General features: G+C 37.8%; 1 protein-coding gene and 1 pseudogene across 7 annotated transcripts; one reads left to right on the forward strand and one right to left on the reverse strand.

Moving 5' to 3' along the window:
• Positions 1–2541: 2541 nt before the first annotated feature.
• Positions 2542–50931, forward strand: LOC148847568 (phenylalanine--tRNA ligase beta subunit, cytoplasmic-like). Of its 6 annotated transcripts, none has more exons than XR_016100762.1 (21): positions 2542–2745; positions 2829–2884; positions 2975–3072; positions 3443–3572; positions 3650–3765; positions 6454–6520; positions 8167–8208; positions 11743–11784; positions 12016–12092; positions 12564–12690; positions 12795–12962; positions 28692–28817; positions 28927–29028; positions 33303–33437; positions 42564–42638; positions 45736–45843; positions 46485–46546; positions 47850–47945; positions 48020–48103; positions 48310–48397; positions 49679–50931. XR_016100762.1 is itself a non-coding variant. In XM_088949807.1 (20 exons), exons 1-19 carry the CDS (start codon positions 2688–2690, stop codon positions 48379–48381), a joined length of 1779 nt encoding a protein of 592 aa, XP_088805933.1. In that variant the 5' UTR covers positions 2542–2687; the 3' UTR covers positions 48382–48397; positions 49679–50931. The 6 variants fall into 6 exon arrangements, 4 of the variants coding, with proteins under 4 accessions (XP_088805933.1, XP_088805934.1, XP_088805932.1 ...); XR_016100763.1 differs by having other exon boundaries at positions 48353–48397; positions 49679–50018; XM_088949807.1 differs by lacking the exon at positions 46485–46546.
• An 8734-nt stretch (positions 50932–59665) lies between these two features.
• Positions 59666–60748, reverse strand: LOC148847569 (NDR1/HIN1-like protein 10 pseudogene; annotated as a pseudogene). Its single transcript, XR_016100372.1, has one exon. The product of XR_016100372.1 is annotated as an NDR1/HIN1-like protein 10 pseudogene (transcript).
• Positions 60749–69690: the final 8942 nt, after the last annotated feature.

The raw sequence follows: 69690 nt of genomic DNA on the forward strand, positions 1-69690 counted from the left end.
AAGGGCCACATTCTTTTTAGAATGAAAAATCAGCCCCATGGCACAAAAATTGATTAGCATGCATCATTAAAAATAATCATGCCCCATCTTACTCATTTCATTCTTTAAGAAAACTCTACTTATAAAATTGTTGCCATATATGTTTACTTTTGCAAAAGTACTTTTACGAAAGCATTTTTACAAAAACACTTTTATGGATGTACTTTTATAAAAGCACTTTTACGAAAGCACTTCACAAAATTACTTTTATAAAAGTACTTTTACAAAACATCTATGCCAATTGGTAAACATTGACTATTGGAGACCTAAGCTAGTAGTTTGTGAATACCGACACATATATATATATTTTTTTTGGAGAATGAAAATGAGCAACATAGGACACTTGTCAGTCTGAAAAGAATTAATTTTTAGAAAGAAAAGTGTTTGGTTCATAGCAATAATTTTTCTCATTCTGCCTATTTTTATCCATTCTTTTTCATTTTAGAATTTCATCTTGGATAAGAATGAGAATGAATGGGAATTGAACCAAACATAGCCTTATTCTCCTCCTCTAGTCCTCTTGTTGTTGTTATTAATTCTTTAGTAGAGGAATTGCTAAGCAGTAGAAAAACAAACAAACAAAAATTGGTGTCCTTGATCAATTTACTGAAACTGAATCCCACCTGCATGGATGAGTTCGTGGGAGACGCAATACGATATACAGTCCTAGTGAATACATGGGAGACGAGGGGAAGTGGAAGAAGTGGGAGAGAGGGTGTTCTTTTCCTTTTCATCAAGTGGGGAAGTAGTAGATGAAACCGCTCGATTCTGTTACAGTGAGAGGGCTATGTTTCTCAAAGGAAGAAACTGTTCGATTGTGTTACAAGAAGAAATCACTGGATTCAGATAAATCCATAGCTTGTCAAGGAAGAAATTGTTCGTCAAGTGGGAGAGGGGGCTATGTTTCTAAGATTCTGTTACAGTGAGATTAAAGAACATTTATGCCCTCTAAATGCTCACTGTATGGTTTGATAAGAGGGGTAGAAAAGGTCCACTGAAAATTCCAGAAAAAAAAGGTATATTCACTATTTTATAGGTAGTATAGATTAAATATTTTTTGTCATTCTAGATAGATCAAATATAATAGAATGCTACGGCTATCCAAGATAAAACTTGTTCTGGAGATTGCTTTATGATTCCTAGGAAAAACAAAATAAAATCAAGAATAGATGAGAACTAGTTATTTCTCAAAACAATATATACCAATAGATCATAGGCTTGAAAACAAAATAACCCTACAATATGAGCACAAACAATCCCATAAGTTGACTCATGTGCACGTGATTTTTGGACGCATATCTGTCTGTGATACAAGCCATATGAGTGTTATGTGATGTTTTACTAAGGGTGTAAGTTGGATGGTTGGGCTAGGTTTTAGGTCAACCCAGATCCAACCATAAAATTTGAGTCTAAAGCCTGAGTCCAGCTTGAGTTTGAGGTCAACCCAAACTATTCAACCTGAGATCAGCCCACATTAAAACTTAATGCATTCGGGTTAGGCCCGGGCTCAGGTCAGTCTAAGGTTAGTCAATTAGCCAATATTAAAAATTAATATATATATATATATATATATATATATATATATATTCATGTATGCATATATGTATGATTTATTAAAAAATAATATATTTATGGATATATACATGCAAATATATGCATAGAAGTATATAAATATATACATGCATAGAACCAATATATACATTGGTTCGTGCTACCTAAAGGCCTAGATCTACCTGAAAAAATAAAAAATGCGGAGTCTTATGCTTGAGCCAAATCCAAATACCGAAAATCTAAGCCAATTATGTATAAAATTTCGGGTTAAATAAGTTCGGTTGAGCCCGCCCAAAGTTATAACTTTATATCGTTAATGTTTAAAGATGTTAATTGTAATTAATTGTAGCGTTTTGATTGAGCTCATTGGGTTGGCCTTAAACTGGGCCAAACCGGCAGACAGTTAGGTGAAATTGTCAAAAACGAAGTCTTGAGTCTTGACTGTAGTGTATAGAATGGAAGTTGAGAATAGGGGTGTCAACGGTATTCAAAAATTCCATTTTGAATTCGATATTCGACATAATCGAATCGAATTCGAATAATTCAAATATCTAATCGATCGAATTCGGATATTCTATTCTTACCGAATAGTTAATCAGATTCGAATTCGGATATGACATGATTCGATTCGATAAATATCTAAATTCGATCAATTATTTAATTCTTATATATAATATATATAATAATTAAATTATATAAATAATTTATATATTTATATACATTATATCAATAACATATTTATTTTATATATTTATTAATTATCTAAATTAATTAATTAATTGAATTCAAATTGAATCGAATATTCGAATATTTAATCGGATATTAATTTTCAATATCTTTCGTATATCATATCAAATTTAGACATTGAAATTTTTAATCGGATTCGAATTCGAATATTTATCGACCCGATTCGAATTCGATCCGTTTACACCCCTAGCTGAATCTTACGGTGAAAATAGGGGAATTTGAGGCAGTGGAAATTTCCTAACGAAACAGTGAGTAATTGATTGAAATTTAATTTTCCCGATCACCTCCTCTTCTTTGTATCAGTTTCGGCGGCGAGGTTGCAGAAACCATTAGCCGCATTACTTGTCGCCATGCCTACCGTCAGCGTCGGAAGGGACCGTCTCTTTGCTGCTTTAGGAAAAAATTACAGTAAGTTTTTAAGCTTCCGGTCGTCAGTCCTTTGATTCCAGTTAAAGGGTTTCGATTTGACTACTTACATTCTTAAATTTCAGCCCAAGAGGAGTTTGAAGAACTCTGTTTCGATTTCGGGATCGAGCTCGACGACGTTGTAAGCACTTTATAGTTTTACAGTTGTGTTTTTTTTTTTTTTTTATTTGATTTTTTACAACAGTTTATCTCATTATTCTGCCTGTTCCAGACAACGGAAAAGGCCATTATCAGAAAAGAAAAGCATTTGGAAGAAGAGGCCGAAGAAGACGAGGAAGTTATATACAAAATTGAAGTTCCAGCGAACAGGTATCCTCTGTCTCCATCTGTCTATAGGTTCTGTTGGAAGAATAACTGGGGTTAACTCTATTCTATCGAGGAAACCATTTGCTAAACTATTATTGTCTTGGATTTTGTTCCGCCTTTCCACTATATCAAGCGGCATAAAGCAAGCTCTCAAATCTCCTTTGCTCACTTAGAGACTTTAATGGACCAAAATAGCCCAATTGGGTTTAGTTTTGCTGTTTTCAGTTTACAGGTGGTTTATGAGAATGATGGTTGGTTGGTAAAGAAAATTTGCGATGTTCCCTTAAAGTTAGAACATTGAGTGGGGAAGGGGAAAACAAAATAGGGGATGTAAAAAATAATTATCCTTCTCATTGATTTCTTCCTTGAACAGGTACGATTTGCTTTGTCTTGAAGGGCTCGTGCAAGCTCTTCGCATATTCATCGGGATTGATGAGATACCCAAATATACAGTGTCCAACATTCCAAGTGAATCCATGCTTAAGATGCATGTAAAACCAGAGGTATTGATTTGGTAATCAAGTCTTCTACATGCATGCCTTTTCATGGTTTCCTGTCTTTAACATATATTAATATGCAGACATCTTTGATACGTCCCTTCATTGTTTGTGCGGTTTTAAGAGGTATAACCTTTGATGAAGCGAGATATAACAGTTTTATTGACCTTCAAGATAGGCTCCATCAGAATATATGCCGGTAAGGCTTTTAACCCTATGGTTTCACCATTTCAGTACACTATGTAAGTCTTCAATTGTGTGCCTCAAGTACTTTGTTCTTCACTTGACTTAATTAGGCTTAACATATTTTTGTAAATGGACACACACATACAGCAGATACTTTTGCATATGTAATCAGTGAGTCATAAAAGTGCTGAAGTGTACAGGAGAACATATTCATGTGTTATTAGGTTCATTATCTTAGTTTTTAAGTAGCTATTTTCTGCTTAATCATTATTATTTTTCTTAGTTGCATTAGGGGTTAGTTATCCTAATTACAATGGGAGCTAGTTTTCTTTTTTTATTATTATAATTGGATTAGGTTTAATTCTAGCAAAGTCAATGGTAATGTCAGTATGTTAGACAGTTAGAGTTGTAGTATTAAGTTAAAGTAGGATTTCCCCGATTCTATTCCTAAGTTAACCGAGGTTGTGTTTATATAGATTTTGAAGTTTGACTATTTTTCTGCTGTAATCTGTTTTATAAAGGTTGCTTTCACAATAATATCTTGAAAATAAAAGCACAAAGAGATATGCCATGTGGTATATGCACATGATTTAAGAAGATTACATCTTGCAGAGATGTCACATGGCACACATGGTTATGCCATGTGACATCTCTATAAATACCCTCTTTGCACCTTACTGCACTTTGCAAAAAAAAAAGGCTTCCAATGTAGGATCAAACTATCAAATCATAAAGTTAGAAATTATGATTTCGTGCTTTGGGCTTCCAATGTGTGTTTGTTTTGAACAAAAATGCTTCAGAAGATAGCTGTTACCAAACTTTGAAGCACATTTTTTGCTTCTCAAAGCCCAAAAACATGAAACAAAAGTCTATCCAAACATGGCTGAGATTTTCTTGAGTTTTTTTTTTTTTTTTTGATAAGGTAAAAGTTTTTTCCTTTCTTATTTGAGTATTAAGAACCTGGCATGGGATTTATTTGAGTAAAAGTCTATCCAAATCCTAGTCCTAAGTTCACTAGGATTTATCATATTCAGTTTTTTTTCAGTCGATATTAGACAATGCTATTTGCCTAGAACCTGGCATGGGATTTATCCTATTCCGCTACACTATGTTCTTTACTTTGAATTAGCGGCTGGTTCGTGGAATAGAAAGACAGGAGAAAGAAATGCTGCTGGCAGAGTCTTTTTAGCTTGGTTGCAGCAGCAGAGAAAATAAATGGTAGAAGGAAGGAAGGAGAGAGGGGAAAAGAAAGAAAGAAAGCAATCAAGGGGATAGGCAGTGCTGCCAACTGATGTAACAGTGGAATAGAGAAAGGAAAGAAAGAGGGAAAAGAAAGAAAAAAAATGAGGATGGAAGAAGGAAGAAGGAAGAAGGAAGAAGGAAGAAGAACCTGAACAAGAAAATAAAAGAGAGTGAAACAGAAAGAGTTGGTGGGAGAAGAGAGAGGAACAAAGAAAGAGGAAAGGAGATTGGGTGAAACGACTACAAATATTGTTGTTCTATTGCTGAAACAAAATTGGGGAAGAAGGAGAAGGGAGAAAGAAAGAAAGGAGAAGCAAACGAAAAAGAAACTGAGAGAGAGAGAGAGGCGGTGACTGTTGTAAGGTTCAGATGCAGATTGGAGAGAAGAGAGAAAGAAGAAGAAGAAGGAGAATAGGAAGAAAGAGGAGCAGGAGGAGAAAGAGAAGACAGAGAAGGAGAGACATGGCGGACCTTTGTTCAGTTGGTGGAAAGAGACAAAGATTAAAGATTGAGCTGCTGCTGCTTTGGTTCAATGGTGGAGCTGGGCAGAGACGTGGGACAGAACCTTAGCTTTGATACCAAACTGATGCTGTACCGCCACCTGTTACAAGAAAGGAGGAAGACAAGGGGAAGAAGAGAAGGAAGAGAGAAGACAAGTCAGAGAAGAGAACTTGAAAACTTTATATTTCTCAAAACATAACATAATACAGCCCTAACATAATGTGAATTTATAAGAAACCTAGAAATTGAAATTACAATTAAATCCCTACCAAAATGAAAGTTATACTTAAATCCCTACCAAATATGAAAATTTCAAATAAACCCCCTACTAAGAAGAAATTTATAATTAAACCCAAATTTTACATTAATCAAGGCAAACTCTAAACTAATGCCGTCTATGCCTAAAATTAGTACGAATTCTATGTGGCACTTCGGTCTCAAAGAGATCTCCATCATTCCTTCCAGTGCAGGAGGCAGAGCTCTTTGAGTGGTTCTTCCTTTGCAAATCTTCTAGGGATTTGGAAGGGAGAGAGGTATTGGAAATGCTGCTTTTCAAAAATTTGCTGTTATTGGTTGGGTGCTAGAATACTGGAAAATCTGCTTGAAGGATTTGAAGCATTGATTGATATTAATATTCATAGTAATTTTGTTGAGATTTAGATGGCTCTTTTAATCTCTTTTTATACTCTAGACTAGTTTTTGCTATCTTTGATATTCTTTGTAGATTTTCTATTTCATCCACTGAAAAAATCTGTAACACAAAAATGTGAAAGTCTTTTCCATCTTTTTGTACATATTGGATGCTTTGCTGGGGTTACTTATCAGTACCATTAATTGTTCATAATTGCTTTATTTTTGTCACCTGTGTGACTTGTATTTATAGAGTTTGAATATTTTCGATGTTGTTGTTGTCATATGATTGCTCAAATGGAAATGCTATTTCTAAATTTTGTTTTAGGCGGAGAACCCTGGTTGCTATTGGAACTCATGATTTGGATACAATACAAGGTCCCTTTACATATGAGGTAAGCTATCCACTAATAGCACCTCTCCATCTTTATGTGGTTTTGTGGTAAAGCTTATTTTCATTGTGTTTTTTGGTACATTCATTGATGATATGAGTCATACTACACTCAATAGCATTGTAGCAAAGAATTTGCTCTTTTTGCTTAGGATAGTTGTTTTTACCTTGTTCTAGGTATTGACTCTTTATGCTTCAATAACAATCAATTCCAGATGATTTGAGCTTGTCTATTTTTTTTCTTTGATACATAAGTTCATTGTAAGACATTAAATAGCATTTTAGCATTGAAGAATTTGCACTTTTGCCTAGGGTAGTGGCTTTTACCTTGTTCTGGATATTGACTCCTTATGCTTCAGCAGCAATTAATTCCAGACCACTTGAGGTGGATTTACTTTTCTGTTTGACTATTTGTGTCAAATAGTCAAATGGGTTTGGATTAAATCTGATCTGATTTGAGTCTAACACATAGGGTTTTGGATCAGAGTCGGATCAGATTTGGATATAACTGGGTCTGATCCTAATCTGACCCAATTACATCCCTAAATGTGCTGGTGACTTTCCTTCCTGCATTCCACATTCAGGGGCGGAGCCAGGGAATTTTTATGAGGGGGGCCAAAACCTAAAGTGAATTGGGGGGGGGATTTACATGGAAGAGTGTATTACAAGTGGGGATTTCTGGACCATAGTGGGGGGGAGGGGGGATTTACATGTTCAGTCTTTCCAGGAGGCTGGCTAATGTTCCTCCCCTTACCCTATATTTGTTCCCTTATTGTAAGGAATTCCAATACAACTGTGCCCTATTCACCCCTTGTCTAGCCAAAGCATTGACCAACCCATTTTCTGATCTGTTGGTCCAAGAAAAATCTGCTTCCAATTTTGTTGCAATATTTCTCATCTCTGTTAAGTCGTTCCAATACTGCCAGGGCCCTTGCTTGTTTTGTTGCAGCCACTCAATTACAACCTTTGAATCCCCCTCTATGACAATTAAATGCTTTTCCTTACATATCCTGAATTCATAGTTGTGGAAAAAAGAGAATTTTTGTGGGCTTTGAAAATATTGAATGGCGCTCAAGCATTATAAGCAGGGTGGAGTTGCGATAGGGAAAGGGCTGGGGGTGGATTTGCCAACTATTAGTGCACTGAATATTCAAAAGCAAATTGATGTGCTTTTTTGCAAGTTAGTTACCAAAGAACATTTTGCAAATTCTTAAGTTATTCTTTGTATCTCTTCTGTATTTTGTTTAACTATTTTGCAAATTTATGTACATTCAATTTGACTTCAAACTTGATACTTACACAACTCCTGAAATTCTTGAACTGAAAACTTGAAACAATTACATAATCACTCAATTTTTGGCTTCTTTTGATGCCAAATTTTTTGATGGATAACCATCAAGAATTTTATTGATTTGTAAGAAAAGAACAACGTTACAGAAATTTGAAGCAGAATTGTGCCTAGCACCCCTTTTAATAGGCTAGCCCTTGCTACCTAACCCTTGTATTTTCGTTGGATTTCTTTTGTGGCACTTAATCTTGTATATCACATTTCTATTCTAAGTTGGTTGGGTGTTTCCACAAACACGTATTGACTACCTCACCTTCTGGATTTCTGCTTACATTGTTCCATCACATTTTATCTATTTACAGGCTTTGCCCCCCCATGAAATAAACTTTGTGCCATTGAAACAGGTAACTTTTTACTTTCAGATTTCTAGTACATAACTATTATCTGTTGACAGAAATATTTTGCTATTGTTACCTTCTCTTGTCCTTCCAACATTTCTTTCCCGGTTATGACTTTCCGTGTTTAAGAAATTTGATCTTCATCTGTGTAGGTGTTTTTTATTATCCACATCTTCTGACATTCAATGTTACCCCTTGCATTGGTCATACTGCTACATGTTTAAATCACTGCTATCACCCTTATGTTGCCCAGATTTTTCAAGGATACTGTATATACAATATGTATATGAGATTTATTCTGAAATTGGTTGTATCTGGCATGGGCTTGCAATAGATTTTAATGTCTCCTGGTCACATAGACTACCACCAAAACTGTCCTCCAACACTCATTGTTCGGAATTCCAAAAGGCAAGTAGCGGCTTATATGCAGTGTTGCACAGACACAGGCGCAGGAATTGGAATCTGATGCGTGTCCATGAGTTTGATTTAGCAAGATGAGAAAACATTGACTCCTGGATACTCCAATGGAAAAGTATATGCTATTAAAGTAGTTAATATTTTTTGAATTCTAACATTATATACCTGCAAAAAATGTTCTCTTGTTACTAAGTAACATATGATATGCAAAATGACATTCATGATTCATCTTGTACATTAACGGTTGGTTATGTCAAATAAGCTAGGAGTTAAAAAGGGAAATGTTACATAGAAGTGTTCTCAAGACTCAAGAGTCTGTGGAGTTGGATTCTGATGTGCATCTGATGTGGATACGTAATCCATTTATAAGAGTCAGTGCAACACTGCTTATGTCTTCTAGACTCCTGTCGTAAGAAGCCCTTGGGTTAGTCTTCTTCAGCACGATCCTTGAATAACCTCGATTTTTGAGTTCTGGTTTAGATTTCTTGAAGGAAGATTGGGTTAGTCTACTCAACAAGCATCTCCGCTTGCTTAGTTGGGCTCTTTATTTATTTCATCACTTTTAGTTTTTACTACTTATGATGTGCTGACTGCTGAGGTTTCTATGCATCACTAACTTCTCCTATACTCACTATTTCTAGAATATTCTTTTTATCTTGCCTATCCTACCACATTACATCTTGACGTGTTTGTTTCCCCATTCCATAACTGTGTATAAAAGAATGGTATACACCATTGATACATCTTGCATTTCATACAACACTATCGTGCCTAGCACCCCATACAATATTTTTTGGTAATAAAATAAAATTTATTAAAAGGAAGAAGAAAGATGCGAGAAAGGTGACTAGAAGTCACCTAAAAGAAGAAAAAAGCAATCCCAATCTCAAAGAAGCAACCCAACAATAACCCAACAGCAAAAGCCATTAGCAGAACACACTGACAAACCAAAGACAATCAAAAACCAAAAGCACCAAACTTCAATGAGCCCCCATGCTAAGCGATCCTCAATTACTTCACATCACCAGCAGGAAAAAACTGAACTCCAAATAGACCCCCTTTCAAGCTAGCAAAGACTTTTGAATTTTGAATTTACCAATGATAACTCCGATTTCTGAACTATTTAGCTGCATTAGGATTGTTCTCAAGGACCTTCTGATCATTATATCTATCACCCCATACGAATTGTCATCTCTTTTAATCCAATGAAAACTCTCTTATCTCTCCCAAAGAAAAACAGATTACAACACAGCCCAAAATAAATGATCTCAGGAAAGGAGTTGGCGTCTCTTTTAATCCATTGTAATCTAACTTCCATTCCAGGTGTCACCCGCTTAAATTTGCTTTTCTCATTAACATAATTCCACCATCCTACTACATCCCTTTGCAGCCAGCTTATGCTTCAATAATCATCTTCTGGACATTCAACTCCTTGGCCCTTATAACACCTTCCATTACAGCCAAGATTTCTGCCCTCAATGAGTCACCAACACCAATTGGACCTGAAAAAAGGCAAGGATTCTTCCTCCATCAGTCCTGAAAACTCCTCAAATGCCTGAAAGACTAGGATTTCCTTCACTACTACTATCAAAATTCAGCTTTATGAAACCTTCAGCCAGTGGGGACCAAGACCCCCCTATAACAACAGCACGAGGAGCTGAGTATGCCACTTGCTTCCACTTCCTATGTAGATCATTAGTAGAGATGTCCTAAAAAATGGGTAAGGATTTGACCCAATGTACCACTCTGATGGCCTTAACTTCAATTAAGGATTCTCTGCTTCTATCCTTCTTTGAGAAGAGTCTCAAAGTAGAAGCAAACAAACTTTGTAAATTTGGTTGGGGGGGGGGTCCACCTACACCCAGACAAAGAGAAAAACCAATCCCATATAAAAGAAGCAAACGGGCAAGAGATTAATAAGTGGTAGAAAGACTCGCCATTAACTTTGCAAAGATAACACTGGTGAGGGGATAAGCACCAGTTTCCTCCTTTTCTCTGAATTAAATCACAGGTGTTAATTCTTTCCAAAAAAGGCTTCCTAGCAAAAACCTCTAACTCTAGTAGGAATTGGTTTACTCCAAACCTCTTTGATAGGAAAAGGCCTACCTTGACTGTCACGATATTGAATTAAGGTCAGAAAAAAGGAGGCACAAGATAAGGAGCTAGAAGGAGTCCAAATCTGACTGACCCCTTTTGAAGGATCAAGAAAAACCCCTTCCAGAATTTGAAGCAAAGACAAGACACTGTTTAATTCAAGTTCACAAAAATCCCTTCTAAATTCCAGGTCCCTATCAAATCTAGACCTTGAATTAGATGGAAACAAGAAAAAGGAAATAGGCTCATCCTTGCAGAAAGAGTATATTAGAGTGGAAACTGTTCCTTCAAAGGAGAATTGCCCATCCAAACATGTTCCCAAAATTTAACAAGGTTTCTAAAACATGGATTATATACCTGATATGTGGTAGAAAAGAAGGGAGGACAGAATTTGCACTTAGAGCCTATCCTCCTTAGCCTTCCCTGGTTTTCTTCTATAAATTCTCCTCCTGTAGGATCATTCCATAGAACAATTGGCTCTTGTTTACTTCTTGTTGAACTAACCCATCTGCCATGCTATTCGCAGACCTTGAAACCCAGCTATTACTTGTACTTAGAGTATGTATCTATACTTCCGAGATCCCATCCTGTTCTTTTTAAACAATTCACAATTACATAAAGTCCCCTTCCACCAGTAGCTCATTAAAACCTAGGGATTTAGTTATTCTTATACCTTGCAAAACAACCAATAATTCTGCCTTGGTAGAGTCACCCTTGCCAATTATTCCAATTTGACTATGGTTATAACCAAGGATCAAAGTATCAATACACTTAGATACAGAGGAAGGGGTGTATTGCTAACGTTTAAAGAGAAGCTGCATTTAATGTTTCTTAACGTTTAAAGCAACACTTTTTAAAAGTACCCTAAAAACAGCATTTTGGTACCCTGACGATACGATATTTATTGGTCAATATGGGGTGATACATTGCGAAATTTTGATCCTTGGTTATAACTATGCCACAATGTTATTCAATTTATCATCTTTCCACTGGAAAAAGAAAATCTTAACTTGATCATCTTTTTTGTAGGTGAAAAGCTTCAGATCTGATCAACTAATGGAATTTTACAAAGTGAGTCCTAATTTTCTGGTTTCATATGCATGAGTCATACATCAAGTTCCAAGGATGAGAATTACACTGTCTTACTTTTAGTGCTTTACAAGTGCATTGTGATAATTTCAGTTGCATGACTATATTGTGAAATTCTCCTCATACAAGAAAACAGCATATTCTTTTGGGACTTCTTGATTTAATAATAACATATTTCTTGACACATCTATAATTCCAAACATTTTTTTGCAGTCAGATCTGAAATTGAAGAAATTCTTGCACATAATTGAGAGCTCACCAGTATTTCCTGTTATATATGATTGCAACAGGTATGATGCTTTTTTTTTCTTTCTTTTTTTTTTTTACCTAAACAATGTCCTACCTTAATGAATTGAGTTTTGTTGCTCATTGACTTGCTGATGCAATTATTTCCATACTTTTTTTTATTAACTTTCTGTTGCATTGCATTATGGACATTGGGGGGGGGTCAGGAAATACCTGTTCCTCTGAAAATATTGAGTGTACACTTTTGTTTGCTTTGTTAGAACTGTAGGAAATATTGAAATTTTGTAATTCCTTTCCTCGCTCTTGTCAGGAAATACCTGTTCCTCTGAAAATACTGAGTGCACACTTTTGTTTGCTTTGTTAGAACTGTAGGAAATATTGAAATTTTGTAATTCCTTTCCCTGCTCTTGCTTTCTGGCAAATTGTTTATGTAACTACCCGATTATATTAGTTCTTGTCACATTTTAACCTTTTTTCTCCTTGGAGTGTGAAACAACTAAATTTTCTTTCTGCAGGACGGTTTTGTCCTTACCTCCAATTATCAATGGTGCTCATTCTGCAATTAGTCTGAAAACAAAGAATGTCTTCATCGAATGTACAGCCACTGATTTAACGAAGGCCAAAATTGTTCTGAATACCATGGTGGGAGAAAGAACCTCTTTCTGTTCCATGTGTCTGATGCTAACTTCTCCTTAGATATCATGTAATGCCTCCTTTGTTAGTTGACTTCTCTTATGCTCTCCTAGGTGACAATGTTTTCAGTATATTGTGAAAGGAAATTTCATGTTGAACCTGTTGAAGTGGTTTACTCTGATGGGAAGTCAAGTGTTTATCCTGATTTATCAGTATTCAGTTTGGAGGTTCCCTTGTCTTATATCACTGGTTCCATTGGTGCTTCTCTAGAGGCATGTCAGGTATTGCAATTACTAGGACCTCTTATATATATGTATATATTGTACTATAGCTATTTCACAAATGCTGTAATTCATTAAATCATGATATCTTTATTAATTGTTTGTTCTAATAAATTTATCTTACCTTTTCAAAAAAAAAAAGATATATTTCTTAATTGTTCAACTTATCACAATTAAGTGATCCAACATTCTCTGTTGAATATTGAAAATCTAGGCTGCATTTGTTTGGGTCCTTTGGGATGCAAACATCGAACTGAGGCAAATTTGCAGTTTGGCTCAATTTTGCATATTTTTGTAACTGTGCATTTTTGCAAGGGTGGTTTTTCTTTCTTCAGCATATTTGCACTCAAAATGGGAGAAAAGAGTGCTCCAAAAGTTGGATACAGACTTTGCACTGATTGAATTCAATATGGTTACATATTTTTTGGTTGATGTAACTACCCAAAAGTGGAGAACAAATTGTATGCTTTTCTTTTTTGCTTTTATTCTGTCTTTTTTTTTTTTTGCACTCAAAACAAACAACAGTAAACTTGTAATCATGTTTGTACTTTGTACCCATCACAACCAAACAGGACATGTACTTATATACCTATGCAAAACCAAGCCAACTTTTGCACTGTATTACTTGGACTCCATTTGCATTCATATTGGTGCACATGGTTTTCAAACTCAAAACAAACATATCCTTATTCTTTGTTGCATTCATCTGTAACAAGGCATTTATTTCCCATCTTCTCTTTGTCCATTAGAATCTTATTTGGGGTTTTGTGCTGAGTTGAGCATTGAAAATTGATTGCTCACTTTGTGGTTAAGAAAATGGAGTTTCCACCCATCAAAACAAAGAAATAGGGAGTGATGGGTTCTCCTAGATTTAGAAATGAATACATATTTTGAAATTTAGTGACTAACAGCCAAGGAAGAGGCTGCCTGGGTGAGTTGAGAGAGAGAGAGGTAAGGAGTTATTGAACTCCCTTTTGGTCAACATTAATGTAGGAGTTGAGCTTTCACCTCTTCTTGGGGGACTTCATATGGTTATCACCCTTAGTTATTCTAGAGTGGAGGTAGCGAGGTGGGTCCTCTTCAAGTCTTGATGGAGGTAGTGAGGTGGAGGAGAGTGCTGATGATAGACTCTCGATCAACAGAGCTTCTTCGAGGGAGCTCTTTCCTCCAGAAAAGAGATGTGGAATCTGAGAGGAAGAAAGAGAGAATAGTAAGAGGAGGAAGTGGGATAAAGGTGAGTTATAATTCATCATGTTCTCTCCACTACCGATTGGCCTTATATTAGGCTTTCTTACTTATCATTTCATCATTACCAACAAACTATGCATGTGGGGAGTCCTGATGTGGCCTGCGTGTATAGACAAAATGCAGAGGAGGTTTGTAAGGCTTCGGGCTTGCCACTGCTGATGCTTCATGGGCTTCACAATCCGTATGGGCTCCGTGATCTGTATGGGCCTGGTGATCCAGAGCTTGGCTACTTTCCTGGGATCTATCATCTCCCCCACCCTTAAGACTGACCTTGGCCTCAAGGTCGATATGCGGAAACTGTTCTTGCAACCGGCTGAAATCTTCCCACATGGCATCTTCTGGGGGCAGATTGGTCCATTGAACAAGGGCCTGTTTCACCACCTTGCGGCCCATTCTCACCCAGCGGATGTCCTTGATGATATTGGGCTCAACAATCAGCTGTCCTTCACTAGTAAACTCAAGCAGAAGTTGCTTCACTAAAGTTGCATCTGCCTTGCATGGTTTGAGAAAGGAGACATGAAATACTGGGTGGAGGCGGGTGGTAGCTGGAAGGTCCAATTTATAAGCCACTGCTCCCTCTCTATTCAAAATGCAAAAGGAACCAAAGAACCTGGGTGAAAATTTCTGGCAAGCCCTTCTTGCCAATGATGACTGTAAGGTTGTAGTTTCAAGAAAACAAAGTCCCCTACTTGGTATTCCACTTCATGATGCTTTTTATCATATTGCAATTTCATGTAATTCTGAGCCTTGATCAAGTGGTCTTTTAGTGACTGCAGCAACTCGTCTCTGGATTCAAGCTGCTGTTCAACCTCTACAACTTCTGATGTACCTTTCTCATAAGGTAACACACATAGGGTGGGTCTCTTCCATACAAAATCTTGAAGGGGGTGGTTCCCGTAGTAACATGGTAAGTAGCATTATACCAGAATTCGGCCCATGGGAGCTATTTGAGCCACTGAGTAGGCTTCTCCCCTGCAAAACATCTGAGGTAAGTCTCTAGGCAGCGGTGAACCTCTTCCGATTGCCCGTCAGTCTATGGGTGATAGCTAGTGGAATGATAAGTATGGGTTCCCTGTGCCAGAAAGTATTCCTCCCAGAATCTACATACAAGTTTGGGGTCCTGGTCTTTAATAATAGCTGTTGGTGTGCCATGGAGCTTAGCTACTTCACGTATATAAGCATGGGCCACTTGGGATGCGTGTATGGGTGAGAAAGCGCAATGAAGTTCGCATATTTGCTCAACCTATCCACAACAAGTATGACAGACTTCCCACCGGGTTTGGGCAATCCTGTAATAAAATCCATAGTTACCTCGTCCCGTACCTGGTCTGGAATGGGTAGTGGTTGGAGCAAACCAGCAGGAGTTTGGGCCTAATACTTATGGGTTTGGCAGACAGAGCAACTTGCAACAAAATCCTGCACTGCTTTTTTCGTTCCCCACCAGTAAAAGTGGGTTCTGATGCATCTGTAAGTTCTGCTCATTCCAGAATGACCACCCTCCACTGATTCGTGAAACAATCTCAAGAGTTCGGTGTGGTAAACAGATTTAGATGCTACCACCAATCGGCCCTTGTAGAATAAATCTGAACCCACTAGGGAATACCCCGTTACTTGGCCTGCACCCGTTTCCAACTGTTCACGAATCAGCTTCAGTTCATCTTGTTGAGCTTCGTCTTTGATGCGACCAAGCAAGGGGTAGAGGGATCTGTAAACAGTCATAGTGTTCATTTCTTCTCTCCTGGATAAGGTGTTGGAAACTGTGTTTGATGGGCCTGGTTTATACTCAATGAAGTCAAAGCCCATTAACTTGCTGGCGCACTTCTGCTGTTCCAGGTTGAGAAACCTCTGCTCCATCAAGTGTTTGAGGCTCCTCTAATCAGTCCTCATTGTGAATTTGTGCCCCAAGAGGTAAGCCCTCCATTTATGCACTGAGAGTACCAAAGCCATCACTTCCTTGTTGTATTGGATGACTCTCTTGTTGCAGAACTGCACCAATTCCCTTACTAGATGCATCACATTCCACCACAAGTGGCTTGGTAAAGTTTGGTAATGTTAAGGTGAGAGCTCACTACTCTTCCTCCAGTTAAGCATGTTGTAGGTTGTAAATGGGTGTATACTGTTAAATATTTACCAGATGGTAGTGTGGAGCAGTTGAAGGCCCGATTGGTTGCTAAAGGTTATTCTCAGTTGCATGGGGTGGATTATATGGAGGCCTTCCCCCCTATGGCAAAGATTGGTTCAGTTCATGTCTTAATTTCCTTGGCAGTTATGTATGATTGGTCCCTGTTTCAGCTTGACATTAAACATGCCTTCCTCCATGGTGACCTTGTTGAAGAGGTATATATGGAGCAACCACTAGGGTTTGTTGATCAGGGGGAGGATAGTAAGGTGTGTAGACTGAAAAAGATAATTTATGGGCTGAAACAATCTCCTTGTGCTTGGTTTGGGAAGTTTAGTGAAGTAAAAAATTTTGGAATGAAACAATGTCAGGTCGATCACTCAGTGTTCAACTATGATTTGAAGCCGAAAATATTTTATTAGTAGTTTATGTGGATGATATAGTCATAACTGACAGTGACAAATTAGGGATTGATAGACTAAAGGCCTTTCTGTAAGGCCGTTTTCAAACAAAAGATCTTGGGAAGTCGAAGTATTTCTTGGGTATAGAAGTTGCCAGGTCAAAACAAGGTGTAAACTTGTGCCAAAGAAAATATGTCCTTGATTTGCCGGATGAAACGAGACTGTTAGGTGCGAAACCAGCTGAAGCACCCATGGAACAGAATGCTAAGTTGAGCAGTGATGCAGGTGAAATATTTGATGACCCTGGAAGATATAGACAGTTACTGGGGAAGTTGAACTACTTGACCATCACAAGATCAGACATCTCCTTTGCTATTAGTGTGGTGAGCCGATTTATGCAGAATCCCCGGGTACCTCACTTGGATGCTAAGTTGAGTAGTGATGCAGGTGAAATATTTGATGACCCTGAAAGATATAGACGGTTAGTGGGAACTACTTGACCATCACAAGATCAGACATCTCCTTTGCTATTAGTGTGGTGAGCCAATTTATGCAGAATCCCCGGGTACCTCACTTGGATGCAGTTCTTAGAATTGTAAGGTACTTGAAGGGAGCTCCAAGCTGTGGGTTATTGTACAAACCAGGATGATGACTTGAGATAGTTGGGTATACAGATGTAGATTGGGTAGGCTCAATGTCGGAGAGGAGATCTACTATGGGTTATTGCACATTTCTTGGAGGAAATTTGGTGACATAGAAGAGTAAAAAGCAGACCTTTGTGGCAAGGAGTAGTGCTGAAACCAAATATAGAACCATGGCACACACTACATGTGAGTTAGTATGGCTGAAAAATCTTCTAAAAGAGATTGTATTCTCAATGGGCAGACTTATGAGATTGTAGTGTGACAATCAAGTTGCAATCTACATCTCATCGAATCCAGTTTTCCATGAGAGAATAAAACATATAGAGGTTGATTGCCATTTTGGGAGGGAGAAAGTCCTTATTGGAGAGAGAAGCACAGAACATGTGGGTTCAGGTGATCAATGGACAGGTTTGTTTACAAAAGGTTTGAGTTCAGGGAGAGTGAACTATATATGTAACAAGTTGGGATTATATGACATGTATTCTCCAGCTTGAGGGGGGTGTGTTAGAGTTGGTCAAGTGAGGGTAGATTAGTCTTTTCATTATGCTTTAAGTTATATGATGATGTGGCAATTCTATTTTGACTTTTGTAGTTCACTTGTCCCATACTTAAGTAGGGGCAGTTTTGACCTTGTACTCTAATTACAATATAATTCAGATTATGGTCGACTAGTAGGGTTTGCACTCTCTAGTTCGACAACTTCCTCTCCTTCTTCTTCCTCTTCTTCTTCTTCTTCTTCTTCTTCTCTCTCTTTCTTCCTCTCAGAATAGGACTGGTTCGAACCACTAAAACACCTTCAAATCTACCTTTTAAGTAGTTGAGTCTGGATCAAGGTTTAAAATGTTGATGTCGATGGAAATGTCGCTTACCAAAATATAGGACATATGTCGGAAATGTCGAGGGGAAATATTGTAAAAATTAGAGACATTGTGGAAATATTATGAAACATGTGGAAATATGCAAAGATATTTTGTAAAATGATAAAAGAAGCATTAATACATATTTCTATACTATTATCTTATTCCCAACCGTTATATAAAGCTAAGAAACTAAGATCAATAACAAATTAATAAATGACGATTTACTGATTTATTATGCATTTTGATGTTTTTACAAGGTTATCTGATATTTTCTTTTCTTATTTTTAGTTCTGATTTATTATTAATTGTAATATATTTATTTCACACTAGTAAATAGAAATACATTTCTTCTGATTTTTAAATATTAAAGTTATAATACATTATGTTTTATTATAAATTTAATAAATTGATTCTCCTTTTTGTAGTATTAAGATTATGATAAATTCTGATTTCTTATAAAACTTAATGAATTTATTGTGATTTTTAATACTAAATTTATAATAAATTATGATTTAGTATAAAATTTATTAAATTTATTCTGATTTTTTATATTAAATGTAGAATATGGTTTATTATAAAATTTAATAAACATTTTCTGATTTTAATAAATATTTTAAAAAATACTAACTAGTTAATATTTTATTACATGAAAAATATTTTATGTTTTATGTTATAAAGTAATTAATTTATTCTTTTGTTTTTATATTTTGTTAATTCTTTTTATAAATATTTTATTTGAATTATTAAATAGAAATGTTAATGGAATAATCTATATAAATATACTGTACTATATTAATATAATATACTAATATATTATATTTTTAATGTACATTAGTCGACACCTTGTCATAATAGGAAAAACTGTATTTTTTTTGGTTATTTGGACCGATTTGGTCGACATTTCCGAAACATAGGAAATTTTGACCGACATAATGTGATTTTTATATTACCATCCATTTTCATGTCAGTGAGCCTTGACATCGACATATGTCGGGTGACATTAGCGACATTTGGTGACATTTGAAACCATGGTCTGGATCAGTCTAGGTTTCTTGAGAGACCTTTTACTGAAGAGGAAATTAAAACAGCAATTCAAAAAATGGAGGCTGAGAAATCTCCCAGACCTGATGGTCTTACTAATCTTTTCTATATCAAATGTTGGGATGTGATTAAACAAGATATTTTGAAAGTCTTTCAGGACTTCCATTGTAACATTCCTTACAAAGAAGCCTTAATACCACTTTTTGTGACTCTGATCCCGAAAGTAGAAGGGGCCACAAAACTTAGAGACTTCAGACCAATTAGTCTTCTAAACAGTTTTTACAAAATTCCAGCAAAAGTGCTAGCCAAAAGAATGAAGTTAGTGCTGAGTAGTGTGGTCTCAAGCAATCAAAGTGCACTTGTCCAGGGAGACAAATGCTTGATTCAGTTCTGGTAGCCAATGAGCTCACTGACTCGAGGCAAAGGGAGGGAATTCCAGGGATGGTATGTAAACTAGACATAGAAAAGGCCTATGATCATGTTAATTGGAGATGTTTGGATCTAGTGCTAGAAAAAATGCATTTTGGACAGAAATGGAGAAGTTGTTTTAAAGTATGTGTATCATCACCAAAGTTCTCAGTCCTAATTAATGGTCAGCTGGCTGGATTTTTTGAAGGCTCTAGAGGCCTATGGCAGGGAGACCCCCTTGCCCCCTTGCTCTTTATTTGTCTTATGGAGTTTCTCTCTCAATTCTCCCTTAAGGCTGCTGAGAATGGGATTTGGGATGGCTTTGCAATTGCTCCTCAAGCAGAAAAAGTGAATATTTTACAATTTTCTGATGATACTCTGTGCTTCCTTGATGCCTCAATTGATCACTTGGAAATCTTGCTTGGGATCCTTTGCTGGTTTGAGGTGGTGTCAGGCCTTAAAGTTAACCTGAACAAAAGCAAAATTATCCCGGTTGGGCAGGTACTAAATTTGGAGGACGGTGCAAGAGTCTTGGCTTGTCCCTCTTTCTTCCTGGAAGGCTAAATACCCTCTAATCTCCCCACCTATTTCCTGTCCCTCTTTCCTATTCCAGCCAAAGTTGCAAAGAAAATTGAAAGTCTGCAGAGAAACTTTCTTTGGAGGGGTTGGGAGGAGGAGAAGAAAATCCACCTGGTGAACTGGAACCAAGTATGCTTGCCTAGAAAGGAAGGGGGTCTAGGAGTTAGGAAGCTGAAGGTGATGAATACTGCTTTGCTTAGCAAATGGTGCTGGAGATTTGCTGTTGAAAAAACTCCTGGTGGAGAAACTTAATAGCTGCCAATCATGGGGTAGACTGGAGTAATTGGAAATCAGAAGACCATCTCTCTAGTTGGGGCTGCTCAGTATGGAAGGGTATCCTAAAAAGTCAAGCGGTTTTACTAGGAGTGGAAATCAAAGTGGGCAGAGGAGACGGGGTTAAATTTTGGAGAGACCTATGGTGTCTGAACAGTAACTTGGCTAAGGCTTTTCCCCGTTTCTTTCAGTGTGCAGTTGACCAAGAAGTTTTGGTGGCAGATTGCTATGAGTTTTCCAACAGTACGATGACCTGGCTTCCCCGGTTTAGGAGAGATCTGTTTGATAGGAAATTGATAAAAAAAAAGATCTGTTTGATAGGCTGGATCTATTACAGGGCCAAAATATTGACAGATTTAGTGAAGACAAGTGGATATGGAAATGGAGTAAGGATGGTATTTTTTCAGTCAAATCGTTATCATCTAAGCTTGGCAGTTCTGGGTCGGTTAATTTTCCTTGTAAACAAATATGGAATGCAGTGTCTTCCTCTAAGTCAAATTTTCTGGTGTGCTTAATAAGTGCCTATCAAAAATCAGTCTGGAAAGAAGGGGACTGCAGCTCTTGAACCTTGCTTGTGGGCTGTGTGGAATGATGCCTGAAAGCACAGACCATCTATTTATACATTGTCCAATTTCTTCTAGAGTGGGAGCATTTTCTAAAGTCTGCAGGAGTTTGTTGGGCCATGCCGAGATCAGTCAAAGACCTTTTTAGCTGGAATTTGACAGGGTTGAGGAAAAAAGTAAGGCTGGTCTGGAAAACAATTCCTGCAGCAATTCTGTGGTCCCTGTGGGCAGAAAGAAACAATAGAGTATTCTCTAACAAGTCAAAAACCCCAGATGAGCTAGTTCAGCAGTCAGTCAGCAAGCTGATCTCTTGGGTGTCGGTTACTGCTGACTTTAAGCACCTGAATGTAGCTGAGTTATTTAGCTCTCAATCCATTTGGAGTCTGTAATTGTATTTGGTCTGGGCACCTTCTGTCCAGGAATCTGTTGTACTTTGTTAATTTATTTTAATAAAATCTTACCTTACCTTTTCAAAAAAAAGTACCGTTCGGCAAGGTAAATCCAGGGGGAAGAAGGGTTGTCACCTAAGAATGTAGGAAACACCAGTTTGGGGCTGCGGAGATTGAAGGTACCATTCCATAGATGTGTCTCGCTGCTTGATTCCTTCTGGTCCGCTTCCTTACTGGGCTGAGCTGACATCCATTCAAGCTGGGACACCACAACAGACAAGGCGTCCTTGATACCCTTCAGCTCACCTTCCATCCGATCGATTCTTTCATCCTGTGATTGGTTCTGAGTGGTAGGCATGGTGGATCAAGGGCTCTGGTAGCAATTGATAGACTCTCAATCAATAGAGCTTCTTCGAGGAAGCTCTTTCCTCCTGAAAAGAGAAACAGAATCAGAGAGGAAGAGAGAGAAGAGAGGAAGATGAGGAGGAAGTGGGAAAAAAAAGGTGAGTTAGTTATGATTCTTTATGCGCTCTCCACTACTGATTGGCCTTGTATAGGCTTTCTTATAATTTCATCATTACCAACAAACTATATATGTGGGGAGTCTTGACGTGGCCTGCGTGTATAGACAAAACACAAAGGAGGCTTCGGGCTTGACACTGCTGATGCTTCATGGGCTTCATGACCCGTATGGGCTCCATGATTAGGGGTGTCCACGGTTCGGTTAATTGAACCATGGACAATTTTTGCAAACCGAACTAGTACCATCAGTTTTTCATTTTTCCAAACCGAAACCGAACCGGTACCACCGGTTAATCGGTTATATATTATAAAAACATGTAATATATATAATATATTTATAAATAGATTATTATAAATATAATATATGTATATATTTATATATCTAATAATTATATATTTATATATAATATATAGAAAATATGTGACATATATTAAAAATATATATAAAATATACATATAAATATATATACTGGCCAGTTTGATTAGCTGCCGATTTTTTTGTAGGTTAATCGAAAACCGAACCGGTCCTTCGGTTTTTCAAAAATACCAAATCGAAACCGAATCGATTGGTTCAATTAACCGCATTTTCGGTTTGGTTTTCTCAGTTTGGTTTGGTTTTTGGGCTTTCATGAACACCCCTATCCATGATCTGTATGGGTTTGATGATCCGGAGTTGGGCTACTTTCCTAGGACCTATCAGCTGATGATTGAAGCTAAGGATTTTCTGGAGAAAAACAAATTACGGATTATGGTTCCTTCAACCATCCCAACACTAGGTTTGAATCCTCTTCAATCACCACATTGAGCATATTCAACTCCTTGCAATTTTGACTCCTAGTAATACTGCAAGCAGTTTAGCTCTAGCTGAGTCCCCATTTCCACTGGCTTGGAGAATAAAGCAATGACATGTCCTTTATTTTTCAATACTCCTTCGATTCTAGAGGGGCCTAGGTTACCATGACTGTTTCAATCAAAATTCAGCTTGACAAATCCGACAAGAGGTGTTTGCTAAACCATCTGAACTTTTTCCTTCTTAGAGGAGCTTCTTGCCACCACCTCTCAATTTCTCCAAATATGATCAAAAGAAAACTGTGAGAACAAGTCCAAGGTTCTATACTTCTAATCCAGTGTATCACCTTGGCCATCACACAATCTCTTATCGCTTCCTTGTTTCTCTCCTTTTCTGTGTGTAGAGAAACTGATCCACTCTGTCCGTAGGGTAGAATGTACTTAGTCTATTTGTTATGTTTTTCTGTTATTCTAGTTCTGTTATTCTAGTTGTTATTTACTTTTCAGTTTTATATTGATAAGTGTTATGATGTAAACACCAAGGGCAGATGTGTCCTTTACTGTAACTAGCATAACATATAAATATTAAGTTGAAGTGGCGGCGGCAGATTAATTTAGAATTTGTCCTTCCTTTCAAACCTGTGTTCTACTGCTCTCTCACTAATCTTTCTCCTCTTTCTTCTTCACTTTCTCTTCTGTTCGAACCTGAAATTCCAAGACTGATAGCAGTCTTGATCATCTTCATGGTATCAGAGCAAGGTCAGGGTTTCTTATGTGAGTCTAATACCAGCCGGCCACATGAGAATCTCCTAGGACTAGAAGCTGAAAAGGTGGAGTTCGCAGACTGATTCTTGGAGATCGCCAGAAGTGCTAGCAGCTGTTGGAAGTTTTGTTATGGTTGCAGAGTATTGGTGGTCAGGAAGGATCAGAGAAGACTAGGGTTCGGGTAACCCTAGAAGGCAGCGAACAATTCTTTTCTTGTAAGTCATTTACTTTTCTAAAAGAAGATAGGTTGGACCTATCTGGAGAGGAAGGCTGAACCATTCTAGGTTTTCATCTCTTCGATTCACTAGGGTTTTACAGCAAACCCTACTGTTCTACTATGATTAAAACCCTACTGGTTTACACCGAACTGTCTCAGCCTTGTTTCTTTCTGCACTAGAGTTTGAAAGTGATCTTGCGGAAAGCCCTAGTGCTGGACTGAACCTTGTGATCTACCTAGAGCTGTCCTTAAGTTTATTGTTGGCATTGATCAGATTCTAGGGTTTCATATTAACCCTATTGCAAGTCTATCTATACAGTACTGATTAGATTGTGCAACTGAATTGATCACTTTAAGGACTGATTAAAACCCTAATTCTGCAAAGGCAAATCAGACCTCCTTCTAAGCTGTTTTTCAGAGTATTTTGGGGTTTTCGAACTCTCTTAAAGGGGTTAGAGCTCTACAGACAACCACTGTTGTGTTTGTTAGTTGGTTTCATATCAGAGTTATCCCAGTTGTGCACATACACCGTGAATACAAATCAGGCCTATACTGTTTTTGGTTGTGATTGGTAGTCCAAGTGCTGTTTTAAGACTTGACCGAGATGGAGTTTAAAAATCAGGCAGAAGGCAGCTTTGGGAGCATCAGTTATGGTAGTGTTTCTGAGATGGGTGGTCAGATTACAACCGTAAATTCAGGTACTCTAGCTTCAGCCTCAGCTCCAGGTGCTACTGAACCTTGTTGGGCAATAGATTCAGGTGCATCCGACCACATGACTAGCTTGCCTTCACTGTTTACCTCTTACCATTTGTCATCTGGTAGGGATAGAGTATCTATTGCTGATGGCTCCTTGGTTCCTATTTCTGGGAAGGGGGACATTAAGTTATCAGATACGATCTCCTTGTCTTCTGTCTTACATGTTCCTAAGCTTGATACTAACCTCCTTTCAGTCAGTAGTATTACCAAACACATGAATTGCTCAGTAACTTTCTTCCCTGACCGGTGTGTTTTTCAGGACCTGGAGACGAAAAAGGTGATTGGGACTGGCTGTGAGACGAATGGGATCTATCTGCTCGGGGAGAGTTCTCGTCGGGAAGAGTCAGTGGGCAAGAGGTCACTTGTTTCCCAGAGTGTGAGTTCGGTTATGCTTTGGCATAACCGATTGGGTCATTTGTCTTTTCGATCCTTAAAGAGTTTGTTTCCTACTTTGTTTGAGTCTGTTGAGTTGTCCCAGTTGCAATGTGAAAGCTGTGAGTTTGCTAAACATTGTAGAAACTCTTATTCATTGAGTAATAAAATGAGTAATCGTCCTTTTAATCTTGTGCATACGGATGTTTGAGGGCCATATCACATTCCTTCTATGGGTGGGTACAGATATTTTTTATTATTTGTTGATGACCATACCCGGTTTTCTTGGGTTTATCTTATGCGTTCACGAGATGAGGTTCCCGCCCTGACCTAAAGCTTTCACCAAATGATCCTAACCCAGTTTGATGCCAAGATTAAAGTTCTTAGATCTGATAATGCAAAGGAGTACTTTGCTAAGTCATTGGCATCTTACCTTCTTACTCATGGGGTTATCCATCAGAGCTTTTGCCCTCATACACCTCAGCAAAATGGGGTTGCAGAAAGGAAGAATAGGCACATCTTGGAGGTGGCTAGAAGTCTTATATTTACCTCCAATGTCCCTATTCGCTGCTAGGGTGATGCTATCCTCACAACGGTCTATCTTATTAATCGGATTCCTTCCCGGGTTCTTGATTTGCGATCTCCTTTTTCCCTTCTATACCCACATGAGGAGTTGTTTTCTATTCCCCTTAAAGACATTCGGTTGTACCTACTTTGTTCAGCTTCTCGGACCCCATCGCTCCAAATTTGAACCCAAGGCCTCCAAATGCATTTTCCTTGGTTATGCACAAACTCAAAAGGGGTATTGCTGCTATGATCTTGTCTCAGGGAGGAAGTTCGTCTCCATGGATGTTACTTTCTTTGAGGAGACACCCTATTATCCTCGGGTTTCTCCTCAGGGGGAGAGCAGTGAGAGTAGGGGTTTAGGTCCATGTCTTCAGGGGGAGAGCAGTGAGAGTGGGGTAGTTCCTTTACCTATTCCATTGGGTGATGGGAGTTGCAATGGTGAGGGTGGCCAGAGGGATCAGGAGTTGAGGGGGAGCTGCAATGGTGAGGGTGGTCCAAGGGATCAGGAGTTGAGAGTCTATCACAGGCGGTGCAGGCAGGTTGATCCCGATCATCAGCAGTCCAGGCCAGCTCCAATCTCATCTGTGGCTCCAGGTCTAGGCATTACAGTCCCAGGACCCATAGAGACTTCTTCTATTGTTGCCATTTCACCTCCTACAGATGACCTTGATCTTCCGATTGCAGTTCGTAAAGGGAAACGACATTGTACCACATCTACAGCCCACTGTATTTCCCAATTTTTATCCTATGATCGCCTATCTCCTACCTACAGGCCCTACCTTAGTTCCATTTCCAATGTCCCTTTTCCAAGAACAGTGCAAGAGGCCCTATCAGTCCCGGAGTGGAGAGGTGCAATGAAAGTTGAAATGGATGCCCTGTTGAAAAATAATACTTGGGAGCTAGTTGACTTGCCCAAAGGAAAGAAACCAGTTGGATGCAGATGGGTATTTACTGTAAAGTACAATGCGGATGGTTCCATTGAGATGTACAAAGCTCGACTAGTTGCAAAAGGGTTCACTCAGACTTATGGCATAGATTACTTGGAGACGTCTGCCTCGGTAGCCAAGATGACCACCATTCGGGTTCTATTATCTCTTGCAGCAAGCCACACTTGGCCTTTGTACCAAATGGATGTTAAAAATGCCTTTCTGAATGGGGACTTGCAGGAAGAGGTTTACATGCAGTTGCCTCCTGGATACTATGATACAGGGATAGGTAAGAAGGTCTGCCGGCTCAATAAGGCATTGTATGGTTTGAAGCAGTCACCTAGAGCTTGGTTCGACAGATTCAGACTAGCTCTTGGGAAGTTCGGTTATGTACAGGCCCAGTCAGATCATACACTGTTCATCAAGAGGGTGGAGTTTTCACTGACACTACTTGCAGTATATGTTGATGATATTGTGGTGATAGGAAATGACAACTATGAGATTGAGTCCCTCAAACAACTCCTTCATCAAGAGTTTGAGGTGAAAGATCTGGGTCCACTACGGTATTTTTTGGGTATTGAGGTTGCTAGATCTAAACAGGGGACCTTTGTCTCACGGAGGAAATATGTTTTAGATTTGTTGGCTGAAACTGGAAAGCTGGGTGTCAAACCTGCAGACACCCATTGAACAGAACCACATGATTAGTGCAGAGAGTGGAGAGCTGCTTGAAGACAAAGTTATGTTCCAGCGGTTAGTGGGAAAGCTCCAATATCTGTGCCTCACTCGGCCAGATATCAGTTATGCAATTAGTGTTGTCAGTCAGTACATGCATTCTCCTAGAACCATGCACCTTCTAGTAGCAGAAGGAATACTAGCATACTTGAAGAGATGCCCGGGTAGAGGTATACTGTTCAAGAACAATAATCACATGAAAGGTGGAGGTCTATACGGATGCCGATTGGACTGGGAGTGTTGATGACAGACGGTCTACCTCAGGATATTGTGCCCTTGTGGGAGGAAACCTTGTCTCCTAGAGAAGAAACATAATGTTGTCTCCCGGTCTAGTGCTGAAGCAGAATACAGGTCCATGGCCAACGGAGTGGCTGAAATCCTATGGCTAAGATTTCTACTTGAGGAGTTGGGTATTGAGTATGAGAAGCCTCTGATGCTGTATTGTGATAATCAAGCAACTATTAATATAGCACATAATCCAGTGCAGCATGACAGAACCAAACACATTGAAGTTGACCGACATTTTGTACGAGAGAGGGTCTCATCTCAAGAAGTATGCCTCCCTTACATCCCTTCCAGTATGCAACTAGCAGATATCCTCACTAAAGCCGTATCAAGAAGGAAGCTAGAAGCGGATCTATCCAAGTTGGGAATGATAAACATTTACTCCCAACTTGAGGGGGAGTGTAGAGAAACTGATGTGGCCACTCTGTCCGTAGGGTAGAATGTACCTAGTCTATTTGTTATGTTTTTCTGTTATTCTAGTATTGTTATTCTAGTTGTTATTTACTTTTCAGTTTAATATTGATAAGTGTTATGATGTAAACACCAAGGGCAGATGTGTCCTTTCCTGTAACTAGCATAACATATAAATATTAAGTTGAAGTGGCGGTGGCAGATTAATTTAGAATCTGTCCTTCCTTTCAAACCTGTGTTCTACTGCTCTCTCACTAATCTTTCTCCTCTTTCTTCTTCACTTTCTCTTCTGTTTGAACCTGAAATTCCAAGACTGATAGCAGTCTTGATCATCTTCACTGTGAAAACTCTTGCCTTCCTCTATTCCCAAATTGTCCAAATCAAAGCAGCCCTAACACACCTCCACTTGATTTTTGCATTCCTCTCTTCCCAAAAGGGAGACATCTTTTATGAAGAGATAGTTTCAACTTGTGGACCAAATGGAAATCACCAACATATTCAGACTTCTGGCAACTGTAGGTCGGATTGAACAAATGGAAGACACTTTTCCAATGAACACTCTTTCTCTAATGAAATGACTATTTCCCACCTCCTCACAGCAAACACTTGTTAAATTGAAATTTCTGGGCTCGAGTGATCCTGAGTAAGCAAGTGCCTTTCTAATGCCACCAACCATGCAAAAGCCTCCGTTCCACTTCAAGTAATGTTTTAATTGTGGTCTTTTCTAGTGTAGCAACTAAATGTTCACTGCATGTCAGCATATTTGTCAATTTCATTTTCATCTGTTGCGATGCTTAAAACAACATATCTATCTATAACATTAAATTTTAAATCTGGATTCTCAAATTACTAATTTTTTCAGGTGTCTAGTTTATTGAATAAGATGCAGTTGCGAGCTGAGAAGTCTGTCTCAAGAGATGGAAACAGTATTGTTGTATCTGTACCTCCAACTAGAAGTGACGTTCTTCATGCTTGTGATGTGATGGAGGTATAACTACTATGTTTTGAGTAGCTAATGATATGAATATTACAGATCCTTGAGGTCCATTCAACATTACTTTTGTGTAACCAAGCATTTATTTCTTTTTCTCTTTAAGGATGTAGCCATTGCATATGGGTTTAATAAAATCCCAAAAACAAAGCCAGCATCATTGAAGCCCATAGCTTTGAACCAGATTAGTGATCTTCTTAGATTGGAGGTATATTCCATTGCATTCTTGTTTTGGTACAGTTTTCAGTTCTCTTCCATACTTTTCAGTTATAATAATGCATTTGCAATTTATTTTGTTGTGCAGCAGCTCATTATTATTTATTGGTCTGCTTTGTTCCACTACATTTTCAGTACTTTGTTCCTGTACTTATCCATGCTATCATTAGCACTTTTTTAACCATCTTCTAGTAATAATTAAGAATGAGGTTTATCCATACTATCATTAGCACTTTTTTAACCATGTTCTAGTATTTATTTTGTAGACATTTATATATCACTTCCCGTGAAAATTTGTGCTCTATATTCATAGTTAAAGCCATTTTAAGGAACTTGTGTTCTTGACATCACTTCATTTTTTGTTATTTTTTTGATTGTTTGTTCTTTACATCACATTGAATTGTTAGGAGATGACCTTGCTGACATTTTATACATGGGCAGACAGACAAACCTACGTGGGCTGTTGGGAGGATAGACCCCAAAGTTTTTGGAGAAAAAAATGTATATAGGATTATGATATATAAGGTTGGTCTCAGAAAATTTCTAAAGGTTTTTGTACTCACCCAAAGGGAAATTTCCTCGGTCCACCTCTCTTTTTCTATGCCTGGTGTGTGTATAAACAGCATGCATCTGTATCCACACTGCCAGTGGATAATTTGCAGGAAAATCTGATCTTGAAAGTTGTGTGTATGTGGCTAACCCAGCAAAAACTTACATGACAGATATATTAGAATGAAACAAGATTCAGCTTTTCATGAATTGGTTAAATGAATATCGTAGTTGCATTTGGGAACATTGAGTAACAGACTTTATGAAAGTCATGCAACCCCTTACAGTACCTGTATGAAGGTACACATCCAGAAACACCTTTTCACAGCATCGACTGTCACCAAAGAGGTTCCTTGGTGTTACGACCAAGGAGAAAAAAAGGGAAGTAACTGAAAAGTTTGACCAGTCTGATCAGGTGTTCTCCTCTTCACACTCCAAGAAAAAAGAATTCTGGGTGAGAAGAAAGAAATTCTGAGAAAAAAAATGTTTCTATCGCTCAGAGCCTTGCTCTGATACCATGTTTTCTTCCAAGTATTAATGGAAAAGTGAGAAGAGAAAGAAGAGGAGAGGAGAAGAGAAGAATGTTTTGGGAGCCAAAAATCTGGGCTGGTGGTGCCCAGTCTTCTATTTATAATGTTGTTATAAAAAAATAAAGAGGGAATTTCATAAATACCCCTGGTTGCACACTTTAATAAAAAACAAATAAAAGATAACTAGAAACATGCTGACAGCATAATAAAATAACAGTAAAGTAATCTAACAACAAATTTGTTTTCTGTTTTCTGTTTTCTGTTTCTTCTTGTTCTTTGGAGAGGACGCAGCTTGCACCTCTTCATGGGAAGCTTTGTATCTCCAGTTCTCTCTCTCTTAATGAAATCTTAAATTATTTATCAATGGCCCAGTAGCCGCCCAATAGTTAAGCCAAGTAGCATCAATCAAGTCCAGTTTTTGTTAGGTTGCTTACATTAGTTTTAGTTTTTATGGAAGTCCTATTAGAAGTCTAGGTTTCCTTTTTCTTGAAGAAGCTGGTTTCTTATTGCAAGTCAGTTTCCTTTTCCTTTTCCTTAAAGAATATAGTTTCCTATTGTAAGTCGGTTTCCTTTTTCTTTTTGGAGTCCTATTGTAACCAACTCTTCCCTATTATAAAAGGGAGGGTGAAGCTTTTGAGAGCAGAATAGATATTTGAAGTTAATTAATTTTCGGGTTACTGTTCACGCTATAGGAATCTGCCTTACTAGAGTCAGGTAGTCCTAGACTCTTTCTCTTCTTTATTTTTTTATTGAATATAAGGGAGGGTCCTAACACTTTCTAATTTTGTGGGTTAGACGGTGTTCCACAAATTAGAAGCTGAATCTTACCTTAAATTTCTGGGCTAAGAGACTTGTTTAAGGAATTTTTGGTGAGTTGATTAAAATACAGCCCCTACCATTCAGTGCTGTGCTACATCAGAAACCTATCATGACAGAAGCAGCAGTGGTGATAAGAATCTTAGGGTTGCCATTCCATTTATGGTTGAGATTAATATGAAGCCGATTGCATCTCTGTGTGGAGGGATCCTCATGGGTATGTTTTTGGGTAATCTGTACTTGATAACGATTAGGGTGGTAGGAGCAAAATCTGAAGGAATTCAATGGAAGGTCAAAGTTGAATCAGGAGGTTTGGCTCGTCACTTCAGTCTATGCTGCAAGGAAGAAATGATGATGTGGAAGGGCACATCCTATGTGGCAACACAAGGTTAGAGAATTCAAATTATTTGTATCATTTCACAAACAAGAGGAAGACCGGGGTAAACTAAAAGACTTTTGGTCTTACCTCTTAAATGGTAACTCTTTGAATTTCGGTCCAAGAAATACAATGGAATTTTGCACATGGGGTGTCAGGTAGGGACAGCTGGAAATTTCATGTGGAAGATGCAAGTGTGGGGAACAGAACTTCAACAGGCATTTACGAAGTTAAGAACATCGAAGGGAAGACGACAAGTTGAGGGGAAGTTGGGGTCAACTTGGGTCGAGGCTTCTGAACCAGGATCTACTGAGCCAGAAGGTGGAGCTTTAATTGATTGCATGAGAGGTTAAGGAGGTGGGCCTAATCCAAGACATTATGGGTCTGCCTGGCTTGGGCCTTATAATGCAAGGCCTTTAAAGAAATCATTTGAGGTTTTAATGAAACATGTGATGGGAGATTTTAACGAGGCAATGGTAGACCAAACCTTTGATCTATCATCATCTGTCGCTTGGAGGTTTAAAAAAGTTGATTCATTGTAGAAGAAGAGATTGATCGTAGGTTGGTGTAAACAAAAAAAAAAGTGGATAGCCAAGGCTGTGAGGGGGATAGAGGGGGCAGCTTTTAAAATAGAATCATTAAGGAAAAGTGTAAGCTCTGGTAAAGGTAAGAAGGTAGTGTGGGAGTGGGTGGTCACTGGGTATTCAAGTGAAGAGGGTTTGAAGTCCTTGAGATGGGGCGCAAAATCAAATGATTCAAGGGGAAGTTTGTCTTTGGATGGGATATCTTTCAAAGTTCCAAGTGAAACTTTCTCAGAGGGGGCAGATCTTTCTATTGAAAGGTATGTGGAGGGGGAAGAAATCTTATTGTAGAAGATCTTGCGCTTGAAGCTTGGGATGTGTTTGTGGTTTCACAAGGTGGTCGGAAGTTTGTAGTAGAAGACTTGAATGTTCAATGAACCTATCTGTCTTTTAGGTGATCAGGTGGTAGAGAAGTGTTTGGATTCAGTTAAGGTTTTAGCTTTAGTAGGTGATTTTGATAATTTGACAATTGCTGAAATTTCTCTCAAATTGAAAATCTATAATTCATTGCCAATGAGTGCAGGGGTAGGGAAGCCGAACCTGAGGTTAATGTTTCTCAGGAAGAGTTAGTGACAGACTCTGTTGGGGACGGTAAGAGTGATGTTGCTCTGGCTAATCCAAAACATATAAAGGATCAAACAATGGACATTTGGGCCATGTCACCCAAGTTTTTCATTGATTAAAGGAAGGTCTTGTTGGGGATGGTCCTTGCAATAAGTTCAAGAGGATATATAAAAGGAAGGGGGTGAAGGCTAGACTTAGAAGTCAGAGCTCCAATACAAGTAGTAGTACTTTGAACTTATTGAAGAATGTGGTGGAGAGGAAGGATTTGAGGCTTCCTTTTGAAGCTCAAAATGATGATGCATTGCAAAGAAAGGTGGAGGCGCTAGGGGGTAATTGTTGATAGAGTGACAAAAATAGAGAAAAATGTGGATTTGCAGAAGGTAGTGGAAACCTAAGTCAAAGCAAGCAAGTTATTGGGTTTGTTGCTTATAGAAGGGGAAGAATCTGCGAGCAAAACTTTTCAGGAATTGGAAAAGAAGTTTCCATTGAGTGTGGAAAGTTTTGATGTTGAGACCTGAGTGTTGGGTGGTTGGTGAGAGGGTTTCTATTTTTTCTCTTATTTTTTCCATTTTTTTCTCTCTCTGAATCAAATCCAATTTTTTACTCGCAAACAATAAGAATAAAATTTTCCTTTCAGCCTAAGTGACACTCTCCTATCACATAGGACCTTGGATGCACGGTGCACCCTTCCATTTTTCTTATTCTGCTTTAATTCTATGGGTGATTAAGTTACCAAGCAAAAATAGTGTTTAAAATTTTCGTTTATAATTTCTATTGTAGTTCCTCCATGCATTCAACAGTCTGCAGCATATTGTTCTCTTTCACATTTCTGGTTCTCTTTTGCTTTTAGATTGCAATGAATGGGTTTACAGAGGTCTTAACATGGATATTGTGCTCATACAAAGAGAATTTCTCAATGTTGAATCGCAAGGATGACAAATCAACAGCTGTGATCATTGGAAATCCTCGATCATCGGATTTTGAGGTTTGTTTACTGCCTGCTTGTCATAGGGATAGATCTTAGAAAATTTAATCATAAACTAAATTCTACTAAAAGAAGCACCAATTGTCTTCCCTAAGTTAATTTTTCCATGTCTATTGTCCATATATGTTCATATGCATTGGTATATATGCTAGTGCATACATGTCTTTTTTATTGGTATTTATTTTGCTTACCGTCTTTTAAAATATGTTTTAGCATTCCTTTTATTCTTGTATCCTCAGAAGATTCTATTATAGAGAAAAGATGGATATGTTTTATCAAACTTTTTTGCATGACTGATCTTTCTCATCGTAGCTGTTACATTGACGGTTATTTATCTTCCATGGTGTATGACTGGGATACTGGTTGAATATGTCCTTTTTTAAGGCTTTGGGTGGACTTTTCTGCATGACTGATCTTTCTCATTGTAAATTTGTAATTTATTGTTAGTTTTATGTATCTGTATTTAGAAATTTGGTCTCTTGAACCTTAATGAAGAAGATCTGAACTTGTTCTGTCATTAATTCTTGGGGCTTCTGGTTGTGCCAATGACATGTCATCCCTTTGGCATCGATTAGCTTTTTTTTAGTATGTTTTATAGGCTTAATTATCAACCTTGCGAACTATTTAAGAAGTTATCCATGAATCATCAATTCTGTGCTCTTTTGGTTTGCACTGATTGCCTTAATCATGCTCGGACTCAATCATGAAAATGAGAAACCAGCTATTTAGTTAACCTTTTCAATATTGATGGTTTGCATGATTTTTCCAAGTCAGTAAATGATCCAAGTGTGAATCAATGTGGCATATATTGGTTGTTGGATGCTATATGTCAAAATTTCATAATTTATAAATCATAATATTAGACTTACATAAAGACAACCATAAGATAATTTAAGGTAAGATGGGGAGTTTCACTCAGGCGGGGAAGTGGCAAGTGGAGCTGGCTATAGAGTCAAAGAAATTCCTATTCGAGCAGGGACGGACAAAGGGCAAGTCGTACTTGAAGATCAGGGAAGGAAATAGGGCAACGATTATTCTACCAGAGGAAGCTTGCAGTTGGCTGAAAGGTTTTGTTGATGGAGTAGTCAATACTATCAAGGAAGAAGGTTGGAAAAACTCACTGAGTTGCGGTGGTAGAAGATACGATGCAGTACTTAGGAAAAATGAGAGGGGCTGGTTCTTCACAGCAACAGAGTATTTTGGCATCAACAAGAAGCAGATGATTTATGTGCCGGAGGGGCCAAGGGAGCAAGGTTGGATCTCCTTTGCTAGGAACCTTCAAGCTTTCCTAGTGAAGGTTGAGAGGAAGGGCGAAGAGCCTAATGGAAGCCCAATGGTTTGTAACTCCACCCCCCTTTGTTTACCAGCGTCGAGTAAGAAGCAGACCCCACTCTGTCAAGAGGTCTTGGTAAACTCTGCAGCTGTTCTTCGGAAGATAACTCTCGATGAAGAAGGAAACAACTGGGAGCACAGAATGGTGTTAAAGGCAGATAAGGTGGTAAGGGATTGGACAAAAGTCCTTAACGCAGTGGCAGAGAGATTGGGTATTGATGGCGATGCTGTTCTTTTGCCGTTTTCTGAGAAGAAAGCAATCCTTGACGTGGGTGGTGAGAAGTCGAGTTTCAGCACGGTAAGAACTGAGGATGGGCTGATACAGATTCAAAACTGGGTCCCAATCTGCAATGAAGTCGATCCAGAAGAAGGCGGTTTCTCCATTAAACTGTTAGGGCTTCCCTTCAACCTCTGGAATGAATCGATTCTGGGAAAAATCACAAGAGCTTTAGGTGGTGTTTTGCTGGAACAAGACCAGAGGAACCTGCGAGCTGTGGAGATCAAGGTTGCAGGCATAAAGCCAGAGAACGTGCCTCGCTCGTTGGAAATCCCCTCTGGTGGCGCCTGGTACAAGATTTGGCTTGCTTTTGAAGCTGAAGCATCGCTTTGGGGAAGACGAACGGAGGTAGGGGATGATGGTGAAGTGGCAGGGTGGAGGACACGTGGCAAGCTAGGGATGGAGAAGCGGAAGTTCGGCAGTATGAAAAGGGAAGAGGAACAGTCGCAGGAGGTTAATCAGTCCCGAAATGCTATATTTAAGGCAATAAATTCAAATATTTTTGAATTAAAGACTTTTATTAATGGTGGTCTTTCCTTTGCTGACGTGGCAAGGAGAGGAGGAGGCCCGGTCGGTCTCAACCGAGTGGCTCTATCTGAACCGGCTGGAAGTAGGGGCGGCCCAGCCTTTAGACCATTGAAGACTTTAAGTGAGCCACGTGACAGTTTAAGGTATCACGTGGGTCGGGTTAAGGAGAGGGAGATGGTAGACAAGACTTACCGTCTATCATCTTCCAGATCAGGTGTGTTTGAAACGAACCAGGTTCAGGGGCGGCGAACAGAAGCTGGAACTAAGTCTCTGAGCTGGGTCTTTCGGCGGGATGTCCACGAACAACTCTCTCTTGCAGTAGATCGCCCAAATCCGCGATACCTGAGGGACAGAACAGAAGAAAGGGAGGAGGATGATAAGGGTTGGTTAAGGTGTAGTCCGAAAGTGAAGATGAGGAGGAGAGTTCAGAAGAAATTTCAAGCAAAGGGAGTTTGGAAGACGATGAACTCCAAGGAGATCAAAGCAGGGAGACTCTAAATCTGACGGGTCTCTTTCTTGGGGATTGGGAGTGCGCACAAGTGGAATCTGGGGCAGATCGGAAGGAAAAGTCAGTGTTAGCCAACAATGCAGGCCAAACCGACGGGGGGCAATTCCAATGCCCACAAGGGGATAAGCCTTCACCAAGTCTTGGGGCCAGGCAAGAAACCGAGATGGTGGCAGATCGTGTTAACCCAAAACTGAACGGGGATACACCTCTGAGAGGTAAACAGTCGGGTAAGAGAAGCAGCCTGTGTAAACCAAATGACGGGGAATGTTTCCCTCCAAAACGAGGAGACAGAAAACTCGAATTTCTCTTTACTGGGTTTGTCTTCCACCTGTCCTCCCTTGCATTCCCCTCTAAACTTTTGGTCAGTTTCAGGTAAATCTGTCATCTCTGTAAATTCGTTTCTTTCTACTGATGAAGTTTCCGTGTCCCTTGTTCCAGATTCCCTCCCCAGTTCAGAGTCTGAAGCCCATAGTCAGAAGACCACAAGAAGTTTTCAGGGGGTGTTGGAAGGGGAGATGAGGGTGGAGGGAACTTTCAAGGATAAAAGAATTTGGGGAATCATTGACAGTATAATGGGAGAAATTGAAATAAATGAATTATGGAGGAAGGCTACAACTGGGACAGAATCGGATTATAGTGGGGAGGCTGAGGGCAGAGTTGAGGAGATGGCTAGGAGTGGAGAGCACAAAGATATTAAAAGAGAGCAACTATCAAAGAGGTGATTAAGAAGTTTGACCCGGATGTGGTGTTAATTCAAGAATCTAAGAGATCTGATTTCAACAGTAGGTGGGCAAGAGGTGTGTGGAGATCAAGGGGGATAAGGTGGGCGACTGCTCCATCATGGGGAGCTTTAGGTGGGATTGTAACTTTGTGGAAAGAGGATGTGGTTGTAGGGGTCGAGCAATTAATAGGAGATCACTCAGTATCTATGAAATTCAGGCAGGTGGCAGATGGTTTTGATTGGGTCTTAACAAATGTATATGACCCCAACGACTACAGACAGAGAAAGAAACTGTGGAAAGAAACTCTGGGAAGGACCCTGGTGCGTGGGAGGGGATTTTAATGTAGTGAGGTTCAAAGAGGAAACAAATAATCTGAGTCAGAGGGTGACTACAGGCATGAGGAATTTCAATTAGTTTGTGGACACCTTTGAGCTTAAAGAAATCCCTCTTCTAAATCACAATTTCACCTGGTCCAACCTACAATCTAGGCCGTTTTGCTCCAAGCTAGATAGATTCCTGTTTTCAACAGATTGGGAAGAGCATTAGAGGAATCTAACTTCTAGGGCACTCCCTAGACTTACCTCAGACCACTGGCCCATAGTGATGTGTAAGGAGGAATTAAGAGGAGATGGACCTACCCCCTTTAGGTTTGAGAACATGTGGCTGTCTCATCCGGGATTCATTGAGAAAATCAAAGACTGCTGGGAGCAATGTAAGTGGGAGGGTATGAAATTCCACAAGAAGCTTTAATTTCTAAAATCCAAGATAAAGGAGTGGAACCGACTAGAGTTTGGAAGTTTGGAGGAGAGAAAGCATACTTTGCTGGAACAATTGGAGGACTTGGATTTGAAGGAAGTAAGGGGTCCCTTTGGAGAGGAAGACAGAGAGTTGAGGTGGAGTGTGAGGAGGTAGATGGAAGACCTTTTGCTCCAGGAGGAAATAAGTTGGAGACAAAAATCTAGGTGCAAATGGTTAAAGGAGGGAGATAGAAACATGAGGTTTTTCCATTCTTTGGCAAATAGCAGAAGAAGGAAGAACTTCATTTCAAAATTGGAAGTCGAAGGTGAAGTAATTTCCCACCAAGTAGAAATAGCAGAGGCCTTTGTAAATCATTTTAAATCTATTTTCAGAAGGCCGATAAATGTGAGGGTTTGGCTGGAAGGGTTGGATTGGCCTACTCTAAGTGTAGCGGATAAGGAGGGGTTAGAAAAGGTTTTTGATATAGAGGAGATCAAAGAGGCAGTGTTTATGATGGATGGGACAAAAGCTCTAGGCCCAGATGGATTCACAATGGCTTTTTATCAGGATTGCTGGGATGTTGTGAAGTAGGACATTATGCGGGTCTTTGAGGAATTTCATAGGAGGGGAATAATCAATCGGGGCTTAAACTCCACTTTTATTGCTTTGATCCCGTAGAAGAAAGAGGCTTCACACCCTATCGATTTTAGACCTATCAGTTTGGTGCATAGTCTGTATAAGATAATTGCAGAAGTGCTGTCTCTAAGAATAAAGAAAGTTCTTCCTTCTATTATTGCACCCAATCAAGGAGTGTTTGTGAAGGGGAGGCAGATCATTGATCAAATCTTGATTGCAAATGAGAGTTTGGAAAGTTTCAAGAAGTCCAAGAAGAAGGGTGTGGTCTGCAAACTAGATTTAGAGAAGGCCTATGACCTAGTTGATTCGTCTTTCCTGGTGGAGGTGATGAGGAGTTTTGGGTTTGGAAACAGATGGTATAAATGGATTTGGGGTTGTATTAAGAGCTGCCACTGTTCAATCTTGGTGAGTGGAGCTGTAAGGAATTTCTTTCCTGCCTCGAGGGGAATAAGACAAGGAGACCCACTCTCCCCTTCCTATTCACTCTGGTTGTAGATGTTTTGGGCAGACTGATTCATAGAGTTGATGTGAGGAACTTAGTAAAAGGGTGGAGAATAGGAAGGGAGCAAGTACCACTAACACACTAATAGTTCGCAGATGACACAATTCTTTTTTGTGAAGGTGGGGACATAAATTGGATAGGGAACCTGAAATTGGCCATACAATTATTTGAGCAGATGTCCAATCGAAAAGTGAACTTTGATAAGAGCTGTTTGGTGGGAGTGAATTTGGAGGAGAGAGAGGTAAGTGAATATGCAGGGTTATTAGGGTGTGCAATATTGGATTGGCCATTGACTTATTTGGGTCTCCCTTTAGGAGATAACCCCATGAAGGACAACTTCTTGAACCCATTTCTGGAAAGACTTGAGAAAAGGCTTGCCTCATGGAGGAAAAATTATCTTTCTCTAGGGGGGAGAATCACTTTAATTAGGTCTACCCTAGCTAACCTTGCTGTTTACTTTCTGTCAGTGTTTAAGATTCCCGCAAAGGTCTCAAGTAGAGTGGAAAAGATAATGAGGGATTTCTTGTGGGAACCAGGAGAGGAGAAGAAAGACCATAGGGTGAGTTGGGAGGTGGTGACTAGAAGCAAGCGGTTAGGAGGGCTTGGGATTGGGAATATCAGGAAAAGAGGCATGGCATTGTTGGGGAAATGGTTATGGAGGTTTCCAATTGAAAGGGACAAACTCTAGACAAAGATTGTGGCTAGTATACATGGGTTGGAAGACAATGACTGGGATCCAGGAATCTTGGCAAGGACTACATCTGCTTCTCCTTGGAAAGCTATTCATGATTTGCTTTCGGTTTTTCCCCTTGGATAATGTATGATCTGAACTCTGGTAATCTCGTAAAATTCTGGGAGCAGCCTTGGGTTGGGGACTCATCTCTAATGGACCAATTTCCCTCCTTATATGCATTGTCAGAACTGAAGAATGAACCCATTTCTTCTTTCTTAGTTCTTTTTGATTCTAATTCCGGTTTTGGATGGAATCTAGGGTTGAGGAGAACAATAAGGGATACGGATTTGGGGTGCCTATCGTCTCTACTAGCCACCATTGAAAATGTTTTCTTAGACCCAAGTAAGGATGACTCCAGAATTTGGACCCTATCCTCTAATGGTTCCTTCTCCTGTGCATCGTTTTTTGAGACCTTGGTCCATCCTCTTGCTCCCTTTGGCCTTTCCTTCCCTGTTAATGAGACTTGGAGTAAACCCATTCCTCCTCGGGTTGGTAGTTTTTGCTGGGAAACTTTCCTGGAAAGAATAAACACAACCGACTTGCTTCAAAGAAAGAGACCTAATTCTTGTTTACTTTCCAATAGGTGTGTTCTTTGTAAAGCTAATGGGGAAACGGCTTACCACCTTATGGTTACTTGTCCGATTACTAAGACTATTTGGGAATGGGCTTCATCCTTGTTTGGATGCACTTGGAATCCCCCTGTGAGTTTGCAAAGCTTGTTCTCTCCCTCGTTCTCTAGATGGCCTAAGAAAAGATGGAAGATCATGTGGAGAAGCATTAGAGCAGCTGTGTGCTGGTCCGTATGGGAAGAGAGGAACTCTAGACTTTTTTCAGACAAGGAAAGATCTATGGAGAATTTAACTGAATTGATACACTTAAGGGTCAGTCATTGGCTGAAATCTTTGGAGCTTTTTTAAGAGTTCTCCATGGCTGATCTTTTGAGAAAGTGGAAAGAAGTTGCTACCTCGGCTCAGTGCAAAAGGACCTCTAGACCTTCTTGGGCCCCCCCTCCTTCAGGATTCATGAAACTGAATTTTGATGGTTGTAGTTTGAGGAACCCTGGCCCTTCTGGGATTGGGGGAGTTTTCAGAAATGAGGCTGGGATTATTTTTGCCATGTTCTCTGGCCCTATTGGTGAGGGTGACTCTCTTAGGGCAGAGATTTTAGCAGCTTTGTAAGGAATCAAAAGAGCAAGAGAGTTAAACATTTGGTGCTTTATCATTGAAGGGGACTCGGAGGTGGTAATTAGGTGGTTGAAGGAAGACAGCAATGGTTTGTGGAGCTACAGAAATGAAAAGAAAAAATTTAAACGGCTGAGTACGGATATTGAGGTGAAGTACAGCTGGGTGAAGAGAAGTGCTAATTCCATGGCTGATGGGTTAGCCAAGCAAGGGGTGCTTAAGGATTCTTTGTTTTGGGCCACTTTTTAGCTTTTTTTCTTGTTCTCTGTTGTGGTGGAGTTAAGATATTTTACCTCCCCTCTTGTACTCAAAGTTTCACAATTTTTATAATCTAATAAAACATTCTGTTATTTATCAAAAAAAAAAGAAAAAATGTTAGACTTACATATGTTCTAGTGGCATCTGGAAGTAACAGCATGGTTATCTTGGAAGTTGTATTGCACATGGTATATTTCAGGCATTTGAGAATTTTGTGCTTAAATATCATAGCATTTTGGTTATTTGATTGCATAATGTAAAAGAATTCTGAAATATGTTAATTTAAAAATATATTGTTTTTGAACTAAGAATTTCCCAAATTTCTTCTATCTAGGCAAGAACTTAAACAAAAACAGGTCATGCTTGATTTATGAGCATTCCCCCACACTACTTCATCACTACTTATGCTGTTGATGTAGGACAGGGAGGGAGTCTTATATTCATAAAAAAAAAGACAGGGAAGGAGTCTTATGAAACTAGGCTCGTGATAGGTGAAAATATAAACCTCTAAAGGACTAACTCAGCTTTTTGCTAACTGCTAGAGAATTCCTTGAAAGATGTGATGAAATATGGTGATAATTATGCTAGAGAATTGATCAATGGTCTCCTTGTCTAAGACCCTTTTCTCCAGGAAAGTAATAGAAGAAAAACAGTCCCAAATAAAGAAATAAGAAATCTGATTAAAAGAAGAAAGAAAAAGGAGACAGCAAGAAGAGAAGAAGAGAATGATTGAGAAGAAAGGGTGAAAGAGAAGTGTTGTTCGTACGTCCTATCCTTTCCATAATTTTCATTAAAAAATTAATCACTAATAATTGGAAATTGCAAGTAAGCCCTTAGTGGGGCGGCTAGCTAATTAAACAAGAGAAGCTAATGTTAACAGGCCCATAAGAAAAATGCCCATTAATAAAACAAAACATAAACATAAAATTACAACACAACTGAGCTATGGGCCATTCAGCCCATCTTCTCTACAATAATCTCACGGGATGCCACTAATTGTAATTGAAAAAATTGGTTTAGATATACATTTCCATGCCTACTGCATCTTCTTTGTGTCAAAACCCATTATAAACAACATATAATCCATAAAACTCTAACAAATGTGGCCATATGCCTTCTCCAAGCCCTGCTTACATATCAGTCCAGGGAAGCCTTACCACATAAAACTCTAACCTATGTTAGTTACAACTTACAAGAGGGCTATCAAGAATCTAACATCCATCCACAAAGTCTCCATGGGGGAGGATATGATGTTTCTTCCTATCTGAGTCTAAAAGCTTTCAGGTCTACACTCCCTGCAGCTTTGTGATAAGAGTGATAAAGGTAGGATTAGCTGCTCTGGTATGGTTAATATTGCTATGGAAATTGTGCATTACCTGGATAAAGTCATCACTCATCATCCTGATGTGCCAAAACCGAATATAGAATGTTGTCAGGATACCACATGGATTGGTGCTTGTCACCATCAATATTTCAACTTCAAATCGTCTTTATAGTCCATCCCTTTCAGCATCAGAAATGCGGTCAAATTTAACACCTTTTTGTTTCAGTTGAAACTTGAAACAGTCATAATTGGAGAAAAGCTATTTATAATATTCCATCATCTAGGGTTTTCTCTATTTATTTTGTATTTGCATTTATTAAATTTTGTTTGTGCTGAGTTATTGATTATTTAATTGTGGCAGCATTAACATCTTATGCTTTTCTGCAGATTGTTCGAACAGGTCTCATGCCAGGTATATTGAAAACTGTTGGGCACAACAAAGATCATCCAAAGCCCATAAAGGTACCTTATTATATGTAATTTCAATTGTGCGGTATGCTTCATGTTTTCTCTTGTTATAGATTTTCTTTTCAATACCATTATTTGTTTACTAATACACTTTGCCAACCATGTACACTTGAATTGCTCGAATGTTTCCTTAACCTGTATATGGTAGGGATGTCTAACTCTTGACATCAATTTTTTGTAGTATGTATTTTTTTTTACTATCCTTTGCAATTGCCCCATTTGGTTGTGCTTGGAGTTTGTTTCCTCCCTTTTTTCTACCTTTCCTTTTTTTTTTTTTGATTGGCAGTTTTAATTATTTGTCTTGTTTTAGGAAAAAACATGAAACTAGTAGAATAGTTTTCAACTTGTTTAGATATTTGGTAATTTGGGAACCCCTCTTTGAATGCAAGAAAGTCATATTGTATTTTTAGATAGTAGGGGTATTTTTTTTGTTATAAATTTTTAATGGGGTCTAGCCTACCTATGATTGTCTAGTATTAATCTCATCTTAAAATTTCAAGGTCATAGGATGGGTAAGTAGTTACTGAATTCCATTGAAAGTTGGAAAAGTTGTAAATTTCTATTTTCTTAATTTTAGATTTTAGGAGTATGGATGGAGAGGCTATGTGAATGCAAAATGTGGTAATTTTTATATTTTGAGTGAAGTTTGCTAATTGCTACTTAGTGTTTCTGGTTGATGCAGGATTCTGAGCTGCATTATTCATAGAGTGACTCTAGGTGCCCATATAGTTATTCTAGCCTCTCTCTCTCTCTCTCTCTCTCTCTCTCTGAAATAGGTAATGTAATTTTATTAAGAATATAGAGAAGGATACAACATACAAGTAGGCCCCCGGAAAGAAGGTAGGCCCAAGAACCAGATTACATTACAGCTCAAGGAGATTTCTATAGTTCATCTGGGCTCCAATCTCCCTAGTTTGGAAGTCATTTACAGAAGCAATCCAAGTTCCAAGAAACCACTACAAGGAATTAGAAATGGCACTACATTGATCAGCCATTAAGAACCTGGGAAAACATGATCAGCTAAAATCCTTGGAGTGCTGATTATCTGATCCAGCTACATTCTTTCATCAATTTATCTAGCACCCTTCTAAGTGAATCCATAACCAAACCTTACAAATGCTTATTCTTCGGTTTACTGGTACCTTATCATATATGTCCTAAATCTGATATTTAACCAGAATGATTAAGGTTTCAATTAGATTGTTTAAGAAAGAGGTTGAGGGTATTTGGGGTTTGGGAAGTCTTGGGATTTGGGAGTTGGTACAGGGTAATGAGATGAACAAAGCTGTTGCCCAATAGAATTTCATACAAGAAAAGTCACCAGATATATTGGGATGTGTGTTCTGCAAATTACTGAATATAGAGGCTAATGAAATGGGGAAAAATCAAAAGTATCATGTCGTATGTTGGTGAACAGTTCTGATTTAGGTACACTACATTTTTGTTAAGCAGGGCGCATTTTTTTTTTATCATCTCATTGTAGAAATATTTGATTTCCCAATTTTGAAGTGATGAAATTGAATACATTGGTATGCTTTTATCTTTTACGACATGTATTTTTGACTAATGATTAGAGGTATGCACCTTTTACAACATATACCTTTCACTAATAATTGTTCTGCTGAAGAAAGTGGTGAAGAAACAAAAGAACACTAGGACAAAACTTCATTTTCTTTTTTTGATAAATGAGTGAAATTTTATTAAACCAGCAAATAAGAGTTACATGCAACCTGTGGAAAGGCATGAGATGCAACATTTCCTTTAAAGCTAATTACAAAATTATAAGTACAAAAGAAATTACACTGAAGCCCAAAATAAAGTACCCCGGAAAACCCCTTGTTTTGCAAGTGAATCAGCCAATGTGTTTGCTGATCTGCCTACCCACTGAACTCTTATTGTCATATTCTTAACCATTTAACCTTTTTGAGAAGATCTCTAAAACCCCAAATCACAGTGTCTGGATCCATCAACCAACCCACTATCACTTGGGAATCCCCTTCAATAATCGGATGCTCTATGCCTAGCTGATTTGCAAGCTGGATTCCTTGTACAGCAGCAAGTAATTCGGCCCTTAAAGAGTGTCCCACACCCGCAGGACTTGAGTACAAAGATATCACGTTACTATCTTTGTTTCTCAGCACTCCTCCTATGCCTGAAGGTCCTTGATTTCCTCGGTTACTTCCATCAAAGTTAGCTTGATAAACTCCTCCCCTGGTGGCATCCATTCAACCCCATGTCTGTCCTTCCTAGTAGAAGTATTAGCCACTGCTAACCAGCTTCTCTATAGGTCATCAAAAGAATATGCACCAAAGATCTTTAGAGTTTTCAGCCACTGAATTGCCCTTGTCAAAATACATTCTTTAACTTCCGAGAAGCTCCTTTCTTTTTCACAAAAGATTCTGGTGTTCCTTTCTTCCCAAACTGTCCACAACAAAGCTGCTCTTATGCACTTCCACATAATTCTCCCTCTCTTTTTGTGCCATTCAAAAATAGACGCACTAAACAACAAACTAGTATCAGATGGCAGGTTCCACCTACACTCAAACAACGTAAGAATCCAATTCCATAAACTGTAGCAAAGGAGCAAGAGATCAGTAAGTGGTGGCAGTCCTTATTTCTAAATGTAATCACATTTTTTACATGTTTTGGCATGAATCTTGCCCTTTTTCATTTGGCTTCCACTCTTAGAGGGATAGGTCTCATGTATTTCTCTTCAGTAATTCTTTAAAAATTGGGCCAATTTGGAGTGACCATGTTTATGCTTGATTCAGGAAGGTGAATAGGCATGGTCTGTGGAAATTGACTTAAATAGAGGTCATGACCCTTGCTTTTGTTGGGCCATTTGATGCCCTTTGGTTCCCTTTATCATACTTCCTGTTGTGCGTTTCTTTTTCTTTAAAATTCATGTTCTATTTGACTGAAACCCCTCTTATACATTGAATTGCAGTAAGCTGCTTTTACATCTAAATGTTCTATTGTCTGTATTCTTACATTGCATGCAGTAATTTTCTCTTTCCATCATTAGTGCTTATATTATGGAATTTTGTGCAAAGTGTATCTTCTGAGACTCATAATTTGTTATTGGTTATAGATATTTGAAGTGGGTGATGTAGCAGTGTTGGATGAAACAAAAGATGTTGGTGCGAAAAATCAACGCCATCTTGCAGCTCTATATTGTGGTGCTAACTCAGGGTTTGAGGTAAAACTTCCTAGAAAAAATAGAGCTATTAATATCTTGTTGATCACTTAAAAAGTATTGAACAGATGATCCAGAGAAAGATGTGTATATATATATTTTTTATTTTTATTTTGTCCTATCTAGTAAGGTTTTTTTTTTTTTTTTTTTCTAAATTTTTTGCAAGGTTCTTGTTTATTACCGGCTATTCAATTCAGATTTTTTTTTTTTTTTTTTGTCAATGACATTGAAGGTTTCAAAAGAATATCACATTCATATTTCTTGAGAAGGTTTGCTCTGACAGTTCAAGGATAATAGTTCTTTTTCTGTATCCAGAACTGTTTAGGTAGTGCCCTACTTCTCTTTGTTTAGATAATTGTACAAAATATTATCCTCACAGTGGGAATCTTGTTGAATTAAATTTTGATTGGTACTCCACAGTGTTGCATGGATTCAGACACAGGAATTGGAACCTGATTAGAGTGCTCTATTGGAAAAATACAAAAACTAGAGTGCCCTATTGGAAAGTTCAAATGCTTGGATGACTATTATATAGATGCTTTTGAAGTGGGGATTCATAATAATTTTGGAGACTTGATGTGGTAGGCATTTTGGTAAATTACCTGCTTTGCACTGTGGCTGACTCCAACATGTACTTTGGACAGTTGAACATAAGTTGACTTTGTGGACAATTGGACATGTATTGACCAACGAGTCTCTTCCAAAGGTGGGGTGTCCATGCAATTGCTCAATTGGAAAACTTGTGGTCTGATTGTCTTGCTTTTAATCTACAATGGGCATAATAACTTTTCATTGACCTACTCATTTACATTTTAATAGATTTTAACTCCCTTTCTGTTTAGACTGCACCACACTTGGGACATTAAATTTGGTAAGCTGGTGGTTGCGAATAGGCTAATTTCTATTTGTTGGGCTAAGGGAAGTGGGATTGGTATTTGGGGTCCAGATCCTTTGGGAAACGTCTGCCCTAGAGCACCAAGGTCGAGTAATGTTCGATAACTAAGAAGAGAAATGCCACTTTAAGTGGTTATTTATGGGACACCACTTCAGTGTGTGATATGCAATAACTGTAACATAGCATGATTTCGCATGATCAGTAATGATCAGTTAGGAACTAATGAACTGTAACATAGCAATTCCAGGAGAATATTCTGTTTTGTCAATGGTTTTTATTTTGATTTACCCGGCCCAACTTTAGTAATGGTTCAATATTTCATTGTTTATATATGTCTTATTGAATGATTTATAACACTGCTTGCGGATTCATTCTTTGAAGCACGAAACATCCTTTCAAAGAGCGAACTGTTTATGGTCCCTTGAACTGTCTGTTGGGGTGGAGAGTAGTCAATAAATGTCAATAGAAGTTTCCAGATCGTTAAGTATATCAGAATATCATTTTCTATCATTTCCGTTGTCTATACTGGTCTTACTAAAAATTTGTGGTACTGGTTGTGGGGTCAGTTCATCCCCTTATAGCCTGAAACATCCTCTTGAGTGCACATCTGTCAACCAAAGCTTGCAGATTTTGAAATATATCAGAATATCAATTTCTATTATTTTCAATGATACACATCTTATTGAATGATTTGTGATACTACTTGTGGGGTCAATTCATCCCTTATAGCACAAAAGATCCTTTCAAGTGTAAACTGATTCTGGTGCACGGACTCTTGTTTTATGGCTTAAAGTATTCAATAAATGTCAAGAGAAGCCTGCACATTCCGAAATGCAGAGCATCATTTTCTATTATTAAAATCTTCTTCATTGGCATTGCAAGCTTATGCTGCATTATAATATGTTTGACTGAGAATGTTACTATGTGCATATTTAAGTGGGTGAGTGTCGATATGCTTTCTTTATATACTTAAGCCTCTCTCCCTCTTTATTTCTCTGGTATATTTCACATTAGAATTTAATATATATATATATATATATATATATATATATATATATATTTGATTGCAAAATTTTGTTTCTTAGTATTAAGCTTTAATCTTTTTTTTTCCCAGTTAATTCATTGCCTGGTAGACAGAATCATGGAAGTAGTTGGAACGCCTTTCGTTCCAATTGGGGACAACTCTGGTTATTATATTAAGCGTTCAGATGTAAGCATTATTTCACTCCATTTACTTGTGGAAAATTTGGTTATGCCATACTTACAATCTTATATCTATTGAAGGAGCCTGAATTTCTTCTGGGTAGACAAGCTAACATCATTTTCAGAGGAAATCACATTGGGACCTTTGGTATTGTGAACCCGGAGGTAATTCCTCTGATCAAGAGAAAGGGATATGTTTGCCTTTTTTAGTTGATTTGAGCAGACTAATTAGGCTTCTATGTCATGGAGGTTCTGCTATTTTAATTGAATTGTCATGTACTGGACTAATAGGTGTCTCTGTGTGGGGTTTATTCTGCACGATATTCATCTGATTCCAAGTCAAACTTGTTTTTACATCATGTACCTTTCAGGTCTTAAATAATTTTGACATTCCGGATCCTTGTTCCTTTGTAGAACTTAACATTGAGTCCTTGTGGAGTTAATTCTATCAGCAGAAATGTAAGTTGCTTCTTCTGATGCATCTTTCCTTTCCTTGCTTTCTATTATGAAACATCATGTTATGTTTACTCTATTGATTAGGAAAGGAGATCTAGGTTTACCGCATGCTTTACATGCAAACTGTATTGTTTTTGAAACAACGTTGACTAATCCTTTTTAGATATGGACAAGTACCCAAGGATCAAAGTATTGATACGGTTGGTGGTCTGGAGAGGCATGGAAACACCAATACAGGGGGTTTGGGGTTTTTCCAAGTTTGGGATGATGGAAGGCATCCCTCTCAGGCTGTTAATATAAAAAATAAAAAGAGTATCGGTCTGTATCAGTACACAGATACCCAAGGTGTTGGTATCCAACGTATCAATATTTTGATCCTTGCGAGTACCCTTGACATAATGGGCAAAACTTGCTCTATCCAAAATAAGTTAATGCTTGATAAAATTTATTTAAAATTCTAGGAAAATTGTGTTTGTTTTTAAAGCTATATTTGGTGCAATCCATACAGAATCCACCTGATGGTGGCTACGACTTGTCAACTGCATTATGAAATTATGCTTTAGACAGTCATCAAGGTGCACGGAACTGAAATCTGTAATTATACCAGGCATGAAAAAGGAGTATTACAACACTAGAAGAAGATACTAAATCATGATTCTGATAATCGATGTTGAGGTTTAAGATAATCTCAAGAACAGTCATAGCTGAGGGGAATCTAGACAGCAATCAATTATTGTCAGTGACCGTTAAAATACCGCTCATAAGCTTTTACAATAATTTGTTGAAAGCTGGCTTCATGCTAAACTGCAGAGTATCATAGTTATGTTGATCACCCTCAACTATTCACGCATATCAGTGGGTCTACTGGATGGTTCTATTGAAGGCTTTAACACTTAAATTTTTAGGTGGATTTTTGGTTCTCAGTAAGCCTAGAATATTAGAATCAAGGGCTGAGAGGTCAGTGATTTCATAGAGATGGAGATGATAGGTTCATTGACCCTGGTGAAACTAGGTGCTAAAACTGTGCTGAGGTCAATAAGAATCTACCCCAAGCTTGACTTTATGAGTTAAGACTATTTTTTGGCCAAGGCCTGGTCCAGATATCTAAGGGGTCAAGTCTAGATCAAGCCTTGTCTGGTTCTTCCACTACTTAACCTCTGATTTATTATTGCTATTCATATTGAAGGGGACTCACTGCAGATAGTGAACATTAATTAGAAGTGTTATTTCTAACTGCAAGGATTTACTAGGTAGGCTTCCTAATTCATCTGTATCCTTTGTCAGGTGTTCGGGGAATACAAGTGCTCATGTTATTGCTAAGCAAGCATATTCTCTTTGTAGATCTCATACCTGGTCTCTTATTCCTGATTTTCCTCAATGTAACCTTTAAGCATATACTGGAAACTCCTGAACCAAATTACTTCTGGGTTTTCGCAAAAAAAAAAGATAATTAGATTTATGTAAGACAGCATCAATTGAGCGGCAGTTGTTGCAGAGAGAGAGAGAGAGAGAGAGGGAGGGAGAAGAAATTGGAGAGAGAAAGAGACTAGCAGTATCTTTTATTTAGAGACTATTAGTATCTTTTATTTATTCTTTTGGCAGGTCTTTGGAAAGGAAGCCTACATATTCCCGGTCTTGTTGTTACCGCTTTCATTTTCATTTCTCTTTCTGCAGTTGCTGGTACCAATACCATTAGCTCCATTGCGAAAATCAAGCAAAGCAGAACTGTGGCATTTAGGGCATTTTGGGTCGTCTACAGACAGCATAACATACATGTAGCAACGTGGACACCCAAATACTGCCATTGATGTCACTCTAGGAGGAACAGTTGCTTCAGGATTGAGTTCTGTTGACACACAGGAGCTTGTTGGAGAAAATGTTGCTGATTGGTTTGGTGATTCATCGTATTGAAAAATCCTTGGTGGTGAGAGGTTCAGCTCAATTTCCACCTTTGGTCTCTTTCCTTTGCTGCTCATGCTTGACTCTGCAAAACAGTGGTTATTTCTTATTTTTGATACAATTCACATAAACTTGAATCCTAAAGAGAGCCACCAATATTTGTCAATAAAAACAGTATGCATAATTTCATATGCAACTAAATACAATTAATTGGACAATGGCAAAGTTCACACTTAGAAACAAGATCAGAAGGTGGTAGGGAACAAAATTGTACATCCATGAATAGGAAGGAAATGGATATGATGCTCAACATTCAACAAAGGCAAGGTTAAGTATTTTACCTTGAGGTTAAGGAATTTCTTGATGACCAAGGGCAGAAACTAGTCCAATGAGACTGGTGAGGCAATGAAGAAGCAATTTTCATATGGTGTATAAGGCTGGTTATTAAGGGTTAAATAGCAAGTCGCTTTGAATTTTTTCGGTTGGCTTTTATGAAAGGCGACGAAGCTAGTAGCCTCCTCATTTATTGTATCTTAATTTTTTTATTATGACCAGTCAAGTATGTGTTAATTGAGTCATTTACTGTTTGAGAGTGGTATTTTTGTTAAATTATGGATATCAAAAGGTCAATTTTGGTATGTGGATGCTTTTGTTAGGTGGTTTGGTAAATTTGAACTCTGATTTCTGAAAAGCAAAAAAATTGGAAGAATAGTTTTCAATGATGAATTGTTAGAAATAACTTTCCATTTTTCCCTTTTTTTGAGCTTTGAATGCAATAATTAGAAATGGTAGTCTAATTATTATGTATTAATTATCTTTTACACAGTTGAATATGGCTTAATTGTTAGAAATAACTTTCCATTAATTATTATTATATTAATTATTATCTTTTATACAACTGTACATGTATTTCTACTATTAATATCAATAATATCTTGTATATACTATACAATATAATAAGCATTATATGTTACATTTTTGTATGATAAGTGTTGCTATATATTATATTATGATCTGTATTATGATATAGTGGCAATGTCATGGTCTGTGTTGTGGAAGGACAAAATCCAAATGATCTTTTAATTCAGTGCTGAATTTATTTAGAACTGAGAATTTTAGAGGAATTTTTAGAATATTGAAGTGTGTTTAGATGTTTAACCAAAGGACTATCTGATCTTTGAGAATCAAAATTCAGAGTTTAAAGGTGAGTTAAATGTAACCTTTCATAAGAAACTGTAATAGTTTTTAATATGATGGTGGTGCTGTAAAATAAGAAAAAAATGAAATCACTGTATAGAAAAAAAATCATTTTTTGTAAAATATATATTTACTGTATATGATGATATAACAAATAATCAGTTAGAGTGATGTAACATATATTTTGGTTTTGGACCATTCTTGATGAAGTGGATTAATTATCATCATCACCCAAACAATGAACTTTTAATTCATTGGAGTTAATAATAATGGATGAATATTGCAATTCAATCCAAGCACCCTGCACCCCCTAAGAGTAGAACAATGATAGAACATTTGTCCCAATTTTCCTTGGAGAACAAATCTCTGTTCCCTATTCATCAAAAAAAAAAAAAAAAAACAAATCTCTGTTCTCTTTTCCCCTTTTCTATTCTCTGTCTCTGCTGTACCTATTTATGTTTCATTTCCCTCATTTTACCATAACAAGTTTTCCTTGATATTTGACTGATTTCATCCTCCTGAAATTATGCACATCTTTTTAGGTCCTGGGGAAGATAGTAATTAGACAATCGTTCTTGACCTGAATGAGAAGGTTATAATAAATTTCGGCTCAAAACATTTCTTCACTTGTTAAAGTTCCCTTCTGTTTGAGGGCATTTTTTAAACTGAAAAATTTTGGGTGCTTTTATTGATAATCTAGACTATGTGAGTTAACACATGTCTGATCCAAGGGTGCACATCTGATGGACGATTTGGATTGGCCACATGATTACCCTACGTAGCTGAATAATTTGGTGCCATCTACGGAGCTTCCCTGATTGATGTCAACATATGACGGATAAACACGGATGTCTGTATACAGGCTTATACCACCCAACTCATTGTAATTAATGTAGATATGACATAATAATTCATATAGAAGACATATATAAAATATATTAGAACCATAATTAAATTATGGCCTTTGATAATAAATGCACAAATATAGAATATCAGATATGCAAATAAATGTTTGTTTTATAATTCTTTGCATTTTTCTATACTTTTATTGTTATTTAACTATGACATCTTGGGTGGTCTGCCCATTTGACCTGGCTGGTTAAGCCACTGCATATCACCTGGACAAAAATTGTTTCATTTCGTATGTGTTAAGTTTTGCATTCCATTTTTTCATTTATAAAAATATTTCTTATTTATCATATTTATTTTTATTTAATATAATGAATATATAATATTAAAAATGTTTTCATGATTTTATATAAAGTTTATTAATTTTGCTTTTTTTTGTATTTTTAACTTTTTTTTTTAAATTTTATATGACCTTTTTGACCTAAATGGTTGAATTGCTTATCTGCCACCTAGACAAATAAAAAAAAAACGGTTTCACTTTTGAGCCAGTTTTAAGGTAAAGGTTTTTATACTATTAAAATTATTGTGTGGATTTAATTAATGAAATTTAATGATGAGAAACAAAGATACTTTAAATATAGAATTCAATGAGAGGGATAGGGAGTTAATATCTTAAATATGAGACTTAATGAGAGAAAATGCAATGGAAAAGGTAGTGTGTTCAAAATTTCTGCTAGGGACCAAATTCAAAAGGGGGGTATATTTTAGTCAAGAAAAAGTCTAAAAGACTAAGTCCTCATTTCCACTTTTATAATTTTATAGATTATAGATATAGATTACATATTGAAGAAGAAAGACATTTATGTGCCATTTGATAACAGCTGAAGTGGTTGAACTGAAAAGCTTATTGCTTTGTCTTTTAGTGAATAAGATGTTATGGAGGTTGTTGGCTCCTTAATGGCTGAAAATAAGGGGAGATTATTGCTTTGTCTTATATATAGGTACTCAGTATGTGAAATGTCTTTTTCTTTCTTTTTTTATTTTTTTTGTTAATGACATGGGATCAAGGTTAATCTCTTGTTCTTACTCCCCTTTATTTCTCCCACATGACTCCAAGTCCTAGTATTTCCTCTATTAAAGAGGAAGTTAAAATCTTAAATTATTAATTTCCTTAACTTCCTCCTACTTTCTTTCTTTCAAAATTATTTTTCTCCACTCTAAAGTGTCTCCTTTCCCCACTTTCTATTTTTTCTTTAGTAGATTTTTTTTTTTATTGTTTCATGTTTTTGTTTTTGTTCATGCCTTGCACATGTGCAAGCTATTAACCTTGCAGTTGTCTAGTCAGCTTATTCCCTCTCTCTTCTTTACATTGCTTCCAACCCACTCAGAATTTTGTGATTTTTTGAATTAAAAAAAAAAGTCAAATATGGGGCTACTTAAACTCACACACTACTTACCAAAGAAGAAAAAAAAAATCACCCACAACCAATTCAATTAGGGATCTAAATATAATCACTCCCCATAAAAACATGGGCATCCAGCTGTACATTGGAAACATCTCCCCATAAATTTAACATACAAGAATGGAAGATATTCCCAAACTGTGCTCTCAAGGTGTTTAAACGATTTTTTGCTTTAAGGAGATCTAGGCTCTCTTTTAACATCAACCCATCTCCTGCTTGTATATGTATTAAAGCCTTCCCCAAGTCTCCTTAAGAAATGTGGTTAGGCCATCTCAAAAGAAGATATTAAATAAAGTGATCTTATATGTGGTGACATGGGTTCCATGTAGATCTAACAATGTGTTGCTTCCTATATCCAATTAGAAAAGTAGACCACATCTTTTAATTGCAAATCAAATCTAGCTTAGTTTCTCGGTTCGAAAAAAAAAACCCCTAGCAAAAAGGCCTTTTCATATTTAAGGTTTAGAGTTCTTGGTCTATTCATGCTCATTTAAGGTTTAGGGTTCAATTCAAACAGCATAAGTGTCTAAAGATTCTAAACTGTTGAGTAACTGAGGGGCCAGATTTTTTGGTTCACACTGAACTTCATCCGGTCCAAGGGCCACCTGAAATCCTGCGTTGAATCTGCTGGTTACCTATTAGCAGGATCAATTGCTGGATCCCAATAAGAATGCACCTTTAGCATGCAAGTACAGACTGCCTATTGTATTTATCTGGCGGTGTGTGAGAAAACATTTCTTGTGATCATGTCGCATGCGACCGCAGTGTTTGAAACAAAAGATCAATTGAGGGGTCTCCAGATTGTCCTACGACCACGGTTACAGGAAATGCGATCTCACGGTCACGGTCTGTGTTTATATATATGTTCAAACTTCAAACGTGCTTTACTATTAGGAATCCATGAACGGGGTCCTGCTTATATATGATCAGCAGCATATCCTTAGTGTTACAAACAGGCCCAGCCCAAAAATCCAAGCCCAATACAATATAAATTCTTTCATTTTGGCAGACCCTACTTACACCTCTAATACAAGTGCTCCACCTCGTAAAGCAGGATCGGTTTCATTTGGTTAGCTGAATTTAATCATATCAGAACTTCTAAGCAAACTTTCACTAACGTATGGAAGGCTAATGTAAGCTTGAGAGACCAATCTAACCACATATAAGGCAGGAGCACTTTCATTTGTCAAACGTAGAATTAAAGACCAAGATCAGATGGAGCAGATCTACTTCATCTACCAATCACCCCTGAGGTCCTGTGATGGTGTTGTTTTTGCAGGCTCAAGAGCCCCCCTTATTTATTTTTTTTTTTACAGAGTCCTGATTCTAGTATCATCAAGGCTCGTTTTTTGTTCACTATTTTATCAGTTGACAACAAAAGGGCTCAATAGCCCCACTCGGAAAAGGGTTGATTTGAAATTGGATTTGTCAATTCAAGGGATGAGGGATCTTTGAAAGCCATGATTTAGGTCGGTCTTTGTTTTCCTTGGTGCCACAGAATTTGGTAAAACCCAAGAAGCAGGCTACCTCAGATCTAATTCACATCCTCTGCACCAGACCAATAACAGCCTACCACGTCAGTCCTTCCCAATTTAAAATTTGAAGCTTTTTTTTTTTTCTAGACTAGATGATGTGGCAGATTGCTATTGGTTGCATGGTGCAGACTGCAGAGAATGTGAACTCCCTCAGGGCCAGCTCAAACCCAATTTAGGCTTATATTTTGATCCAAGCTAGGCCATGTCTTGGGTCAGGGAAGGCTTAAGTGCTCATCCTTGGATGAATGGGATTGTAAGACACAAGAACTCATACGTTTGCTAACAAATTGTAGGTATGGATATAACATGGGCACATGAACCCGACAGAATTTGCAATTCATGGTAGTAAAGTTCAACAAATTCAGGTGTAATATTAATTCACATTCGCACATTAGGAATATCTCCTGTACATTGCCTAAATCTTTGGGCAAGGACCATATATAAAATTATAGGGCATTTAGACAGGGCAACTACAGAAAAGAAAAACCATATAGTTGCCTATGTGATGCCTAGGCATTGCCAACTATGGTATGAGTCTGGACCTTATATATATATATATATCAAGCTGCATGCTGGAAACACCTCCTATGCACCATACTATACTACTATTAGAAGTGGGAAAGAGGTCTAGTTATGATTTTTTTGATTAAAATACCCCTATTGTTAAATTTGGCCTCTCTTTATTATATGGAAAAAAATGTAATCTGAAGTATTACTTATATTAAATTCATTTCATTTTCGCTTATTAAATCCTATATTTAAGATATTAACTAGATCCCATCCCCTCTCATTAAATCTTAAATTTAATATATATTAAATAAATAAGATTTGTGAAATTTTTCTTGACTAAAATGCTCTTATTTATGAATTTAGTCCTTATGTAACTGTGAGCATAAAATATGCATGCAATTTAAACTATTACTTTTTACTTTATTCAATTCACTCTTAATGGCATTCCTCAATCATATTTGTTCCTCATATCTCAATTAGTGTTGGGCGTTGGGTTGCGTCTCATATGGGTGACCCGGGTCCATGAATTCAAAGGTGAGATAATCAACTAGATCTAGATAATTAATTGTTGCACTTAGTAGAATTAAACGCGCTAATTAGTTTGGGAACAAAACCGTAATGGAGATAATTAATTATGGCACTAGCAGTGTAGCTTTTGACAATTCCAACCATCCTTGGAATCCATGGTTTGGGTCTTTTCTTGGTGCAGCAGAATTTGGTGAAACCCAAGAAGCAGCCTCTGATTGACCATGATAACGTCGTAACTCGTAAGTAGGATCTCTTTCATTTAGTTAGATTTCAATGAATTTGGGATGAGCATTTGACAGACCCTTGCCAGGTCAAGGTCAGCCTGACCCAAGGACCCAACTTGGATTGGGCCTGAGCCAAGCTAATAATTTGGGCCTTGGGCCAATAAAATAAGCATTGACTTAATTGGTAAGGGCAAAGGTAATCCCAGCCCAGGTCATGCACAAAGTCAACTTTAGGCATGCTTATATTGGGCTAGGGTCAGGCAGGCCAAGTTTTCTTCCTTGGATGAATTGGAATAGAAGACAGAAGAACCATAAAGATGAAGTAGATTATAACATGCATGGGCACATCATCAACTGGACAGAATTTACGATTTATGGTATTGCTTACTAAAGATCAACGGCCATTAAATTCCGGCAGCGGTGGTCCAACATATTTTGTGCTCTTGAAAGTGGTAGCTGAGCTCCCAACTCATGATACTAAAGGAACCATTAGTTGACAGTTAAGATCATCAGAACGGGCTCCTATCTTAAGCAATCCAATCTTGAGTAGAATATTGAAAGCAGAAGCATTCTTCTCCAGAGTGAAATTTTGGAGTTGGTTACTGTCAAGGTGCGAAGAAGTTTGTAACACCAAACTGTTGGTCGCAGTAATAAGCAGTGACTTCAATGCGACGATGTAGAACAATTTTGGTTGTTGGGTTCATCAATGTCACATTGAGCCTGAGGTTGTGACGAAGCATGTTATCGCTGGTGAGGTTGAATTCAGTCAGGGATGCACCAACCACATGGTAATCGACACCGATGACTACTGCCCACAAGATGAAGAGGAAGAGGCTATCCAGAAGAATAACAATAATGATGATACAACATATGTCACGTACCCATTCTGAACAACTGTTTTCTGCCATCCAGAGAGAGAGAGAGAGAGAGAGAGAGAGAGAGAGAGAGAGAGAGAGTTAAGTTGTGAGGTGTGGGTGGACGTAGAATGGTTTATACGCAATGGGATAGTGAGAGGGGCGTTGCAATAGTTGACAATGAAGAATAAAAACAATGAAGAATAAAAATATTCGATTTTGTTTTTAAGGGGAATGAACTCATTAATGATTAATGAGGTATTCTGATATTCTCCTCGCAAATACATGGAAGAGGAGAATAGTGTACATTAATTATTGCTCGTAAACAATTAAGCTGTGTCTGTGTATGTAACTACTTAATTAATTAGAAACGCTACATGCTTTGCGGCAGCTTGATGCATATTTTATTTTATTTTATTTTTTGTTTTTCAACAAACGCGGCCTGCTTGTGCAGTTTCATTCTTGTAAAAAATTTCAAATCTATACATACATCCGGGTGGTGGTTGTGTTGCGTGGTATCTCCTCATCCTTGTGAAAATACAAGGCTCAGTTTGGAAGGAATACAGATACAAATATGTAGAGTGCAAAATCTTACATTTTGTATGTATTTGTACTACAAGCTCAGTTTGGAAGGGGTACAAATACAAATATGTAGAGTGCAAAACCTTACATTTTGTATATACTTGTACTCCTTCCAAACTGAGCCATAGGAATAAATAGAAATGCAAAACCTTGTATTTTGTATTATTTTGTATGTATTTGTACTGTATACTCTTTCCAAACTGAGCCTTCTAAAATAAACAACACAGGATAATTCTTGCAAAGGAAAGAAAAACTAATCATATGCTTAAAGATTTATTGGATATATATTAGTCTGGGGTTGGACCAATTCCTAACGGGTTTTAAACATATGGAATCGAGTTGACCCAATTATGCTTGGGTTTGAGATTTCTGGGCCCAAACCCTAGTAATGAAAATGCTGGATATGTTGGGTACCCATTTCTATTTGTTGCCCCAACTTTTTACATGACCGATATAGAGAGGAAGAAGACCCATTATTGGACATATGGATTCCACCCAAGAGAGGTCTTAGCATGATCAGATGTCTCTGGTCCATGTATCCACGCATCATTTCTAGGGCTGTCAAATGTTTTGATTAGAATTTCTTTTACAACTACACAAATATGTGTTTCAAAACAGGCATTTTAGAAAGGAACCTAAGTTGAATTTAATCTTAACTAATCTTCAAGGTGGGTCCTGATCATCCTAGTTTAGGAAAGATGAGATGTTTTGGTCCCAGACCCAAGATTTTTCATTTTCTTTAATTTGTTGTTTCTAAGAACAATATATTGTACTTCTCCACATCGATATAAATTGTTGATGTACCACTTTTGAAAACAAGCAAATACCATGAATGAGCTGGAGCTATGTTGAGATGTATTGAAAAATCTGAGAAAAATATCCCTTAGCCACTGCTTTCAGCCATACTTGGAAGGTTGAATATGGTTGAGAGGATTTTAAAATTTTGGATGTACAACTGTAATTTTAACAATGGGCATTGTTGCAATCAAAGAAAAGCATATGGTTTCCTAGTTAGGAAATGTTTCCAATTAATGTAGATATGAAGCAAAATATATTATAGAGAGTGTATAGTATTTGGATATCTAATGGGATTGAAAACTTCTTAGCCTATAAATTTCTGCTTAAATAGGTACTATTAAAAGTAAAATATACAAACAATGAAAATAATGGGCTGGGAAGGACTGGGCTTAGTAACTAGGATAAGGGCTTAAATTAGGCCCAGGCCTGAAATATAGGCCTGAGCTCAACCCTATATGGAACTAGGCTGGATGCACACGCAACTTTGGACTGGAAATGATAGTGCATTTGAATCCCTTTATGTACATTGAATAGAGATGAGAGGTGAAATTAATAATTTTTACCAATGAAAATTAATTGCTTACTTCAGAGAAGAGAAATATATGTCCATAAAAAAGATAAAAGCATAATCTTAGGTATGTTCTTTACAAGCGTATTATCATAATTCACTTTCGCTTGACTAGTTTGCAATCTGTGGCAACAAGCTTTTATCTTCCTGGAGTTAGAAATTAGAGCTTCATTAACTAAATTAAGCTAGTTAATAGCTTATTCTTGTCTTAAAAAGAACTAGCGATCGAGGGATATACAGCTTGTTTTGTCTGAGTATATCTTATGACGAAAATCAAAACCCACCATATTACTTCTTTATTTATTCACATACAGAAAGTAGATCTATGGTGTAACATATATAATAAATCACCAAAGAATGTAAACCAATGAACAAAATAATCTGTGTCCTATGCAGAAAATAACATATACAGAGCCGCTGATATACGAAACACTGTAAATCAGAAAAAAAAAAAAGAGTAGATAATAAATAGACAGAAGAATCACTGGTGTAGGTGTGAAAGGCTAGACCGATCAGAAATCGATGTCGCATCTCGTGGTTTCGAACCCACCAACCGAGCTGCGATTAGTGACCAAAGGAACCTTGAATTCGCACTTAACCTTGGGCTTATACTTGTTAGTCTTGAGCGAGCCAACCTTGAATCTAATCCGGAGATACAGCTTGACATCGATATCGAAGGAGGCAGCAGTCTTGTCAGTATTGAAATCGTTAAGCTCGGAAGTGTCGAGAACTAGTTGTGATTGGCCCTGGAAGACAGGATTGAGGAAAGTGGTGTTCTTGTGGCCTTGGTAGAACGGTGTCAGGGTCTGGGAATCAAACATGACGTCGTCGTAGAAAGCTCTGGCTTCAATCCGGTCGTAGTAAATACCAATCTTCTTGTTTGGGTTTCTCACGGTCATATTGAGTGCAAGGTTGTAGCTGAGCGTGTTGCCGGTGAGATTGAATTCTGTAAGCGAAGCGTTAACGACATGGAACTTGACCTTGTTGGGGTGAAAGACAAGCCAGAGGACAAGGACGGCGATGCCGACGACGACGACAACAGTGATGATGATCTTGAAGAGAAGGCTGAGGAGGCAACAGCCGCAGCCGCAGCCTCTGCCACGGCCAGGCCTGTGGTAGGATTGCTGGGGAGGAATCGGGGGGCCGTAGTATGCCCCGTTCAAGTGGGGTTGCTTAGCATCAGCCATGGGAGGAAGGCAAAGGCGATGGAGATGGAGGAAGAAGAAGAGAGAAATAACAGATAATAGACAGACGGAAATAAAGGGTGTTTGTGTGTGACTGCTGCGTGTGTGTGGATTTTTACTTCAGAGAAAATCAAATATATATATATATATATATATAGGAAATTATGGTGGGAATTGAAATGATGAGAAGTGGAAACGTATAGCCACCGCGGTGTTTTGGTATATTCCGGCGGAGACACGGTAAGATCAGCGTCTCAAACAACGAAAACGCGCTTGTTTGAAAAGAGGGGCGGATGCTCGGATGGATTTGATTTGATTTACTCGTTTTTTCTTTCTTTGTTGATCTTGAGTAGGAGGGGGGGGGGGGGGGGATGGCGTGGGGTAACTTCTCAACTTGTTACTAATGACTTATGTCATTCACTGATTTTTGTTATAACAACATATTTTTTAATAATCCCCGGGGTGGGGGTGTTTGGGGAATTCAACACGTTCTATTCACGTGGTTCATACTTCATGGCAATTGTTTTTATTTTATTTTTTATAGATGCTAATGCTTTCTTTTTATTATTATAATTTGCTATCATGCTTTTCTAACCGTCGTTCACCCGATGGTGGGACCGTTTGGCTCAGAACTATCAATTTTACCCCTAAATTGCTTCTTGCTTAAAAACCATTCATATGATCAGCGATCCGTTTGATTTAAACTATGGTTTTGTTTATTTTTTTTAATTTTAATTGTTATTTATCTTTTAAATTGAAATAAAACATTTACTTCGGGGTAAGTTTTTAAAACATTGGTATCAAACCATCAAAAGTTGGTGAATATCAATTTGGGTCGTCGATATTAGGTATACAATTTGGGCGGGCCCAACCCGAGCCCGAACCGCCTTAGTCCGAAATTTTATACGATTGAGTTTGAATTTTCAGTCTTGGAGTTGAGTTTGGGTTAAGAAATCAAATGTTTTTATTTTTTTGGACTAAGCCCGAGCCTAGTCTGTATCCGCCTGATTTGCACCCCTAATTGATATGTCAAAGAAGAGGAATTAGCTAATTTCAATTATTTGAACCTTTAATAAGTGGTGTGATAGGTCTCATGTCCTATTATCAAATTAAAAAAAAAATGATTGGATTAAAATAAACTCTTGATACACGAATTCTTTTTTTAAGATAAAAAGAAAAATTTATTAAGAAAAAGGAATATACAAGAAGCCCGCCAACAAAGAAACTACCGGCCCACCCAAAAAAAAAAAAAAAAAACGCAGCAAATTCAACTATGCTAATTAATAAATTTGAAAATTGATACTTGAACCTTACTTAGTAGGGACTTTGGACCAATGTTTTAAAACCCGGTGTTCTGGGCTTCATAAAAACAAGGGCTATGGAGCAAAACAAGATAAACCCATTCATAGGGGTGGCAATTTTCCCTATCCCCGACGGGTACTTGGACTCCCCGACCCAACAAGGTTATATCCTATATTATAATATTATTCATTTTTTATTAAAACTTAAAAAACACTCAATAGTGTCCAATCTTCGAGACTTCGATAGACAGGCTGACAGAGAAGAGAGAACTCTGAACCCAGAACCCAGAGCCCAGACTTTTTCTTCCTTCATTTTCGTCGTTGATTCACCGATCACTGTCGCTATCTTCACTAGCCCATTGAACATCGGACGTCTATTGTCACCAACCATTGGTCTACCACTCGACGAGGAGGAGGTAGAGGAGAAGTAAAAGGAGAGAAGATGTGAATGGGTTTCTCAGCAGATAATCTTGACATATCTGAATGGGTTTCTCGATAGATAATTTGAAGATCTGAATGGTAGTGCTTTGGGTTTTTGTTGATTTTTTTTTCCTATTTTCCTTTTTTCTGGTCTAGGAGTTGATGGCTATTCGTATCTTTTGGAGCCTCTGTAGTGGCTATTCGTATCTTTTGGAGTCTCTATTGATTCTTTGCATTTGCTCTAGCTGTTATAGGGCTAAGAGTTTGGATTTTGCAATGATCCTCGGGGATTCGGGTCCCTGACGGAGAATTCATTCTCATTGGGGTTGGGGATGGAGGAGGATCCCTTTCCCCAATGGGGATCGGGGATGGGGATGGGGGGTGATTTGGGGGTTGGAGTCGAGGATAGGGAATGTAATCCCCGCCCTGAACCCACCCTACTACCATTCCTACCCATTCAGACGAAAAAGAAACCTGCCATGAGGTTGAACCGCTTTTTCCTTTACATCAATGGAGCCAGTGTTAAACCATTCGACTCAATGGGTCAACCGATGAGGAGTGGCAATTTTTCACCCAATTTGCTGAATCCACCTAACCCACCAAGTATCTAACCCACCCAACCCGCCCATTTATTTGGCGGGTTGTGTGATCAACCCATCACCCAACCCACCCATTTAAATGGGTTAGGTTGTAGATAACCATTGGGTTAACCATCACAGACATAAGTATTAATTCTTTAACTTTTTTTTTTAACTTTCTTCATTTGATTTAAATAATTTATAATTAATGCATTATTTTTTTGTTAATTATTGATTAAAATTAGTTTTGTCTTGAATCAATGCACTTCACCCAACATAAATCCAAATCAATTTGACTCGAGTTCGGATCAGTTCAATGCAATATGACCCCAACCCAACATATACCGATCTGGGCTGGACCCAAATCCGAAATAGACCCCGGATGGGATGGTTTGATATACTTGCTTTACCTGCTTTGGGTCGTCCAGTCCATCCATTAGTCACACAGGGCGACTTGACCCAATACAACCGATTCGGGTCGACCCGAATCCGAAATAGATCGGGCAGGCCGGGATCCGAACCCTAAACCCACTCGCTTTGCCTTTCCCGGTTTGGATCGTCTAGTCTAGCTCGTATCCATACAACCCGACTGATCCGATTCTAAACAGTTCAACCACTCTTGATGTGATTAGCTTAAAGACAATCTAATTAGATAGTTTAATTTGGTCTAACCGGTTTGAACCTAAGTGGTTTGTCAAATCCGAAACCCGAACATAGTTAAATGGCTTTTTTGCTTGTGTAAAAACAACATGCATGTAATGTGATTTGAACCTTCACCAATGTGTAAATGCAATTACTATTGACATCAAGCTATGACCAACTTATTTGTTAAGAGGGAATTAGTTTTTTGTTTTAAGTACATAAATATAAGATTAATGGGTTTGGACGGGTTGGATTGGATTAAAGCGGGTTTGGATTGAATCCAACCGATTTAATTTTATATAACTGAGTCATTAACAGGTTGATGGGTTAAATGGATTGGATTGAAGCTCAACCCAAACCAAACCCAACCCAACCCAACCCAACCCAACCCACCCAATTGCCATCGCTAGCTATTGTTATAAAAAAAAAAAAAAAATTAATAGCAACTCAGGAGTAATGTTTCAACGTTTTGGGTTAAACAGGCTGTTGGTTGAGCCAACGGTTTTTTCTTTATTTATTTATTTTTGTAATAGTAGTGGGTTAGAAATTGATCAAACCAGAATTATGACTGGGTCAGCATTCTGAGCGGACGGAACAGTGTACAACACAGCTAAACTAAGGCTGAGGCTGGCCCATTTGTCATATCACATGGAATTATGGAAAGCCCGTAGTTCTGCAAGGTACGTGGTGTGTTTGTTTTGCTTTGAATGAGATGCCAAGTAACTAACCCATCCTAACCACAAGAAGTTGTTTTTCTCATCAACCATCCCTGCTAAGACTTAAGAGTTCTTCTGGCTTGCCTGTTCTTTGGGTTTGGGTCACTTCTGTTGACTTAATACGTTTATTTCTTTTTTTGTACCTATGTATCTATACATTTCCAACATGACCTGTGAAATAGTTTTCTCCCATAAATTTTCCCAACACAGTTCCAACGTGACTTGTGTCTATACATCTCACCGTGATATTGGAACCCACCAGCATGCGCGCGATTTGTGTGGACATAGATCACATCGAAACGTGTTGGGGGCAATCTTTTGTTGGGAGGAGATTCAGATTCACTCAATTCACAGTTTAAGTTGCAACCCATTAAAAAAAAAAAAAAAAAAAAATTCAGGTCATGTATGTAATTCTCATTAAATTTGAAGGAAATGGAGAAGGCATACATTTTGTTTGACAGATTAGAGACTGTTTAATTGCATTGTTTTTTATGTGCAAAATCTTCTGCGAAAGGTTTTATGATAGTTAGGCGGCATTAGATGTGATAAGTTGAATATTAAACAAATGCTTAACATCGAAATGCCTTAATCAAACAGTATTTTAAACTCCATTGGAGAAAATGCATATGTGGCGCTGAATTGATGCCAATTTTCTGATAAACGACAATAAAATCAAATACTATCTTATGACATGATGGTTACAGGTTACAGGTTACAGCTGATGATGCAAACTGTTATATCTCTTGGCATCAAACAATGGATGAGTCCTGCCTAAGAGATTGCCTATGTCATCGTATGACCATCCCATGCACACATGAAAATCAATGTGCAAATTCACCTAAGTATAGTCGGTCACTAATATATTTAGTAGGTGAAATGACAAAAAATCCAACCTGAATTTTGGCACAATTTGTTCATTTATTGTAGTTGAAAATTGACCTTACAACAAAACGACTGATTCGGGGTTCAAGAAGAATTGCTCTCCAGCTGCAAATTTATCTGATTTAATCAGATTCATTTTAAATTATTGGATTTAGGTAACGTAACAAACAAAAAGGTGCCCCCACTGTTTCTGTGATGTTTCCACTGTCCAGCCTTCGCCCACGTCTTCTCCAACAATTAGATAAGCGAGACCATTAATTTCGTTGCTCTCACATTTTGTTGCGTGTCTATTAAGCTTCCTTTTTAATTTAGGGATAAATCTGAAACTGAAGCACCCTCTTACCCTACCGCATTCCGCCCCTAAATTTGGCGACCATAGAACTGACCAGCCCAAAGCGGACCTCAACCAGTAGGGGACCGGTCCTCTATAGGGCGGAGCCGGTCCATGACCTATAGTGATGACCTAAGTAGCCAGCTGTGGACCAGGGTATCAACCTACGCAATGGATCGTCCTTATCCGGGGGCACACCTATCCACATCACCCACTAGGCGAGGAACCGAATACGGATCATAACCAACGCTGATAGAATGCACTCCGGGGATGATGGACCGATAAGGCTTATTGCCCCGTATATCTCAGGCACCTCACCCGGACCCCAAAGCCTATATAAAGGCTCTTCCATTCTTTCACAAGGTATGCATGATAAAGTGCACATTCTATTACTCTTTTGATCTCAATTTCCTTGCTTCTTAACAATCAGCTCGGCTAATTTAAGTATCCAAGTGCCCAGTCCGGGTCCAAACCCCTAGGTACTCTAATTGCGTTCATCTTGTAGATCAGTTTTCCAATCTTAGCATCTCTCTGTATAAACTGTCATCCAACAGGATTGTTGATCTAAGCGAGCTTCATCATTATGTATTTGAAAATTTCAAGAATAATTAAAGGTAAAATTGATATTTCAATTTTTTTCATGTTTATTGACGATGTCATACTTTAAGGGATTTTACAAATAGTAGGGAAAGAAACACTTAACTAGGTAAGTGCATTTATCCATCTTCTTTATATTTCCGAGGTAAATAAGAAAATGATCATTTTAGCCATAAAAATCCATTATTAATAAATGGATAATTTTGTCCCATCAAAGTGTTGGCAACCTTAAGACGGGTATATATAGAAAAACATAAATACCATTGAGTCATTGACAGCTTTTCCCATCTCAAAATCCAAAAAAGGAAAAAAAAAAAGAATGCCCCTTAAGGCTAATTTGGAAGGAGTACAAATACAAATATGTACAATGCAAATGCATACAAAACAATATAAAATACATAGATTTACACTATACATATTTATATTTGTACTTCTTCCAAACTGAGCCTTAGGGAAATTTAAGGGATTTACCCAAAAAGTCACACCCAAAAGCAAAAAAAAAAGCATGGTTTTTGAACCGCCGTTGATCTGAACAGACGAACCATTCAGCTTGGGAATTGTCTACGAAACTGGTTCCATTTTACCCCAAACCCGGTCCTTGACAAAGAACCATTAAATAAGTCAATGACCTATTGACTCGAGCGATCGAACCATCGACCCATTCAATGATTTTTGGCCATTTTTTATTTTTAATTATTTTGTTAGAACGGGTCGTCCGTTCGAACTAGATAGTTGAATCATCGACCCGAAAACCGATGGCTAGAATGGTTCCATTTCCATCTTATTTTTTAAAACCATGAACAAAAGAGACCACATAGGACACATTTCTCCCCACGATGGCACTTGTTGGCTGGAGGGACCTCCCTTAGGTCCTAACACTTGGTCCAAGATCCAAACCCCAACATATAGGGGTGAGCAAAAAAACTGAAAAACCGAATTGACCAAAAAACTGATTGAAACTGAACCGAAAAATTAGTTAATTGAACCAGTTCGGTTTAGTGTTTTTAAAAAACCAAAGGTATCGGTTCGGTTTCGGATCACCAATATAGAAAACTGGTAGTTAACCTAACCGACCGATATATATATATATATATATATATATATATATATATATATATTTTTATATATTATAAATTAATAAATTTACATTATAAATATATATTTATAATATATTATATATTATTTATCATTTAAAATATAATATTTTATATATATTTATAATTTTTATTATATATATATTATAAAAATAAAAAACCGAAAAACTAATGAACCAAACCGATGATTAACCAAACCGGTCAACCGATTAATTGGCTCACTTCAATTCAATTCTGATTATCAGTTTTCCAGAAATCAGTAGTACCGGTTCAGTTCCAAAAAATGCCTCGCCACGGAGCACCCCTACCAACATATAACCCAAAAAACCCTACTAGGGAATACAGGACTCAGCATCGAAGTGTTCTTGTGAGCTTGACAAAAAGATGGCAAGGTTACAGAGCCGAGCCTCTCGTCGTGGAAATAAGCAGTGGCTTCCATTCCGATTTTCTTGTTTGGGTTTCTCAGAGTCATGTTGAGAGAAAGGTTGTAACGAAGCGTGGTGTCGGTGGTGTGATTGAATTCGGTGAGAGAAGCATCAACCACGTAGCACACTTAACCTTATTTGGGCGAAGGACTATAACGAAGATGATGGCGGTGATGAAGGTAAGGAACATGAAACAGTAGATGACGGTGTAACGGATGCAGACGAATTTGAATGACAAAAATTTCATTCTACAGATACCCACACACATAGATAGAGAGAGAAAAGAAAAGAGATATAGTAGCTAAATAGCTAGATGAAGAATCAACCATAATTCATAAACAGCTATAGAAGCATAATCACATATATACTGGTGTGCGGTTTCGTGTGGACAAATACTTTCTCTGAATTAAATTCTCCTGCAATCACTCAACAAAGAATGAATTGTTTTACTTTGGAAGTCGATACAGACTTTTTGCTCTTTCATTTGAAGTTTGATGATAGTTTCGGAACAGAATTAAAAATCCACTTGTACAGAAATTAACTGATTTCTTTATTTTATTATTTTATTTTTGGAGCAAAAGCATTCCTTTTGCTTCAAAAAACTAATAAAAATTTGTGAGGAATAAACTATAAAATTTGCTCTAAAATTCCTTTCTGGTAATGTTTTTATAGATGTTTGGTTGCGGTTCAAATGCACCGGAGTGTAAATGAAAAAATGTAAATTATCATTTAATTTTATTTTGGGTTTTACTTTATTCTGTTTCATGTCTAAATTTACTTTATTTGTTTTGCAATCAAATAAAATAAACTAAAATTTGAAACAAAAATAAGTCAAAATTTACACTCAAATCATTTGCATTATCATAATTTTGCAACAGTGCAAATTTATTTGCATTGCAACCAAACACAGCCGTAATGTTGGAAATAATTTCAAAAGATGATAAGAGTGCAAAGGACGGCTTGGTAAAGAATGGTAATTTGTTAAGTAATTAGAAAGTTACACATCGTGAGCAGGATGGTGCCACTGCCACAAAGGCACAAACACATATCTCTGCGCAAATGTCATATATGGGCCCCCACTAAAACATATTTATCTATGCAAATGGCACGTATGGGCCGGGCCGGCCTCATTAACATTTTTGCTGGATCTATCCTCATTTTGTCTGTTGAAGGTCCTAGAGAGAAGCAAATAATGAACGAATCTTTCAATATTTTCCCCATCCATTCATTCGTTGTTTATCATTCATCTTTTTTTTTTTTTTTATCATTCTCTGGAATTTTAAAATCTTCAGAAGATTGTCCCTTTCTCTCACATTTCATTGAACAGAAAAATGTCCCACAGGTCTTTGGGGTTGATGGTGTTGCTACTAGAATTGGGTTTGCAGGTGGGACGTTCAAGGTTGGATGGATGAAACAGAAGTTAGTGAAAGAAGATGAACGACAGTCCTATTGAAGAGACAAAAAGGATTTCCATTTTCCCATGAAAAAGATGGGAAAAGGCTTTCATTTTCCCTTTTGTTTAAACTTTAAACAGACCTTTGTACAGATAGTAGCGACAAAACGATTGACCATTCATCACATATCCCAGTTTGTGGGAGGGGGTGACAGTAATCGAATGACATGAACTATGCTAAGAATCATTAGTTTCAAGGTGAGACAATTCTGCTGATATTCTCTGCAACTCAATCTCTCTTGACGCTATATTGTAAACTTTGAAAGGCATGGTATATATTTAAAATTTTAAAGAATAATAAAGGGTAAAGTAGACATTTCAATTTTTTCATTAAGGTTATGTTTGGTTTGAAGGAAAAGGTAGGGAAACCCATACAAGGTTTGTAAAGGTTTCCCCACTTTTCTCTTCCTTTCCCTAAATGTTTAATCATGATATCGATTATTAGAAAGCTTATGGGCACTTTAATGGGTGGGCTTGAGCTCATAGTATGTACATGAAAAATAAAGTCTGAAGGTCTTGAAACATCAAGGACGAAAACGAAGAAAAAGAATACCTACGTGTGCAACTTGAGTGTGCCCAACCCAAGCCTAGACCAATCTAACCTGAAATTTTACATGGGTTGGACTTTTGATTTTGGTCTTCAGACTAGATTTAGGTCTAAGGCTT

This window comes from Nelumbo lutea, chromosome 6, assembly GCF_056320005.1.
Source record: "Nelumbo lutea isolate HS-2025 chromosome 6, American lotus-T2T, whole genome shotgun sequence".
NCBI lineage: Eukaryota > Viridiplantae > Streptophyta > Magnoliopsida > Proteales > Nelumbonaceae > Nelumbo > Nelumbo lutea.

Coding starts and splice junctions, on each gene's coding strand:
- LOC148847568 (XM_088949805.1), top strand. CDS start 2,688: ATGCCTACCGTCAGCGTCGGAAGGGACCGTCTCTTTGCTGCTTTAGGA. Junction 3,573..3,649: donor AGATGCATGTAAAACCAGAG/GTATTGATTTGG, acceptor ATTAATATGCAG/ACATCTTTGATACGTCCCTT. Junction 8,209..11,742: donor ACTTTGTGCCATTGAAACAG/GTAACTTTTTAC, acceptor TCTTTTTTGTAG/GTGAAAAGCTTCAGATCTGA.